Source organism: Triticum aestivum, chromosome 1A (assembly GCF_018294505.1).
Source record: "Triticum aestivum cultivar Chinese Spring chromosome 1A, IWGSC CS RefSeq v2.1, whole genome shotgun sequence".
Taxonomy (NCBI): domain Eukaryota; kingdom Viridiplantae; phylum Streptophyta; class Magnoliopsida; order Poales; family Poaceae; genus Triticum; species Triticum aestivum.
In genome coordinates this window covers 152,883,507-152,955,595 of record NC_057794.1, presented here as the reverse complement: position 1 = coordinate 152,955,595, position 72,089 = coordinate 152,883,507, and the positions used below count along the sequence as shown (strand labels likewise).

Here is a 72,089-nt window from a genome sequence, read left to right as displayed (position 1 = left end):
CAACAATTTTGGAATTTCAAAATGTGCATGAAAATTTTACAAACTAGAATACTTTTTTCTAAAATTGTAAACAAATTTCCAAAAAATTATGAAAATTTTGAACAAAAATTGCAAACCACGTACTTTAAAAAAATTATCAACTTTTTTGAAACCATAAATTTCTTAAATTTGTGAACAAAACAATCGACAACAAGAACGTTTTCTAAAATTCTAGAACAATTTTTAAAATTGCAAAGAATATTTGAAAACAAGAACATTTTTTGTTATGCCAAACAATTTTTTATTTTTGAAAAAAGTTTCACAAAGAATAATAAATTTAAAAAGTAGAAAAATGAATAAACAAAAGGAGAAGAAAAATGAAAAAAAATGAGAATCAAAAAATGCTCAGGCCCTAGAAAATAAGAAATGTTTTCAGAAAATGTTAGTAAATTTGAAAAAATGTTTCTGTTTTTCGAATAATGCTCAAAAATTAGGTTTGTGTGCTGAAAAATATATTCAGAAATTTTAAAAATTCTTCATAATTTCAAGAATTTTTTTTAAAAATTGATAAATTATTTGACTTTTTGAAAAAAATCTTACACTTTCAGAAAAATATCCTTGAAGTTTGAAAAATATTTACAAAATCAAAATGTTTTTCCGAAAAAAATGTTCTCAAATTTGGAAAAAAGATCGTGTTTCCAAAAGAAGTTCAAATTTTGAAAAACATTTCGTATTTTTGAAAATATTCATGTTTTCAAAATATATTTTGATGATGAAAAAACACATTAGTATTTTTTAGCTATAAAAAAACACTTTAGCTACAATACCCCCTGTCAAATAATCTCGATACAAGACAGTGTTTCTATTCGTGCTAGAGTGTCTTCCCCTTTGTACAGTACTAATTTCGATCTGCTACAGCATTTATATAAAAAAAACTCCTACGGTACGACCATTCTCTGTGATAATATACCACGCTAGTTATGTATAACCAAGTTGTGTTTGTCCTGGTGGCTATTAAAGTATTCCCTCCATTCTTAAAAGAGTGTATTTTTAACTTTGTTGGAAAGTCAAACTTTTCTATGTTTGATCATATTTATACAATAATAGACCAACATTTATGTCATCAAATTAGTAGCATTAGATTCATGATAAAATATATTTTCGTCATATGCCTATTTGGTTTCACAAGCATTGACATATTTTTGCATAAACTCGGTCAAACTTTGAGATAGTTTGAGCCCAATAAAATTGGAAGTACACTCTTTAAAGGACGGAGGGAGTATACAACTGCAGAAGGTCCTGGGTTCGAAGCCTGATTTTTTTTTTTGATCTTCGATCCATGCTACAGTAAATACTAATGGGCCGGCCCAAGGCGGACACAGAACGTAACAGATCTCCGTGACGTATTTTCTAGAAAGATTATCCTTTATTATGAAGGGGTAAAGATAGATCTCGTCCGTTGATGTATTTAGGGGATTGTACCGAAGCAAAGATTATTTTGTTATCGAAAATTGTAAACCAACGGACTTTTACGGGCCTATTACGTGGTCTGTTTCGTTAACTAATCTCCACCCCCCACCCCTGAATTTCGGATTGTCTCAAAAAAACCCTGATTTTCAGGGATGTGGGCCCCGCATCATGATTTTCTCCAATCAAAAGGTCCCAGCTAAGCCCGTAAAAGCCCATGCTTATTTGCCCATGCGTGTAGCAAAGCTCTTTTCTTATTCACGTCCATTGTGAGTTTAACGAGTTAATCGAGCTAGCTCGCGAGTTACATGAGTCAAGCTGAATTTATTATGTTAACGAGTCAAGCCAAAGCTAACTCGAATTCTAACGGGTCGAGCTGAGTTTATTATGTTAATGAGTTCATTATATTACCGAGCTCTAACGGGTCGAGTCATGCTGGCTCGACTCGAATTCCACCCCAAGTGAACGGTTTAAGAAAAAGAAAAATCTGGTAAATCAAAATATATGTTTGAAACATGTACATATGATTTCAGTGGGCTATTCAACTTCAACAAAAAGTAACGGCAGGGATCAATAGGCGTGCCATGAACAAGTTCAGGCAGGTCATAATCGATATCAAGCTATCGGAGGGCCCCCCTGATTGGGTGGCGATTTACATTTGCACTGTGTTACAAAAATATCCATGACAATATTGTTACACGTGAAAAGATATTCAGATATTTTTGGAACTTCTAATGCCCTCCTCAGGGTTTCAAAATTACCAGGAGCAGCAGTGCCGAAAACCACTTGTTTCTCAAAAAGGAAAATAGCTACTGCATGTCATGAAGACATGAAAGTATCAAACAGGAAAAAGAACACAACAAAAATAACAGCTTGATTTCCATCTTCCACTTTTGATCAGGGTATTATCACAAGTACGGAGAATCCATGTGTTGGCCATCCCTCTCATCACCAAGCATCATCATTGGATCTAGACCAAGATCGGGGCGTGGAAACAGTAATTTGAGACGAAAAGCATCCACGCCATTTAGATAGTATCTATACAGCCTCTTTGCTCGGATAAAACCTAGGCGGCCATACAGAGCGAGGGCACCCTTGTTTGTAACCTCTGCTTCAAGCGTCACCTGGATTGCACACGAGTCAGATGTCAAATACTCTAATCGTTCACACTGTTAAGGCAAATAGCTTATTCTGGTAACTGCAGGACAATCAAGGGACTGCATGAGTCAGATGTCAATCCTCTTTCCCTTTTTTCTTTACAAAGAGGATATGAACCACATCCATAGCCAAAACAAATAGACAACGAACACAAAAGTAGGATATATATAATAGCTGATATGTTTCTCAGATGACAAAATATCAAAAACGAATGAAATGTTAGAGAAGACGGACCAACAGAACTGTAGTATAATTACCTCCTCACAACCAGATTCCATCATTACCCGAATGGCTCTAGTAACCAGCTCAGTTGCTGTAGCATGAGGAAATACAGGTTAGATCAGCCTAATATACAACATAACACATTAAACTGTAAGGTAAAAAGTATGACGATTCCTATGGAAGGAGATAAACTGGAAGGCTGAAATTGCAAGGAGTTGACAAAGATTATGGGACGCCGCATTACTACATTACAATATTTGAAGTACTAGACAACTGAGCATCTTCGTTATATTTAGCAACAATGCACTGATATCTGATTTGTCAGAGATTGAGCTACCATATGAAATCCATTTAGTCCAAAACAAACTCAACGTATGAAGAATGGTGCAGAATATAACTTCAGTATGTAACACCAGATAACCAACAACGTTTGCTAAGTTCTTGCATAAATAATAATGCACATAGCGGTTGCAACTAATGACATCACAATAGCACTTAACGAACGAACATTATATAGATCAAAAGAAGGCAGCACAAAAAGCAATTGTCAAGAAAGAAACCTAGCAAGGCTAGCATAGACATGTCAATCATCAAGAAATAAACATAGTATCCAAGAACTAAGCAAATAAATACGCCTTTCTTTCTGCAAATGAAGCAGACCCAAAGTTAAACAAGCACAATAAAATACTTAACATAGCTGTTTCATTAAAGGGCAGCCCGGTGAACGTAGCTAGCTGTTTCTTTCTATAAAAAAAAAGCAAATAAACAAATGCATTAGAAGATCCTACTCATAAATAATGGACTAACATTAATAAATTCTACAACACAAGCAACATATTAAAACTGTGCCCAGCACCAGTCAGACCACCAGAGTTCGACGACTTCCATCGGCTAGAATTTATTCCCCACCTCTATCTCTACTACTAAAAGTGCGAGTTCTAATTCTTCTAAAGCCACCAAAAATAGTGCACCCAGAACAAACCACACCCTGATCTAATCTATCTAATTAAATCTAAGAGTTGATATTGCTTCTGTGGTCTGCCATCCAATCCAAGGGCTCATATTCAATGTTCTCCCACAGCCCCACGCGCGTCCAGCCCCAGTCACGTAGCCACCACCTCCCTCACACAATCCTCCCTTAATTAATAGCATATATCCAATATCCATGCTAGCACTAACCAATTAATTATATCCTACAAAAATATCAATGTGTAATTAAGATCTTGTCAAATATTAGTGTGCGATGCAATTAATATATTGCCTAATATGCACATGCACGATTAATGTGCAATGCACGTTAATATTATATTAACGTGCATTGCACATACACGATTACTAGTAGTGACTGGTGTCTCAGTAGTTCTTCTTTAGACAATGCCACCAGGTGCTAGTGACTGGTTGGTTGTATGTTTTTCTCATATTGAAACTAACAGCAGATAAATGGATTCTTTGGACAAGAGCAGGAAAACTGTGCTAACCCAACATGTTTGTATTACAATACTAAGCCAAATGTAGTTCTATAATGCAAGGTAAACATGTAAAGTGATCAAGAAAAAAAAAGGTGAATTTGGAGAAAGATAACTCATGTTAGTCATAATAACTAATGAAGCGAACTTACGCAAACACAACAAAGAAAAGGAACATGATCTCACAAAAACATAAGAATATCAAGGACAACATACGGATTCCCTCTGTTTTCTGCCGGTAACCCTTAATAACCGACCAAATCTAGTTTCTACGTAATCAATAGGTAGAGCTCCTATTGGTTGTGCGAAATAAAGCATATGGTACTCCAAGAAAGATGGTTGGTTGTTACATAGAAAAAATAACTCCGCCACTCCATACTTGTTGGCCAAAATGGGACCAAAAAAGGCACCTTATCCTGAGTCTGTAAGTTAGTTAAGTTATTTATTTAACTAGCGTAATGCCCGCACATTGCTACGGGTATTATTAGATTGTTTAGTGACTTTATTATGTTGAAATGTTTATATAAGAAATTGCATGTTTTTTAAGCATAGAGTTGCAAAGTTCAAATTTTGTCCAAGTGCGTAAATAAATTAGAATTTTAAATTTAAGTACATTAGTTTTCTGGCGCAGTTTCAATGGTCACATCTTCTGGGAAGTTAAAAACTGTTTTTTTAATGTGTTAATCTAACAATTATTATGCTTCTTTTTATTCTTTTGTAATGTCTTTCTGCTAAGAGACATCATTTCGCCAGCACACCTTTTCACCAAGGGATGTGTCTTTCCACAAAGAGAAATCCTTTCACCAGGGGGTGTGTCATTTAACCGAAGGACATGACTGTTCGTAGGCCCTAACTGTCAAGATATAACAGACTTGATTGATCCTCTATATAATCTAAAGACTGGTCCTTTTAGGGTCATGTGTCTAATAATGGATACTGCATTAGGAGTCACTTTTAGAATAAAGAGGGACAAGGATTGCAGATGCATGCTGGGAACATGCAGCATGTCAGTCATAAATCGGTTCGGTTGCAGAGCACATCACATTCAGAAATTACAGTGCTTCTTTTGAACATAATCGGAAGCAAAGAGAAAATGTTTCCTTTTCAGATGGACGAATGAGATAAAATCTAACTGCAAGCATAAAAATTGCTCCAATTCAAACAAAATAAATGAAACAACCAGAGAACTTTGGACATTTTTCACAGTAAGCACAATGCCTATCCCTAATAAAATACTAAATGAAACAAGGCAAAGAGCGCCTTGCAATGAATCAAATGCTTATGTAACAACACTAAACCTGACGTTTCTTTTGGGAAGCAATAACCATTAATTGTGTGTTCCTACTATAGGATTTAATATTGCAACCTTGCAAAAACATAAAAAACGAAAACCACACCCTTATACGAGAGTGAACAGAGTCTTAGCAGTTACATACACTGGACAAGATGAAACCCTTGAAGTAAAACTATACACAAGTAAGATCTCTACGACTAGCAAACTCAGTAAGAAAGATTGTGTTTCCATAAACCTTACTAAGTCGATACTGCCACCCTTAGACATACATAGCAAGATTCTAAGATCACACATCGCCTAGCAACAATTGATGAACTATAGCAGAAAATTAAAGGATTTTTTATAAATATAAATCTAATAAACTCACCGATTCCTCGTCCTCGGTAGGGCTTGAGGACGACGAGCATGGCGATGTACCCCCTGAAGGCGCCTCTGTGCTCCCCCATTTTGCAAACCACTGTCCCCACGCACTTACCATCCTTTGCATCAAACGCCTTCGGACGAATCCCCCGGACAAACCAAGAAACCATCAAGAATATACCAAACCCACATACTTTCAGCAGCGTGAGAGGTAGAGTGCAAAGAGAAAATAAAGGCGTACGAGCAAGGTGAGCTGTGGCCAGAGGTAGACGAAGTAGCGGTAGGTGAAGATGGAGTAGGGTTCGCTGAGCTCCGCGTCCACCAGCGACATCACCAGTGGGAGGTGCTGCTCACCGCCGTAGCTAACGTACGCAATCTCCGCTCCGCCGCTGGAGGAGTCGCGGCGCTCTACGGGCGCTGTGCCCTGCATCACAGCCGCAGACATAGGTCGCCGGAGGACGAGCGAAGATCGGCGGCGGGGACGGATAGCTAGGTGAGAGGGAGTCAGCGGCCGGCGTAGGCACGCACGGGCTAGTGGACAAGCCCGTGGCCTACCCAAACTTTAGCCCGAAAGGATCTGGGCCAACTTTCTGTGTAGGTTAAACCCGTTATCAAATTAAAATGTTCAGGTGTGCCCAAACGGAGTCAAAGCCCATATCAGAACTCCTCTTTCACGAGAGACACAGTTTTTTCATCCGTTTTTTTTTAAAGTTCGTCAAAACCTATCAATACAGGATCTTGTTTTGAAGATCTCGACGCAAAGGATCCAATGGTGAAAACGGTTTGAGATTTGGACACACGATCTAGGAGATAAAACATTTTGAATAAACGGATCTATGAAAAAAAACTCCCAGGTTGCGACAAGTGACGCACATGTTATGCGCCACTTGTCACAATCTAGAAAGGTGAAAGTGATCTTTGGAAGGAGTATTCCTCAATTAGTGATTTTGCGTGCACCCTGCTTGCTAGACTATCGGGGTTGCTGATCTATTTCTTTCCTTTTTCAATTATCCTTTTAGTTTTCACTTTTTTCTATTTTTCCTGAACTTCTTTTTACAGATTTTGAACTTTTTTCAAATTTGTTTCAAATTCATGAACTTTTCCAAATCTATGACCTTTTTTAGTTCATGATCATTTTTCTTTCAAATTTGTGAACTTTTTTTTCAACTCCCTTAACATTTTTGTTTTTCCATTCTTTTCAAATTCACGAACTTTTATGTATTTTGATTTTTTTAAATCCGTGGACTTTTTTTGTATTCTTGAACTTTTTTGCAAATCCATGAATTTTCTTTCCCATGAACATTTTTCTAATCCATGAAATTTTCCATTCATTTTTTCTTTTATCATTTTATTTTTCAAGTCTGTTTTTCTTTTTCTAATTTTGAACTTTCTTTCTTAAATTGATGAATTTTTTTCATATTTGTGAACTTTTTCTTAAAATCATGAACTTATCTCAAATTCATTAACTTTTTTCAGACTCGTGATATTTTTTCCCAAATTCTTCACCTTTTAAAAATTCATGATCTTTTAATATTTTATTTTTCGTGACTTTTTCCTTTTTCAAATTAGTGAATTTTTGTTCTTAAATTCGTGAACATTTTTCCAATTTTATAATATTTTTTTTCAATTTGTGAACCTTTGTTGAAATGCATTAACTTTTCTTAAAATCGTGAAATTTTCTAAATTGATAAAAAAATCAAACTCATGAACTTTATTTAGATTCATGATTTTCCCCTAAATTTATGAACTTATTTAGAAAATAGTAAATCCTTTTTTAGAATGTCAGTGGTCAATGCTCCATGTCACCACTCAACGGTCAAAGGTCACCGGTCATGGTCCTAGGTCAGAGTCAATGGTCAAAGTGTGCTTATAATCAGTGCGATCTAAGAGCATCTCCAACAGCCGCGCTAAACAAGCATCGCGTCATAAATTTGGCCATTTTAACGCGCGCGCAACCCGGCTGGTGGCTTCAGCGGGCTCGCAATAACCGCGCGCGCGGTATAAGGAGTTGGGCGCGCAGTCGGATTCGCTATCTCGCGCGGTGTATTTGGGGCGCCCGCTTCCGCGCGCGGCACACTCGAGCGCTCGTGCCGCACTCTCTCCTCTCCGCCTTCTACGGCCCACGCACACCGGCGCTGGCGAACTGCACCCATGGACGCACGCGCCGGCACCCCGCTCCCCTATCCTATAACCGCAACCCCTCCACCGCTGCTGCCGCCGCCGCCGCAAACCCTAGCCCGGGTGGCGTTGGCCTCGCCTCCGCCGGAGCTCCTCGGACCATCGGCCTCGCGCGCGGCCTCTTCATGCCGCCGTGGATGACCTCGGCGGCGGGTGGCGTCGCGCCAGCGCCGGCCCGAGCCGACGCCCCCTCCTCGAAACTCCCCAATGCGGCACGACCAAAGAAGGGCAAGACATCGGCGAAGAAGAACAAGACGGTGGACGGCTCCGGCACCTCGAAGGCGAGGAGGAAGAAGCTTGCAGGGCGTGCGACGGGCGCGGCAGCTACCTAAGCGCCGGCGAGCTCACTCGTTGAGCCGGCGGCCGACGCGCACAACATGTTCGACGAAATGTCCCCAAGGTAAAAAAAATTCCAACTTTTCTCTTCTTGTTATTTTTTTCAATGCATTCATATAGATAGCTTATTTGCATTGTTCAAAAAACTTTGTAGTCTCAATGATGATGCATACATGTCAACTATGGGTGTTGACTCCAACAATTCGCATTGATCTCAAACCAATGACATGCATTTCCATGACCATGAGTTCGAGGTTGTGACGCCCGGATAATTAAGCTACAACAAACCTCCGTTGATGATGCCGCGTCACCACGGTTACTGTTGCTAATCTCACGTTAGTTCGAAACAGATTCAAATTCAAATTCAAAAGAAAAGCAAACAACAAAAGTTCAAAAAATTAACACCAAAATGTTTGGATTGTTTCAAATAAATCGTAAGCAATTATGGTGGAGAAACCAAGCTTTTATAAAATGCTTAAATGAACTATAAGGATTTAAACAGTAGCAAAAACAATTAAATAAATGCCTTTTATATTTTGTAAAATACTAATCTATTTTATTTGGGTGCCATGGTTAATATAGCAGTAGTAGATATAGTTATACTAAAATAGGAACTACTTTTATATTTTTAAAATAGAAAATAAATTAGAGACTAAAAGAAAAATGAAAAAGGAAAATAAAAAAGGAAAAAAACAAACATAAAACAAAAAAAAGAGAAGACCCCCTGGGCCAACCCACCAGGCCCAGCCGGCCGGCCCCCCCACACTCCCTTATCCCCACTCCCCCAATAACCCTAACCGGCCACACCCCACACCCCTCACGTCGCCCACTCCCCCTCTCTCGTTGGATCTGGATCGGAAGGGCCCAATCCCGTCCCCGACGCCGGCGCCAGGAGCTCGCCGCCCCCACGCCAGGACGCCGCCGCCTCGCAGGACCGCCTCCCCGCCGGCCTGTTTCCGCGTTGACCCCATCGTCCTCTCCGTCGTCGCCTCGTCCCCATCGCCCTCCCCACGCCCGCTGCCTAGTCCCTACGGCCCCGCGGTGAGGAACCCCGTCCGTCCTTCCCTTGCTCTGACCCCGCACGGATGTGCCCGGTCATGCCTCCGCTCGCACGCAGCTCACTCCCTCCCCCGCGCACCGCGTCCCCTTCCCCGCCAGCGCCCGCAGCCGCGTGCTGCTCATGCTTCGGCCGCGCCGCACGCGCCCGGCCACGTTCCCATCCCTCCGCGCGTGCGCCCCGCCTCGTCGTTGTCGGGCCGCTCACCGTCGTCCTCGCTCACGCCCGCTGCATCCTGTGGACGCCGTCGCGCCGCACTTGTCGGCCGCGCCCTCCGCACGGCGCTGCACCGGCCACCGAACCTGCTACCGCGGCCTCATTCGCCTACAGTCGCCGCGCCCATGGTCCCCTCGCGCACACCGCGCCCGTCGCACCCCGTCCTTCCACCGCGGCTCTCGCCGCTGCACTGCCTCCCCTGCTGCTGCCGCTACCCCTGCGTTGCGCGCAGCCCGAACCCCCCTCGCACGGCCTCGCCGGTGCCGTTCCCAGTCGTAGCACAGCGCTGGCGCCTCGTTCCCCCACCGTTGGCCGGGGCGTGCGCCCAAACGGGCTGCTGCCATGCCCGACACCCGTAAACCCCACACCCGCTAAGGCCCTGGCCCAATGACAGCCGGGGCCCAGCCCCTGAGAACGTTTTATAAAAAAAGGTATTAAAAATAATATATATAATAAATAATTAATTAATAATATAATTAATTAATTAACTTAATTAATTCTGATTAAAATTAAATAATTAGGATTAATTAATCTAATGCCTAATTAACAACTGTTAATTAACTAACAGTGTATGACAGTGAGGCCCACCCCCTAATTAATACGAATTAGGTCAATTAAATTGTTTAATTAAAATGTGTCACTGACCAGTGGGATCCACTGGTCAGGTTGACCAGTTAACCCCCGTTGACTGCTGGCGTCAGCATGACATCATGCTGATGTCATAAATCCATTTTTGAATTAAATTAAATAATTAATTAAATTCCAGGAATTAATAAAACTTTGGAAAATCCTATAAAATAATCCGTAGCTCGGATGAAAATACTTTGTACATGAAAGTTGATCAGAATGACGAGACGAATCCGGATACGCATTCCGTTCGTCCGCCACGCATCCCTAGCATAGCAAACACGCACCTTTCCCCCTCCGGCTCCTCTGCTCGAAAACGCGAAACACCGGGGATAATTTCCTTGATGTTCCCCCCTTCACTGGTACCACCTCGTACCGCGTTAGGGCACACCTAGCATCACGCTTTGTCATGTCATGCATCGTCATGCATTTGTTTGCATTATATTTATTGTTTCTTCCCCCTCTTCTCTCGCTAGACACTGAGACCGACGCCGCTGCTACCCTGTACGACTACGGTGTTGACGACCACTCTCTCTTGCCAGAGCAACCAGGCAAGCTCCCCCCCCCCTTGATCACCAGATATCGCCTACTCTCCTCTATACTGCTTACCTTAGAATAGTGTAGCATGTTACTGCTTTCCATTAATCCTATCCTGATGCATAGCCTGTCATTGATGCTCCAGCTGTTGATACCTTACCTGCAATCCTAAATGCTTAGAATAGAATACTAGTTTACCATCAGTGGCCCTACATTCTTGTCTGTCTGTCATGCTATACTATCGGGCCATGATCACTTGGGAGGTGGTCACGGGTATATACTTATACATAATATATGATACTTGTGGTGATTAAAGTCGGGTCGGCTCGTAGGAGTACCCGCGAGTGATTCCGATGTTGGGGGCTGAGGGGGCAGGTGGCTCCATCCCGGTAGAGGTGGGCCTGAGTTCCCGAAGGCCCCCGACGGTTACTTTGTGGCGGAGCGACAGGGCAGGTTGAGACCACCTAGGAGAGAGGTGGGCCTGGCCCTGGTCGGCGTTCGCGGTTATTTCAAAATAACACGTTTAACGAGATCTTGGTATTTGATCTGAGTCTGGCTACTGGCCTATACGCACTAACCATCTACGCGGGGACAGTTATGGGCACTCGACGTCGTGGTATCAGCCGAAGCCTTCGTGACGTCAGCGACTGAGCGGCGCGCGCCGGGTTGGACCGCGTAACGCAACTTCCTTTGTAATGGAGGTTGCTAGGTCTGCTCACCGGCCACGTTCGCAACATGCAGGTGTGCAAAGGGCGATGGGCCCAGACCCCTGCGCCATAGGATTTAGACCGGCGTGCTGACCTCTCTGTCGTGCCTAGGTAGGGCTGCGACGTGTTGATCTTCCGAGGCCGGGCATGACCCAGAAAAGTGTGTCCGGCCAAATGGGATCGAGCGTGTTGGGTTATGTGGTGCACCCCTGCAGGGAAGTTAAACTATTCGAATAGCCGTGATCTTCGGTAACAGGACGACTTGGAGTTGTATCTTGACCTTATAACAACTAGATCCGGATACTTAATAAAACACACCCTTCCAAGTGCCAGATACAACCGGTGATCGCTCTCTCACAGGGCGACAAGGGGAGGATCATCGGTTAGGATTATGCTAATGCGATGTTACTTGGTGAACTTACCATCTACTCTCTTCCCCTGCTGCAAGATGGAGGTTACCAGAAGCGTGGTCTTCGAAAGGACTAGCTATCCCCCTCTTATTCCAGCATTCTGCAGTTCAGTCCACATATGATAGCCTTATTCCAGTTGATACCAATGCATACATATGTAGTGTAGCTCCTTGCTTGCGAGTACTTTGGATGAGTACTCACGGTTGCATTCTCCCTCTATTCCCCTTTCCCTTCTACCCGATTGCTACGACCAGACGTTGGAGCCCAGGAGCCAGACACCACTGTCAATGACGACTACTACTACTCGGGAGGTGCCTACTACTACGTGCAGCCCGCTGACGACGGCCAGGAGTAGTTTAGGAGGATCCCAGGTAGGAGGCCTGCGCCTCTTTCGATCTGTATCCCAGTTTGTGCTAGCCTTCTTAAGGCAAACTTGTTTAACTTATGTCTATACTCAGATATTGTTGCTTCCGATGACTCGTCTATGATCGAGCTCTTGTATTCGAGCCCTCGAGGCCCCTGGCTTGTAATATGATGCTTATATGACTTATTTTATTTGTAGAGTTGTGTTATGATATCTTCCCATGAGTCCCTAATCTTGATCGTACACGTTTGCGTGTATGATTAGTGTACGATTAAATCGGGGGCGTCACAGAGGTGGACGAGGAGGGTGAGGGCATTGTCGACGCGCCGAAAGGAAGAGCCGACAATTACACCAACGACGATGACATCTTACTATGCAATACTTGGTTGCAAGTGTCGAGGGATCCATCCATTGGAGGTGATCAAAGTAGAGATGCTTATTGGGGGCGGATGAAAGAACACTTTGATATTCACAACGTGAGTGGAATTGACCGCTCCGAGAGATCACTTCGGTCCCGATGGTCGGCAATCAACTCTGATTGTCAAAGGTGGGTGGCCTGTCAAAGGCGGTTGACAAGTTTAACCCAAGTGGGACAAATGAGGACGATAGAGTAAGTGTCATTTCATACATGTTCATCATACTTGTTGTTGGTGTTCAAAGTGCTAACTTGCTTTGTTTTCATGTAGTACATCATTGCACAAAACTTGTTTAAAGAAGAGGAGAGGAAAACCAAGAAGTGGAAGATCAAGAAAGGAAGGGTCTTTACCTTGCCCCATTGCTATAACGTGTTGAAGGATGATGAGAAATGGAAGAAGCGTGAAGATTTGGATGATTTACATTTGAGCAACAAACGCAAGCGAACAATTGAGTTGGATGATGATGATGAGGAGGAGGATGCATCAAGTGATGACAGCAAGAGAAGCCCCACACCCAACTCGGTTTCATACTCGAAGCCAAAGCGACCGGATGGATGCAAGAAAGACAAAACCGAAAAGAAGAAGAGGAAAGGAGATGATGAGATCAAAAATGTTATGGAAGCTATTGTGAAGGAAAGAAAAGAAGCCAACGAGGTGAGGAAAATGGCAAGGAACTAAGATGCCGCGGCCGAGGAGAGGAGGTTGGCGGCCGAGGAGAGGAGGGTGGCGGCCGAGGAGAGGAAGGTGGCTTTGGAGGAGAGGAAGGTGAGCAATGAGGAGCGAACTAGATTGTTTGCAATGGGAGAAGCACTTGTTCTTCTTGGACACATCTAACCTTAATGAGGCACAAAAGGAGTATGCCAATCTTGCCCGTGAAGAAGTCTTGATCCAAAAAAGAGCCATAGTTCGTGCAATGGATGGCGATGGCCTTAGCGCCATGGGTGGCATGGGTGGCTTCGGAGGTACCGTGGGCGGTTCGGTGCCATGGGAGGCATGGATGGCTTTGGAGCACCCCCCGACGCTATGGCCTCCATGGGAGGTATGAGTTTTGCTTCTCTCATGGGAGGCATGGGTGCACCTCCGGTCGCCATGGGCGGAATGTCTTTTGATGTGCCTCCTCACACACATTCCCATGAAGATGCCGTTGAACATCTTGCCAACACCGTCGAAGCTTCACGTGATGTGGTGCGCGATGAGGAGAGGGAGGAAGATTCATCTTCGGAGGCGGAAGAATCGTCTTCCGAAGATGAGGACGAAGACGAGGACGAGGATTGATGTGTCTTTCATTTGTATCTTGAACTTGGTTTGCATTTTGAACTTGGTTGGATGAACTTGTGGGCATGAACTTTCATTCATCAACTTGTTTGTGTGAAATTTTATATGTCATGTTCATTGCATTTTGAATGTTTCAAATTCATTTTGTGTCCAAAAAGCCATATATGCAATGCACCGGCGAGTCGTGCGCGCTGCATTTTTTGCGCGCTGCTGGAGCGACGCGCGCGCACTGCATTTTAGCGCGACTGTTGGAGCCAGCGCTGGTGACCGCACAAAACCAGGCGAACGGCGCGCGGCAAACTAGTTTTTAGCGTGCGGCGCGAAGCGCGGCTGTTGGAGATGCTCTAATGTAGCGAACCAGGCTACGCTCACATGATGTTGGGCCGGCGCATAACGATCGTCACACGGGCACCAGAAAATGAGCGGACATAGAAGGCAACGAAGAGGAGCACCTGAAAAAAAAAGTTGCGCGTCCAGGAGAGGCGCAAATTTGCATCTCATGGAGGCATATATTTCCTTTCGCAAGAAGCACAGTTGCGCTTCTCAGAAAGAGAAAAACACATTTTTTGCTTCCATACGTGGCACAGATTTGCTTCTCTTGGAGGCACAAATTTGCTCATGCGAGAAGCATAGTTGTGCCTCTCAGAAAGGAAAACAAATGTGATTTTTGCTTTCACGAGAGGCAAAGATTTGCTTGCGCGAGAAGCAGAGCTGTGCCTCTTGAAAAAGGAAAAAAACACGTTTTTTTTGTTTCCAGGATATGCACATTATTTGCTTTTCATGGTGACACGGATTTGCTTTCGCGAGAAGCACAACTGTGCTTCTCGGAAAGGGAAAATGAGTTTTTTTTGCTTTCATGAAAGACACAAATTTGCTTCCGCGAGCCTCTCAGAAAAGAAAAAAAGGGGAAAACATGCTTTTGGCTTTGATTATTTTTGTAAAAGCATAGTTAATCGAAACCTATTAACATGGAATCTAATTTCAAAGATCTCGATGCGAGAAATGCATTGGTGAAAATGAGTCAAGATTTGGACGCAAGGTTCAAGCGACAAAACGTTTTGAATGAACAAATCTACAAAAAAGGAAAAATCTCAGGTTGCGACAATTAACGCACATGTAGTGCACCACTTTTCAGTGCCTGAGAAGGTGTGGATGACCATTGCAAGGGGTACCCCTTAATTAATGATTTTGGTAAAATACATCGTTGTCTATCCTAATAATAGAATAGGAAACACTTTCTGTCATATATATGGTTTCCCTTCATCAGACCAATCTTATACCATGCATTTATTTTTCATCGTATGTCAGGGAGAGAGAGAGATTGTGAGAGAGATCTTTTTTTTAGTTGGGGTCCACCTGTAAGGGAGATAAAGGGGTTGTGATAGAGTGTTTTTTCTTTTCTTTTTCCAAGGATAGGTCCCATATGGAAGTCAAATATGCATAGAGGGGCAACTATGTCCAAAAAATGTCTTAGTGACAGTCAAAGCCCTTTGACCCAACGAAAATGGTATGGAAGGGTATTTCCATAAGCACATCAAACGGGAGAGGGGCAAAGTCTATCACATAATTTTGTAGGGGTAAAGATGAGAGCGGGCAAAAATTAGGGGGGGGGGGCATTAATCAAGGATGGAAGCTGCCCACCAACCAATTAATCATGCACCTATGGTTACGAAATCAAAATTGATCCATAATTGATTGTTCCACCATTGTTCTCGCCATTCTTAGCAGTATTCCTCTAATCTGCCTACTGCCCCAGCGCATCAACCATCAGACTGTTTGCTGTCAGGACCCACAGAGCAGACATCAACCTTATGTCATCCGCTAGAGAAGGAAAGGCAAACTTGACATGGGCATGAAGTAAATGGGTAGGTAAATTGCAAACCAACCTCAACCCACCCTAGCAAATCGGCAATGTACGACTCCCTAAACGGCATGAGCGAAAACATCCCTGCCCGTATGGCAATCGTGGGCAACCGACTTCTCGTCACAACACCTAGCAGGATGGTGCGAGCCAAAACTCCCGACAGTGGGCAAACAAACCAGATAGACACGCTGCCTGGAGAACACGGGTGAACCATCCGCCCAGGAGGCGAACAGAAGGCCGGAAGAGCGTCATTGGCTCAGGCAAGCGAAACCACTATCCCGGGGAGAACGACATAGCCGCACGCGCCTTGCCGGCTACCGCGAGCGAGAGACCCCGGTGCACTCCCGTATCCGGCTCATGCGACTGAGAGCGGTGCAGACCTGGTGTCTCCGTTGGGCCTAGGGCAACGCATGAGAGGGAAAGCCAGCGCATGACGGTGGCCCTCATGCACGCCATACGGGCAGACTGGACGACGCGGAGAACCCTCGAGAAGCCCCCTGTGGCAGGTCACTGCAGAATGGATGGCCTCAAAGGTACCCAGGAAGTCGCACGCGGGTGCAATGCAAATTGGGCTGGTTCGGTCATGATAGACTGGGCACGTATTGCGCCCGCCTGAGCCTGCCCGCGTGCCTGAGCCTGACGCGGGACAAGAACGCTGACACATGGGTCCGGCCTCCGCTATCATGCGCGAGCGGGCGCATGAGAAGGCGCTGCATGACGGTGACCCTGGGCACTCCCGCGGTCCACCGTCATGGTCCCTTGAGGCAGATCGCGCGGTGCTACTCCTGTAGGAGTCATTGGGTCCCCCGAAAGAGGAAGGGTGATGTAGATAAGAGCAAAGCTTTCCCTAAGTTAAGAATCAAGGTTTATCAAACCAGTAGGAGCTCCAGGACTACAAAGATAAGAAACACTTGCACATAAACAAAATAAAATGATTGCACCCAACTGGCAAGAGGGTTGTCAATCCCCTTGTGATTTCTAGTTGCAAGATTAAAAGCTAATAGATAGATATGTAGTTTAAAAAAATGACAAAATGAAAGAGGCAAATTGTATGGAAGAAAGTGTTGATGGAGAATGGACCCGAGGGCCATGGGTTCACGAGAGGTATCTCTCTCGAAAGAAGGCAAATGGCATGGTAACAAATTATAGTTGGGCAATTGACAAGAATATCAATGTTTATAACTATGATCATTCATGGCATAATCTCATATAGACATTACATCTGTGAAAGGTAGACCATTAACCCAACAACAACTACTATTATTACTCCATCTCAAGATCATTATCCGGCATGCATCTCAAAGTATTAAGTTTATAAGAAACAAAGCAATATAGAAGATGACATAATGTAGACAGGAAGAAATCTATCAATAAGATCAAACCCCATAATCTTATCCTTAGTGGCAACAATACAAATGTGTGTCATGTCCCCATTCTGTCACTGGGATATAGAATACCACAAAATTGAACCCACTACTATGCACCACTCCCTCTGAGGATCTACCAATCAATTTTTGCCAAAGAAGACAAATAGATCAGAAAACATACATAGCTACTTAATTATACAACAAAGAAACTTCAAATGGTTCAATGAATAATCTGATCATAAACTCACAATTCATCATGTCCCAACAAACACACTACAAAATTACATCGGATTGGTCTCAATCACACAAGTAAGAAGGGGGACATGGTATTGAAGATCCAAAGAGAGAGAGAGAAACATCTCGCTACTTGTATGGACCCGTAGGTCCTAAAGGAACTACCCAGACATCATCATGGAGGCAGGAAGGTTGATGAAGAGGCCTTTGGCAGAACTCAGGAACATGGCTCCAGATGGGATCTCTTTGGAAGAGAGGCTTGCGAAGGCAATAAAATTCTTCCTGAGGAACAACGAATGGTTTCAATATTTATTGGAATTTATGTCGGTTGAATTAGGTCAAGGCGTAACTAGTGGGCCCACAAGCCTAGGGTGGTGGCCGCGTCACCTGCCCTTTTGACTGGCTGCTGGGTCCTTTGGACTCTTCACGAAGCTTCCAGTGTTCCTTCTGGTCCATAAAAATCGTTAAAAATGGCATCGTGTTTGGGCCTTCCTAGGTATTGATTTTCTACTAAACCAAAAAACAGGAACTGACATTTGGCACTAAATTAATAGGTTTGTTCAAATAAATAATATAAAATTATAGTAAAAGTATATACAAATAATAATATAGCAGCATGAAACAATAAAAAAATATAGATATGTTTGAGATGTATCACTCAGGTCCGCCCGAGAGGACCCTGTGGCACGCCCCCACAAAATGGATGGCACCGAGAGCACTCTCGCCCGCGAAGGCCCTAGTAGGCAAGTACTCCAATAATAATATCGGGATGCATGCATCTCTTGACAAAGGCGAACATGACATGGTGATATTTGTAGGATGCTCCACGTCAATAACCTTAGAGCAAGTTTCCTAACTCATCAGCATAGAATTCAAACTCGTGTGTTCCGAAGAATTTCCTTCGTGCAAGCTTGCAGGCTTTGCTTGGAAGGAGATTTCCAGAGTCTTCAACTATGAATAAATAAGTTTGCTTTAGCACAATCTAAAAAACATAGTCTAAAAAACATTTGGACCCCCCATAATTGTAAGGTTTTCCCTATTTACTCAATGAAGGACAAATATACCCAACAACAAGTTAAGTCTTCATACTCCAAATATTTAGCTAAGAATTCAACATGCGCATCACAATGTTCAATGTATTCACAACATTTTAGGGGGCACTACAAGTGATAAAATCAAATCCTCATGGATTATCACATGTGTATACTCATAAACACATTAGTCCCTTAACCCTTTTTGTCATTGATCATTGCTACCTCTTGAGCTTGCGTTGGTTTTCCCCGAAGAGGAAGGGATGATGCAGCAAAGTAGCGTAAGTATTTCCCTCAGTTTTTGAGAACCAAGGTATCAATCCAGTAGGAGGCCACGCTCAAGTCCCTCGTACCTGCACAAAACGTAGCTACTCGCAACCAACGCGATTAGGGGTTGTCAATCCCTTCACTGTCACTTACGAGAGTGAGATCTGATAGATATAATATTTCTGGTATTTTTGGTATAAAGATGCAAAGTGAAAAGTAAAGGCAAAGTAAAAAGCAAAACAATATTAAAGTGATGGAGATTAATATGATGAGAATAGACCCGGGGGCCATAGGTTTCACTAGTGGCTTCTCTCAAGAGCATAAGTATTCTACGGTGGGTGAACAAATTACTGTTGAGCAATTGACAGAATTGAGCATAGTTATGAGAATATCTAGGCATGATCATGTATATAGGCATCACGTCCGTGACAAGTAGACCGAAACGATTCTGCATCTACTACTATTACTCCACTCATCGACCGCTATCCAGCATGCATCTAGAGTATTAAGTTAAAAACAGAGTAAAGCCTTAAGCAAGATGACAAGATGTAGAGAGATAAATTCATGCAATATGAAATAAACCCCATCTTTTTATCCTCGATGGCAACGATACAATACGTGCCTTGTTGCCCCTTCTATCACTGGGAAAGGACACCGCAAGATCGAACCCAAAGCTAAGCACTTCTCCCATGGTAAGAACTACCAATCTAGTTGGCCAAACCAAACGGATAATTCAAAGAGACTTGCAAAGATAACCAATCATACATAAAAGAATTCAGAGAAGATTCAAATATTATTCATAGACAGACTTGATCATAAACCCACAATTCATCGGTCTCAACAAACACACCGCAAAAAGAAGATTACATCGAATAGATCTCCACAAGAGAGGGGGAGAACTTTGTATTGAGATCCAAAAAGAGAGAAGAAGCCATCTAGCTACTAATTATGGACCCGAAGGTCTGAGGTAAACTACTCACACTTCATCGGAGAGGCTATGATGATGTAGAAGCCCTCCGTGATGACGGCCCTCTCCGGCGGAGCTCCGGAACAGGCCCCAAGATGGGATCTCGTGGATACAGAAAGTTGCGGCGGTGGAATTAGGTTTTTGGCTCCTGTTCTGATCGTTTTGGGGCACATAGGTATATATAGGAGGAATGAGTACGTCGGTGGAGCTCCGAGGGGCCCACGAGGCAGGGGGCGCGCCCCCCACCCTCGTGACCGCCTCTCTGATGCCTTGGCGTAGGGTCCAAGTCTCCTGAATCACGTTTGGTGAGAAAATCACGTTTCCGAAGGTTTCATTCCGTTTGGACTCCGTTTGATATTCCGTTTCTCCGAAACATTGAAATAGGCAAAAAACAGCAATTCTGGGCTGGGCCTCCGGTTAATAGGTTAGTCCCAAAAATAATATAAAAGTGGAAAATAAAGCCCAATATAGTCCAAAATAGTAGATAATATAGCATGGAGCAATCAAAAAATCATAGATACGTTGGAGACGTATCAATCATCCAAAAGTTACAAAGAGGTACTAAATGCACTTACAAGTAGCTTCATGAGTTCAAAGGGCCGCCCTATGTATCATGTTAGAAGCCTGCCCCAAGACGCATGAAGGCACACATATAATAAGTCGGCTCAATAGGGGCTAGTGTCATTTTGTCTCAAAACGTGCTTTGTTGCGAATCTTCCAAATCGCCAAACAAAATGCATCAATGGCTAATGTTGGGGAACGTAGTAATAATTCAAAATTTTCCTACGTGTCACCAAGATCAATCTAGGAGATGCTAGCAATAAGAGAGAGGGAGTGCATCTTCATACCCTTGAAGATCACTAAGCGGAAGCGTTACAAGAACGCGGTTGATGGAGTCGTACTCGCGGCGATTCAAATTGCGGAAGATCTGATCCAAGCGCCGAACGGACGGGGCCTCCGCGTTCAACACACGTACAACCTGAGGGCGTCTCCTCCTTCTTGATCCAGCAAGGGGAGAGGAGAAGTTGAGGGAGAGCCCCAGCAGCATGACGGCGTGGTGGCGGTGGAGCTCGTGGTTCTCCGGCAAAGCTTCGCTAAGAACTACGGAGGAGGAGGAGGAGTTGGAGGAGGGGAGGGCTGCGCCAGGAGAAGGGGTGTAGCTGCCCTCTCTCTCCCTCACTATATATAGGGGGAAGGGGGGAGGAGGAGGCGCCCTAGGGTTTCCCTAGGGGAGGGGCGGCGGCCATAGGGGAAACCCTAGATGGGTTTGGGCACCCCCACCCCTAGGAAACTTGCCCCCCCCCCCAAGTCGGGAGGGGCGGCTGCCCGTGTAGGTGCCCCACCTCTCCAAGTTACCTGAGATGGGGTGGGAGGGGCGCACAGCCCCTTAGTGGGCTGGTGTGCCCCCTCCCCTTGGCCCATAAGGCCCCCCAACGCTTGCTGGGGCCTCCAAAACTTCTTTTGGTTACGCTGGTCGTCACCCGGTACTCCCAGAATAATTTTGGACTCCAATACCCTTCGTCCAATATATCGATCTTCACCTCCAGACCATTCCGAAGTTCCTCGTCATGTCCGGGATCTCATCCGGGACTCCGAACAACCTTCGGTAACCACATACTATTCCCATTACAACTCTAGCATCACCGAACCTTAAGTGTGTAGACCCTACGAGTTCGGTAACCATGCAGACATGACCGAGGCACCTCTCCGGCTAATAACCAATAGTAGGATCTAGATACCCATATTGGCTCCCACATGTTCCATGATGATCTCATCAGATGAACCACGATGTCGGGGATTCAATCAATCCCGTATACAATTTCCTTTGTCCATTGGTATGTTACTTGCCCGAGATTCGATCGTCGGTATCCCCATACCTCGTTCAATCTTGTCACCGGCAAGTCTCTTTACTTGTTTCACAACGCATGATCCCATGGCTAACTCCTTAGTCACATTGAGCTTGTTATGATGTTGCATTACCGAGTGGGCCCAGAGATACCTCTCAGTCATACGGAGTGACAAATTCCAGTCTCGATTCGTGCCAACCCAATAGACACTTCCAGAGATACCTGTAGTGCACATTTATAGCCACCCAGTTACGTTGTGACATTTGATACAGCCAAAGCATTCCTACGGTATTCGGGAATTGCACAATCTCATGGTCTAAGGAAATGATACTTGACATTAGAAAAACTCTAGCATACGAACTACATGATCTTGTGCTATGCTTAGGATTGGGTCTTGTCCATCACATCATTCTCCTAATGATGTGATCCCGTTATCAACGACATCCAATGTCCATGGTTAGGAAACCATAACCTCTATTGACCAACGAGCTAATCAACTAGAGGCTTACTATGGACATGTTGTGGTCTATGCATTCACACATGTATTACGGTTTCCGGTTAATACAATTATATCATGAACAATAGACAATTATCGTGAACAATGAAATATAATAATAACTATTTTATTATTGCCTCTAGGGCATATTTCCAACATCTAAAATATTGAACTTAGAGTCTAGTGGCGAAATAACACCTACCCGTAGGAAACATTGGGTGAAGCAAGTTGGCCTGTAAATGGTGAACAAGCAAAAATCAGCTATATTTTTAGCGACAATCCGAAAGATTTTGTGAGTACATCAAGGCATGGAGATACTAATAGAAGCTCTGGGAGAGAGATACCTAGGGGGCCCCACTACCCTGGGATAGTCTACAGATGAGCACTTTGCTCATATTCTTGCTACAATTAAGAAAATTGTAGGCTGGACCCTTAAAGTACTCAACCGTGCCAGAAGGGAGGTCTTGATCAAATCAATCTCTCAGGCAATTCCAACATATTATATGAGCTCCTTTAATTTATTCAGGAAGTTATGTAAGAAAATTACATCAGCCATGGCAAATTTTTGGTGGGGAGGCGATGAGACCAAGAGAAAGATGCATTGGGTCAAATGGGATGAACATGCAATCCTTAAAGCATGCAGCGGTATGTGCTTTAAAGATTTCAACCTCTTCAATAAATCTATGTCAGCGAAGCAAGGGTGCGCGTCTAATCAGTAAGCCCGAATCACTTTGTGCCAGAATATTGAGAGGGAAGTACTATCATGACTTTAATCTTATGGCCATTGGATGTAAAAGAAATGTCTCTCACACTTGGAGGGTCGTAGTGTTAGGTCGAGAAGCTCTTAAATTGGGATTCATTATGAGAATTGGAGATGGTGCACATACAAGAATATGGGATGACCCTTGGATCCCTTCAAACCCGGGATAGAGGCCAATTATCAGAGTACCTAATTCTGGAGTTACAATGGTGCAAGAATTAATAAACCAAGATACTGTAGAATGGGATAAAGCTATGATTAATGATATTTTTGTCTTAGTTGACGCGCCAGCTATACTACAGATTCCTAATGGTAGTTTGCAGGAGGACTTGTGGGCATGGTACCTAGAATGACAATTGTACGGTATTGTCTGCTTACAAAGTGCTTCTGGAAGCTAAGAACGCTAATAGGAACAAGGCCAGATTACCAGAGCAAGCACAGGGGATATGGAAGAAGATTTGGCACATAAAAGTCCCACCAAAAGTGCATAATTTTGGTGGAGGGTTATAAAAAATTGTCCCATGTCGCGCGGTTCTTAAAGAGAGTTACATCAAGAAAATCCCATACTAACAGTCTTGTGGAAGGGAAGAGAACATGAAGCATGCTATCTTTTGATGGGAATCATTGCATGGAAAACAATTTTTTCTACGCACACGCAATGATCTATCCATGGAGATGCATATCAACGAGGGGGAGAGTGTGTCTTTGTACCCTCGTATACCGTAAGTGGAAGCATTTAACAACGCGGTTGATGTAGTTGAACTTCTTCGCGCTCCAACCGATCAAGTACCGAACGCACAACACCTCCGCGTTCTGCACATGTTCAGCTCGGTGTCGTCCTCGCCATCTTGATCCAGCAAGCGGCGTGAGGTAGTACATGAGTTCCGTCAGCATAACAGCGTGGTGACGGTGGTGGTGAAGCAATCCCGCAGGGCTTCGCCTAAGCACCACGATGATCTAGAACGGAGGAGTAAACTAGAGGCGGAGGGGTGCCGACACACGACGTGGAATAATCAGTGTCTTGTGTGGCACCCCTCCCCACATATATATATATATAGGTGCGGGAGGGGAGTAGGCACCCTAGGGCACCTCCAATAGGGTCGGCAGCCACCCTAGGGTTTTCCTAGTGGTGTGCGCCCCCCTTCCATATAATGCACAAGGGAGAAGGAAGGGGGGGCACCCCTTCTCTTTCCTTTCTCCCTTTCGGAGATATGGTAGGAGGAGGTGGCGCCTCCCCCTTCCATCTAATTGGGCGTGGCTGCCTTAGGGGGGGGGGGTGCACCAGCCCATGTGGGCTGGTGTGTTCCCTCTACGTGGCCCAATAAGGCCCAATACTCTCCCGGTGCCTCCGGAACCCCTTCCGGTATTCCGATAACTTTCCGGTGCATTCCAAAACCATTCTGGAGACCAAATAGCATCATCCTATATATCAATCTTTACCTCCGGACCACTCTGGAGCTCCTAGTCATGTCCGTGATCTCATCCGGGACTCCGAATAACATTCGGTCACCAAACCACATAACTCATATAATACCAAATGGACATCGAATGTTAAGCGTGCGGACCCTATGGGTTCGAGAACTATGCAGACATGACTGAGACACCTCTCCGGTCAATAACCAATAGCGGAACCTAGATGCCCATATTGGCTCCTACATATTCTACGAAGATCTTTATCGGTCGAACAGTTATGACAACTGATACGTCTCCAACGTATCTACAATTTTTTATTGTTCCATGCTATTATATTATCTGTTTTGGATGTTTTATATGCATTATTATGCTATTTTATATTATTTTTGGGACTAACCTATTAACCTAGACCCTAGTACCAGTTCCTGTTTTTCCTTGTTTAGAGTTTTGCAGAAAAGGAATATCAAACGTAGTCCAAATAGAATGAAACTTTCGTGATGATTTTTCTTGGACCAGAAGACATTCATAGGACTTCGAGTACACGTCAGGGAAGCCATGAGGCGGCCACAAGGACGGAGGGCGCGCCCAGGGGGTAGGGCGTGCCCCACCCTTGTGGGGCCCTCGTGACTCCACCGACCTATTTCTTCCGTCTATATATTCTCAAATATTCCCAAACCAACCAGGAGAGCCACGAAAGCACTTTTCCACCGCCGCAACCTTCTATACTCATGAGATCCCATCTAGGGGCATTTTCCGGCGTCCTGCTGGAGGGGGATTCGATCACGGAGGGCTTCTACATCAACATCATTGCCTCTCCGATGAAGCGTGAGTAGTTTACCTTAGACCTACGGGTCCATATCTAATAGCTAGATGGCTTCTTCTCTCTCTTTGATTCTCAATACCATGTTCTCCTCGATGTTCTTGGAGATCTATCCTATGTAGTACTCTTTTTGCGGTGTGTTTGCCGAGATCCGATGAATTGTGGATTTATGATCATCTTATCTATGAATATTATTTGAATCTTCTCTGAATTCTTATATGCATGATTTGATATCTTTGCAAGTCTCTTCAAACTATATTTGGTTTGGCCAACTAGATTGGTTTTTCTTGCAATAGGAGAATTGCTTAGCTTTGGGTTCAATCTTGCGGTGCTTGATCCCAGTGATAGAAGGGGAACTGACACGTATTGTATTGTTGCCATCGAGGATAACAAGATGGGGTTTTCATCATATTGCTTGAGTTTATCCCACTACATCATGTCATGTTACTTAATGCGTTACTCTGTTCTTCATGAACTTAATACTCTAGATGCAGGCAGGAGTCGGTTGATGTGTGGAGTAATAGTAGTAGATGTAGGCAGGAGTCAGCTACTTGATACGGACGTGATGCCTATATTCATGATCATTGCCTTAGATATCGTCATAACTTTGCTCTTTTCTATCAATTGTTCGACAGTAATTTGTTCACCCACCATAATATTTTCTATCTTGAGAGAAGCCTCTAGTGAAACCTATGGCCCCCCGGGTCTACTTTCCATCATATAAGTTTCCGATCTACAATTTTAGTTCCCTATTTACTTCCTTTGCAATCTTTTACTTTCCGTTTCATAAACCAAAAATACCAAAAATATTACTTTACCGTTTATCCATCTCTATCAGATCTCACTTTACAAATAACCGTGAAGGGATTGACAACCCCTTTATCGCGTTGGGTGCAAGTTGGTGTTTGTTTGTGCAGGTATTCGGTGACTTGTGCGTTATCTCCTACTGGATTGATACCTTGGTTCTCAAAACTGAGGGAAATACTTATTCTGCTTTACTGCATCACCCTTTCCTCTTCAAGGGAAAAACCAACGCAAGCTCAAGAAGTAGCAGGAAGAATTTATGGCATCGTTGCCCGGGAGATCTACGCCAAGTCAAGACGTACCAAGTACCCATCATAAACTCTCATCTTTTGCATTACATTATTCGCCATTCGCCTCTCGCTTTCCTCTCCCCCACTTCTAAAACGATTTTCGAAATGATTTGCTTTTTTATTTGCCTTATTTCGTTCGTCTTTTTGTTTGCCCTTATGTCTTACTTGGTTTGTTTGCTCGTTTGCTTGGTATAATTGTGTGTTTATTGAAAATCAGAACTAAAGGTTTATGGATCTTCATCCACTTGCTAATCTTTTTAAGATATCCAATTATGATGAACCAATTACTAGTGAGTTGAGTGCACTAGATTATCTTTATGAAGTTTTGCTTGAGATCCGTGAATCTGAAAATTGTGATGAAGTGCTTTATGAAGTGATTCACGATAGATCTTTGAATGAAAAGCATGATTGTAATGATATTATTATAAATTCTATTAATGTCAATTATGTTAATGATGCAAAACCCTAAGCTTGGGGATGCTAGTTTTGCTATGTCCACTACTTGTTGGAATAATCATGATTGGGGTGATTCTTCTTACAATCTTGAAAATTTATTTAAGCCCCATGATGAATATGAGATTGATAATAATGTTTGCAATAATACTAAAAGTGGGTTCGGAGAGGTCATGACTTTATTTTATGATAATCCCACTATTTCGGAAAAGTGTCAACTTGCATGCATGTGGATCATGAAGAGAATACTTTATGTGACAGTTATATTGTTGAATTTGATTATGATCCCACATGTAATTATTATGAGAGAGGAAAATATGGTTGTAGAAATTTTCATGTTACAAAATTACCTCTCGTTATGTTGAGATTGCTATTGTTTCTTTCTTCTTCTTTGCATATGCTAGTTTTTGCTTGCCTTGATAATTTGTTTTCCTATAAGATGACTATTCATAGGAAGTATTTTATACTTAGATGTGTTTTTCACATGCTATATGATGCTCTCTTTGTGCTTCAATTCTTGTCTTTCATGTGAGCTTCATCGAAATTATCAATGCCTAGCTAAAAGGCTTTAAAAAAAGCGCTTGTTGGGAGTCAACCCAATATTTTTAGTTCCTGTTTCTGAATAAATAATTCATATAGCCTTTGGTTAGATGTGGTTTTGTGTTTTAATTAGTGTTTTTGCCAAGTAAGACCTTTGGGATAGCTTACGGTGATAGTTGATTTGATCTTGCTGAAAAATAGAAACTTTTGCGTTCAGGAAAACAATTCTTATTTTTAGTAGATGCGTGATAAAATACTGATTCTTTTTGAAGAATATTAATAAACAAATTGCTTAGTTCGTCCTAATTTTTCAGAATTTTTGGAGTTACAGAAATATTCGAAACATCCAGATTGCTACAGACTGTTCTGTTTTTGACAGATTCTATTTTCTATGTGTTGTTTGCTTATTTTGATGAATCTATGGCTTGTATCGGGGGTATGAACCATGGAAAAGTTGGAATAAAGTAGATATTATACCTATATAAATAAAGAGTGAGTTCACAACAGTACCAAAAGTTGTGATTTATTTTCTTATACTAACAGAGCTTACGAGATTTTCTGTTGAGTTTTGTGTTGTGAAGTTTTCAAGTTTTGGGTAAGGATTTGATGGACTATGAAATAAGGAGTGGCAAGAGCCTAAGCTTGGAGATTCCCAAGGCACCCCCAAGGTAATATTCAAGGACAACCAAGAGCCTAAGCTTGTGGATGCCCCGGAAGGCATCCCCTCTTTCGTCTTCGTCTATCGGTAACTTTACTTGAGGCTATATTTTTATTCACCACATGATATGTGTTTTGCTTGGTGCGTCTTGTATGATTTGAGTCTTTGAATTTTAGTTTTACACAATCATCCTTCCTGTACACACCTTTTGAGAGATACACGCATGAATCTTGATTTATTAGAATACTCTATGTGCTTCACTTATATCTTTTGAGCTAGGCAATTTTGCTCTAGTGCTTCACTTCTATCTTTTTAGAGCATGGCGGTGGTTTCATTTTATAGAAATTTATGAACTCTCGTGCTTAACTTATATTATTTTTAGAGTCTCTAAACAGCATGGTAATTTGCTTTGGTTATAAATTTAGTCCTAATATGATAGGCATCCAAGAGGGATATAATAAATTTTTTCATATAAAGTGCATTGAATACTATGAGAAGTTTGATTCCTTATGATTGTTTTGAGATATGAAGATGGTAATATTAGAGTCATGCTAGTGAGTAGTTGTGAACTTGAGAAATACTTGTGTTAAGGTTTGTGAGTCCCGTAGCATGCACGTATGGTGAACCGTTATGTAACAAAGTTGGAGCATAAGATATTTTTTTGATTGTCTTCCTTATGAGTGGTGGTCGGGGATGAGAGATGGTCTTTTCCTACCAATTTATCCCCCTAGGAGCATGCGCGTAATACTTTCTTTCGATGACTAATAGATTTTTGCAATAAGTATGCGAGTTCTTTATGACTAATGTTGAGTCCATGGATTATACGCACTCTCACCCTTACACCATTGCTAGCCTTTCTAGTGCCGCGCAACTTTCGCCGGTACCATAAACCCACCATGCACCTTCCTCAAAATAGCCACCATACCTACCTATTATGGCATTTTCATAGCCATTCCGAGACATATTGCCATGCAACTTTCCACCATTCTGTTATTTCTGACACACATCCTCATTGTCATATTGCTTTGCATGATCATGTAGTTGAGATCGTATTTGTGGCAAAGCCACCATTCATCATTTTTATGCATGTCGCTCTTGGTTCATTGCACATCCCGGTACACCGTCGGAGGCATTTATATAGAGTCATATCTTATTCTAGTATCGAGTTGTAATTTTTGAGTTGTAAGTAAATAGAAGTATGATGATCTTCCTTTTTAGAAAATTGTCCCATGTGAGGAAATAAAAGAAAGAAAAGGAGAAAAAGAAAAAGGAAAAAAAAGAAAGAAAAAGAAAAAAAGGAAAGAAAGAAAAAAGAGAGAGAAAAAAACGAGAGAAAAAGAGTGAAGGTGCAATGTTACTATCCTTTTCCATACTTGTGCTTCAAAATAGCACCAAGATCTTCATGATAGAGAGTCTCATATGTTGTCACTTTCATATAGTAGTGGGAATTCTTCATTATAGAACTTGGCTTGTATATTCCAACGATGGGCTTCCTCAAATTGCCCTAGGTCTTTATGAGCAAGCAAGTTGGATGCACACCCACTTAGTTTTCTCGCATCCGTTGCATGGCAATCCCTACTCACACACATTGATATCTATTGATGGGCATCTCCATAGTCCGTTAATACGCCTAGTTGATGTGATACTATCTCCCTCTTTCTGTCTTCTCCACAACCACCTTCTACTCCACCTATAGTGCTATGTCCATGGCTCACGCTCATGTATTGCGTGAAAGTTGAAAAGGTTTGAGAACATCGAAACTATGAAACAATTGTTTGGCTTGTCATCGGGGTTGTGCATGATTTGAATATTTTATATGATGAAGATGGAGCATAGCCAGATTATATGATTTTGTAGGGATAAGCTTTCTTTGGCCATGTTATTTTAAGGAGACATAATTATCTTGTTAGTATGCTTGAAGTATTATTGTTTTTATGTCAATATTAAACTTTTTTTTTGAATCATAGGAATCTGAACATTCATGCCACAATAGAGAAAATTACATGGATAAATATGTTAGGTAGCATTCCACATAAAAAATTCTGTTTTTATCATTTACCTACTCGAGGACGAGCAGGAATTAAGCTTGGGGATGTTTGATACGTCTCCAACGTATCTATAATTTTTTATTGTTCCATGCTATTATATTATCTGTTTTGGATGTTTTATATGCATTAATATGCTATTTTATATTTTTTTGGGACTAACCTATTAACCTAGAGCCCAGTGTCAGTTCCTATTTTTTTCCTTGTTTTAGAGTTTTGCAGAAAAGGAATATCAAACGGAGTCCAAATGGAATGAAACTTTCGCGATGATTTTTCTTGGACCAGAAGACATCCAGAGGACTTGAAGTACACGTCAGGGAAGCCACCAGGCGGCGACAAGGACGGAGGGCGCGCCCGCACCCTTGTGGGCCCCTCGTGACTCCGTCGACCTATTTCTTTCGCCTATATATTCTCAAATATTCCCAAACCGACCAGGAGAGCCACGAAAATACTTTTCCACCACCGCAACCTTCTGTACCCATGAGATCCCATCTAGGGGCCTTTTTGGCGTCCTGGCGGAGGGGGATTCGATCACGGAGGGCTTCTACATCAACACCATTGCCTCTCCGATGAAGCGTGAGTAGTTTACCATAGACCTACGGGTCCATAGCTAGTAGCTATATGTCTTCTTCTCTCTCTCTCTCTCTCTCTTTGATTCACAATACCATGTTCTCCTCGATGTTCTTGGAGATCTATCCTATGTAATACTCTTTTTGTGGTGTGTTTGCCGAGATCCGATGAATTGTAGATTTATGATCATCTTATCTATGAATATTATTTGAATCTTCTCTGAATTCTTATATGCATGATTTGATATCTTTGCAAGTCTCTTCGAACTATCGTTTTGGTTTGGCCAACTAGATTGGTTTTTCTTGCAATAGGAGAAGTGCGTAGCTTTGGGTTCGAACTTATTGAAAAAAAAACATAGCAGTAACGGCTGTTTTAGAAAGCACCTCTTCCTTTCCTGAAACTCAAACAACCTACTAGGCTACTAAAAGGCTAATCCAGACGAAGAAGATAGCGAGAAAACGACTCCTCAAGCCGAAGTAAGGGCGGGACCATCTTCTTTTCTGACCGTTTGGAGCTGCTCACAAGGCCTAAACCTTCCTGTAATCCCTGGAGCTTCGTCAAAGCCTTTTCCTTCCCCACAGGCCAGAGCTCAATTTACCTTCGCCATAGCTCTAAAATAAGGAGAATCAGCTCAAGATAAAAGGGCTCGCACTCAATTGATCCTGGTCAACACTTCCTGTATCTGGTTTTGACTTTATTTTGACTCCTTGTAGGGGCTCATGACAGTCCTGTAGGGGATCTTGCGGTGCTTGATCCCAGTGACAGAAGGAGAACCAACACGTATTGTATTGTTGCCATCGAAGATAACTAGATGTGGTTTTCATCATATTGCTTGGGTTTATCCCGCTACATCATGTCATCTTACTTAATGCGTTACTCTGTTCTTCATGAATTTAATACTCTAGATGCAGGCAGGAGTCGGCTGATGTGTGGAGTAATAGTAGTAGATGCAGGCAGGAGTCGGTCTACTTGATACAAATGTGATGCCTATATTCATGATCATTGCCTTAGATATTGTCATAACTTTACACTTTTCTATCAATTGCTCGGTAGTAATTTGTTCACCCACTGTAATATTTTCTATCTTGAGAGAAGCCTCTAGTGAAACCTATGGCCCTAGTCTACTTTCCATCATATAAGTTTCCGATCTACAATTTTAGTTTCCTATTTACTTTCTTTACAATCTTTTACTTTCCATTCCATAAACCAAAAATACCAAAAATATTACTTTACCATTTATACATCTCTATCAGATCTTACTTTGCAAATAACCATGAAGGGATGGACAACCCCTTTATCGCGTTGGGTGCAAGTTGTTGTTTGTTTGTGCAGGTATTCGATACTTGTGCGTTGTCTCCTACTGGATTAATACCTTGGTTCTCAAAACTAAGAGAAATACTTATTCTGCTTTGTTGCATCACCGTTTCCTCTTCAAGGAAAAAACGAATGCAAGCTCAAGAAGTAGCAACAACATATGTAATTCCCTTTGTCCATCGGTATGTTACTTGTCTGAGATTCGATCGTCGGTATCTTCATACCTAGTTCAATCTCGTTACCGGCAAGTCTCTTACTCGTTTTGTAATACATCACCTAGTGACTAACTTCTTAGTCATTTTCTTGCAAGCTTATGATGTGTATTACCGAGAGGGCCATCGAGAGGACCCAGAGATACCTCTCCGATACTCGGAGTGACAAATCCTAATCTCGATCTATGCCAACCCAACAAACACCTTTGGAGATACCTGTAGAACATCTTTATGATCACCAAGTTACGTTGTGACGTTTGATAGCACACAAGGTATTCCTCCGATAACCGGGAGTTGCATAATCTCATAGTCGAAGGAATATGTATTTGACATGAAGAAAGTAGTAGCAATAAACTGAACGATCATTATGCTAAGCTAACAGATGGGTCTTGTCCATCACATCATTCTCCTAATGATGTGATCCCATTATCAAATGACAACACATGTTTATGGTTAGGAAACCTTAACCATCTTTGATCAACGAGCTAGTCTAGTAGAGGCTCACTGGGGATACTTATTTGTTTATGTATCCACACATGTATTTAGGTTTTCGATCAATACAATTCTAGCATGAATAATCAACCTTTATCATGAATAAGAAAATATAAAATAACAACTTTATTATTGCCTTCAGGGCATATTTCCTTCATCTTTGAGTGTACCTAGGCAAAGAACTTTTGGCAACACCTAAATCTGCTCTCATCTGTTATGATACCTGAACTACACCTAGTTTCTTGGGCCATGGACATCGTTGACAACAAAATAGTGTCTGTAGACGAAATAGCTGTCATATTATGTGGAGCATCAGTTGTCTGGACGGAGATAAATGCAAGGGATCATGAAGGCAACACTAGACCAGTGGTGGAGTCAGTGAAATGACGACCAATGTTGTTCTTGATCTGTCTTCAGGTCACGCAGAGTCGGTACATGCAGAGAAAATTAAAGCTAAGTGGGCTGCGCCACCTAAAGGAATGTTCAAAATGAATGTGGACGCAAGCTTCATATCCTGTACCAATGAGGGTTGTATAGGCCTGATACCGCGGAACCATGAAGGAGTTCTGATGAGGGGTCAAGCAATCTGGTGGTATGGGCAATCTGCCAATGCTTTGATTATAGAGGCATTTGCTATTCTAGATGGTATCAAATTACTTTGCGGCATAGGTCTTTCCAAGATCATCATTGAGACGAATGCAAAGGAAGTGTCAATTTATGAAGGAACCGTACTGAAGGTAGATCGGAGATATCATCCATACTTCAGGAGATATAAGAGTTGAGCTTGAATACAGAAGATTTCTAGTTACCTTTTGTTGGTCATGATGCCAATGAAGGGGTGCAACTTTGTGCTAAGCAAGCCTATGAGAATAGAAGAAGGTGCTTATGGATCAATCATGTATGTAGCTTTTTAGTCTCTTGCTTGCCAAACAAGGTGCTTATGGATCAATCACGTACGTAGCTTTTTAGTCTCTTGCTTGCTGAATGATTGTAACCCCGTTGTTTAATGAACTAGCTGATACCCCGCACGTTGTTGCGGGAATATTTCGCAACATATCTCAGTGTGATTCGTTATATGAAACATGAATATTTGAAGTAATAATATAAAAGGCTAAAACTGAAAATACATATAATTCATTATGTTTGACTACTATATATTTGTAAAATATTTATTAAATATAAATAACTTTATAGAATGAAAATTTTCATGTATGTTTGCATGTTGAGATGAATCTTTTCTCAATGCATGTTTCATGATGAAGTGACATGCTTGCATGTTGAAAGACATATGATAGTGGAGGTGGGCCTTTTCTCGTGCATGTTGTGTGATGATGTGGCATTCTTGCATGTTGAGAGATATAGTTAGTGGGGGCTAGCTATTTAGATATAGAAGATGAAAGCTCTTAACTTGTAAAAAAGAGCAGGATGCCATGTTATTATATTAACAACCACAATCACATTGCGGATCACACTCCACATATAGGAGCAGCAGAGCATGCAAACAACAAATGATGAATATTTTTGTTCTCATCACAAAAACCGCAGGAGAAAAAGGAGGAGGGATGGGGACAAATGGCGCTAGGGTGGCCCCACCGCAGCCGTCGGCTGACCCCAGGGGCCACTGCCGGGTGCGCCGAGGGAAGGTGCGGTGAGACGGAGTTTAGGGTTCAATACTAGAATATGAAATTCGAAATAATCTACTCCCTCCGCTCCTAAATATAAGTTTTTTTTAGACATTTTAAATGAACTACAAGATACAGATGTATGTAGACATATTTTAGAGTATAAATTCACTCATTTTACTTTATATGTAGTTACTTGTTGGAATGTCTAAAAAGACTTATATTTGAGGACGAAGGAAGTATTATGAACATTCTGCAAACAAAATAATACTACGCATAAAGTAGCAGAGTGTTTCTTACGATTGGAATCAACCAAGAAGCTAAACTCCGGAAAAAAGCAAATGTTTTCTATGGTTGCTAAGGAAAGTAGAGGAACAAATCCTGTTGAACTTCTCTCCTTTGTGGACCTGCACGTCATTTGATTCGAAAGTTTTGGATTCTTACAAAGGGTAGATAGTGGCCTATCGGAACATATGCACATCTGGCACATGACAAAGGAATAGATCGGTTCGCTTTCAAGGTCCACTCCCCATCCACGAAACGTTTTAGCATGAGAGAGAGAGAGAGAGAGAGAGAGAGAGAGAGAGAGAGAGAGAGAGAGAGAGAGAGAGAGAGAGAGAGAGAGAGAGAGAGAGAGTCGTACACTACTCATGAGATGAAACATGACCTTACACAAAGAGTTGACAGAATCGAGCACTAGTGTCCCGTGAGGCAGTGACAAACATACAAGTGAGGAAAAAGAGGCACGCCGCACGCGTGTAGAAGCAGAACACGACGTAGTGTTGGTACTTGCCGTCGTCGAGTACACACTCCACACTCGGAATTGTAGTTTTGTACACGAAACACAAAGATGGATAGACATGTATAGACATCAGACGTAGTAATACGTTTATTCATTGCACATGGGAAGCGAGCCACCACTCTTGGCACTAATCATAATAGAGAAAACAACGAGACCTTTTACGGTGCATCAAAATAATATGAGCCGTCCATTTTCAGTCAGTTAATGGACTAGATCCATCAATACTACCAAAGCAATTCAGTAGTATATTTTGTTCAAAGGGTAAAATTGGAAGACTTAGAAAATAAATACCCAAATTCTACATTCATTGAGGAATCCGTGTGTTTTCTTGTCCTGCTTGGACCGGTCCGGCCGACATTCAATGCAACAGAGACAATTGTACACAGCGATGGATCCTTGCCGGCTGGTATTTTTGGCCGAGGAAATCACCATGTACAATAAATTGATTGATCATTTGTGGATACATGCATTAGTGATTCCGGCGATCAAGCCGGCGGCAGTGGCCTCATAGAAAGCTGCAGCGACGACGCCGCGACTGATCAAGACGACGTACCGCCGGTTCTGTGGCCTGCTGGTAGATTTGATGCCAGGTCGGGGGCTTGGAGCTCCCACTTGAAAGGCACTCAGGCAGTCAGGCTAGCTCTGATCGATATTAGGCATGCGCTGTTGATCATGGGCGATGGCAACGACGAGGCCTCACGAGGATCGTCACCGCGAGGGATTTGACAAATTAGGAAATGAAAATAATGACAAAAGTACCCCGCTAATCAACGGCTGAGATGATTCAATACTGTTCACTTTCAGAGGTAGTATGATGCACCGTAAAAAATCTCAAAACAAACGGGAAGCAACAGACTATAGCAAATACATCCATTTCTATCTTGTTTCATCTCATCGATTACTTAGCTAGCAGCAGCGAGCCAGCGACGCCTCCTCATTAATCGGCGGCGGCCTCCACGATCCGCGCAGCCATGCTCTTGACGGTGGTCTCGAGGTAGCCGACGAGCCCGTCCCTGCTCCAGCCCTGCACAGGCTCGCACTCGAACTCCCACACGAGCTTGCAACCCGCCGCCTCCGTCTCCTCCTCGACAACCATCATGGTGGCGACGTAGCGGCCGAACCCCATGTTGCTGCCAACTACGGCGTAGCTCAGCCGGCGCGCGGCATCATCCAGCTCGAGCAGCTCTTCGCGGGCCCATGTCGCGATCGCGGCAGGCGCCGCCTCGTGCTGGTCCTGGTCCTCCTCTCCCGGCGCAGGCGCCGCGCGGGAGGCGACGTAGCGCACGCAGCCAGGGTGGCCGTCCTCCCCGGCCACGCGCTCGCAGACGTCGACGCCGGAGAGATACCGGTGCAGCGCGCAGAAGCTGGCAAGGTGGGGCCACGCTGCGGCGGCGGGCGTGGACGGGAGGAGGGCCTCCACCGCACCCTGCCATGCCTGCTGCTCAGACTCCTGTGTCACCTTCTCCATTTGTTATCGGCTCGTGTATGCACCGTTGCCTTGTGCTTGTGCGGTGGTTGCGTTTGACTCGCAGTGGTGATGGCGCCACTGCTATGTAATGGTGCAGCGTGGGAGCAGCAATCTCTGGTGGAGATGGATATGTCTTTTTTTTTTTGCTGGAAGAGATGGAAATGTCACACGTGCACATGGTTTTCGATGATGTAGTACCAATTTGGCTTGTCACATGGTGCGGATATTAGAGCATCTTCACTCGTTCGGCTCCCAGCGCATTCGGCGAATACGTTTTCGCATTTGCGCCGGCGGTTTTTTCGTCCTGGGGCGATCGAGTACCTAGCCACACCCTCAAGTTTCGGCTCCCAGACGTCCAAAAAATCAAATCTGTCTTTCCTGCTACTAAAAAACGCCACAAGTTCGGCGATCACCGTGCCACAAGTCGGCAATTATCATGCCACAGTTCGACGATCACACATGCCCGAAAGTTCGGTGATCAAACATGCCCGAAAGTTCAACGATCAACAGGAAGGAAGTATAGACATGTAACACATCAAACGGCGGGCCCCTTTGGCGTGGGACTGGCCGGGGTCGGCGTGGACGCAGGCGTACTCGGCATCTGCGTGGCTTCTGTGCTCGGGTTGGTGGTCGGTGTCGGCACCGCTTCATCGCTCGGGCTGGGCGTCGACGTTGTTGCCGGCGTGGGCGTAGGGGCAGTGGTCGGCGCTGGCCCGGACATCTGATTCAAGATGAGGCCGCGCTTCGTCAGGTACCACGCCTTGACCTGCTCGTCCATCGTCGACATGTCTGCCGCCATCAAGAACGCCATGTCGGTGTTCCTCTTCTTCGCGGCGACGTAGGTCCTGAGAAGGTCAAGCTTCACGTCTTGCTTCGTCATCAACGCCGACCATCACGCGCCGGATTTCTCCTTCCTCTTTGCGGCCCTGTTCTTGGCGTCGGCGATGCACTGCTCGATCGATAATTGCAGCCGTTCGGCAGCGGGTGCCGCGTCCCTCGCCGCCTTGGCTCTTTTGTTGCCATCAGGGCGCCCATCCCCGCCCCGGGGCAGGTGCGTCCGACTTGTACATCCTCTTGGCCTTGGCGAGGGTGAGTCAGACCTCCCTCCACTTCTCACATGACTCGTCCAGGAGAACAGGTGAAGGAACTTGAACTCTTGGTCGTTGTTGTCTTGGCGATACATGTTGAACATCTGAACCATCTGCACAGCCGAAGAACAAGTGTCGCCAACGTACACGGCGAAAGAAGTGAGCCGGCGACTGGACATACCTGACCCTTGACGTTGGCGCTGCTTTCCGGGCGAGCCGCGACCTCCTCGACAATCCCATGTCATCTGTTGCAGGCCGTCTGGATGATCACCCAATGGTTCTCCATGGCCTTGTCGCCGCGCTCCATGTGGATGTTAGCGAAGTAGGGGTCGACTACCTTGCGCTCATCGAACGCCTTCTTGATCCTTCTTCAGTATGTGTCGACATTCTGATTCGAGCTGGTGATCAGGTCGATGCTGACAGTCTTCCATGCTTTGGTGAGGCACTCGTCTTCCTTGGACGTCCACTTGACGGGTGGCTCGCCCGGCCTGGCACCGGCCACCCGTTTCTTCTTTCTCCCTTTTGTCACCGGCGCCGGCTCCGTCTCCTCCTCCGCCTGTTCTTCCTCCTCTCCCTCCTTGGTGTTGTTGAGCTCATCGTCCATGTCGACGGCGGTGTCCATTGTTTCATCTTGTGCGTGGAACCCAGGGCAGGAAGCGATGGTGATAGAGCCGCTCATGATGATCTCGTCCATGTCGGCGTAGGTGGCTTCGGTGTTGCCGAACTATGGCGACGAGCCGTGTGCGAAGGGTAGGGCACCCCGGCGTAGAGGCGGCGTCGGCGAGGCTGAGTATGCTGGCGGAGAGTAACTGTACATGGTGTCGAGTGCTACCTCTTGAGCTTGCGTTGGTTTTTCCCTTGAAAAGAAAAGGGTGATGCAGCAAAGTAGGAAAGTATTTCCCTCAGTTTTGAGAACCAAGGTATCAATCCAGTAGGAGACAACGCGACAAGCCACCGAATACCTGCACAAACAAACACCAACTTGCAACCAACGCGGCAAAGGGGTTGTCAATCCCTTCACGGTTATTCGCAAAGTGAGATCTGATAGAGATGGATAAACGGTAAAGTAATATTTTTGGTATTTTTGGTTTATGGAACGGAAAGTAAAAGATTGCAAAAGAACGTAAATAGGAAACTAGAATTGTAGATCGGAAACTTATATGATGGAAAATAGACCCGGGAACCATAGGTTACACTAGAGGCTTCTCTCAAGATAGAAGATATTACGGTGGGTGAACAAATTACTGCCGAGGAATTGATAGAAAATCGCAAAGTTATGACGATATCTAAGGCAATGATCATGAATATAGGCATCACGTCCGTGTCAAGTAGAACGAAACGATTATGCATCTACTACTATTACTCCACACATCGACCGTTATCCAGCATGCATCTAGAGTATTAAGTTCATAAAGAACGGAGTAACGCCTTAAGCAAGATGACATGATGTAGAGGAATTAACTCAAACAATATGACGAAACCCCCATCTTTTTATCCTCGATGGCAACAATATAATACGTGTCAATTCCCCTTCTGTCACTAGGATAGAGCACCGCAAGATTGAACCCAAAGCTAAGCACTTCTCCCATTGCAAGAAAAAATAATCTAGTTGGCCAAACCAAATCGATAGTTTGAAGAGACTTGCAAACATATCAAAGCATGCATAAAATAATTCATAGGAGATTCAAATAATATTCATAGATAAGCTGATCATAAATCCACGATTCATCGGATCCCGGCAAACACACCGCAAAAAAGTATTACATCGAATAGATCTCCAAGAACATCGAGGAGAACATGGTATTGAGAATCAAAGAGAGATAAGAAGCCATCTAGCTACTAGCTATGGACCCGTAGGTCTGTGGTAAACTACTCACGCTTCATCGGAGAGGCAATTGTGTTGATGTAGAAGCCCTCCGTGATCGAATCTCCCTTCGGCAGGATGCTGGAAAAGGTCCCTAGATGGGATCTCACAGGTATAGAAGGTTGCGCGGTGGAAAAGTGGTTTCGTGGCTCCCCTGGAAGTTTTCAGGGTATAGGAGTATATATAGGTGGAAGATCTAGGTCAGGAGGCCACCGTGGGGCCCACAAGGTTGGGGGAGCGCCCCACACCCCTAGGCGCGCCCTCCACCCTTGTGGCCGCCTCGTCGCTCTTCTGAATTGCACTCCAAGTCTCCTGGGTGTCTTATTGTCCATGAAAAATCATCGCAAAAGTTTTATCTCGTTTGGACTCCGTTTGGTATTCCTTTTCTGCGAAACTCTAAAACAAGGAAAAACCAGAAACTGGCACTGGGCTCTAGGTTAATAGGTTAGTCCCAAAAATCATATAAAATAGCATATTAATGCTTATAAAACATCCAAAACAGATAATATAATAACATGGAACAATCAAAAAATATAGATACGTTGGAGACGTATCAAGCATCCCCAAGCTTAATTACTGCTCGTCCTTGAGTAGGTAAATGATAAAAACAGAATTTTTGATGTGGAATGCTACCTAACATATTTATCCATGTAATTCTCTTTATTGTGGCATGAATGTTCAGATCCGTAAGATTTAAAACAAAACTTTAATATTGACATAAAAACAATAATACTTCAAGCATACTAACAAAATAATTATGTCTTCTCAAAATAACATGGCCAAAGAAAGCTTATCCCTACAAAATCATATAGAATGGAGCTATGCTCCATCTTCATCACATAAATTATTCAAATCATGCACAACCCTGATGACAAGCTAAGCAATTATTTCATACTTTTGATGTTCTCAAACCTTTTCAACTTTCACACAATACATGAGCGTGAGTCATGGACATATCACTATAGGTGGAATAGACGGTGGTTGTGGAGAAGATAAAAAAGAAGGAGATAGTCTCACATCAACTAGGCATATCAACGGGCTATGGAGATGCCCATTAATAGATATCAATGTGAGTGAGTAGGGATTTCCATGCAACAGATGCACTAGAGCTATAAGTGTATGAAAGCTCAAAAAGAAAACTAAGTGGCTGTGCATCCAACTTGCTTGCTCATGAAGACCTAGGGCGTTTGAGGAAGCCCATCGTTGGAATATACAAGCCAAGTTCTAAATGAAAATTCCCACTAGTATATGAAAGTGATAACATAGGAGACTCTCTATCATGAAGATCATGGTGCTACTTTGAAGCACAAGTGTGTTAAAAAGGATAGTAACATTGTCCCTTCTCTTTTTTTCTCTCATTTTTTCTCTTTTTTGGGGCCTTCTTTTTTTATTTGGCCTTTCTCTTTTTTATTTATTTCCTCACATGGGAAAATGCTCTAATAATGAAAATCATCACACTTCTATTTACTTACAACTCAAGAATTACAACTCGATACTAGAACAAAAATATGACTCTATGTGAATGCCTTCGGTGGTGTACCAGGATGTGCAATGAATCAAGAGTGACATGTATAAACAATATGATGAACGGTGGCTTTGCCATAAATACGATGTCAACTACATGATCATGCAAAGCAATATAACAATGATGGAATGTGTCATGATAAACGGAATGGTGGAAAGTTGCATGGCAATATATCTCGGAATGGCTATGAAAATGCCATAATAGGTAGGTATGGTGGTTATTTTGAGGAAGGATATGTGGTGGGTTTATGGTACCGGCGAAAGTTGCGCGGTACTAGAGAGGCTAGCAATGGCCGAAAGGTGAGAGTGCGTATAATCCATGGACTCAACATTAGTCATAAAGAACTCACATACTTATTGCAAAAATCTATTAGTCATCGAAACAAAGTATTACGCGCGTGCTCCTAGGGGGATAGATTGGTAGGAAAAGACCATCGCTCGTCCCGACCGCCACTCATAAGGAAGACAATCAAAAAACATCCCATGCTCCAATTTCGTTACATAACGGTTCACCATACGTGCATGCTACAGGACTCACAAACCTCAACATAAGTATTTGTCAAATTCACAACTACTTACTAGCATGACTCTAATATCACCATCTTCATATCTCAAAACAATCAGAAAGAATCAAACTTCTCATAGTATTCAATGCACTTTATATGAAAGTTTTTATTATATCCGTCTTGGATGCCTATCATATTAGGACTAATTTTATAACCAAAGCAAATTACCATGCTGTTCTAAAGGCTCTCAAAATAATATAAGTGAAGTACGAAAGTTCATCAATTTCTATAAAATAAAACCACCGCCATGCTCTAAAAAAGTGAAGCGCTAGAGCAAAATTGCCTAGCTCAAAAGATATAAGTGAAGCACATAGAGTATTCTAATAAATCACGATTCATGCGTGTCTCTCCCAAAAGGTGTGTACAACAAGGATGATTGTGTCAAACTAAAAAGCAAAGACTCAAATCATACAGGACGCTCCAAGCAAAACAGATATCATGTGGTGAATAAAAATATAGCCTCAAGTAAAGTTACCGATAGACAAAGACAAAAGAGGGGATGCCTTACCGGGGCATCCCCAAGCTTAGGCCCTTTGGCCTCCTTGAATATTACCTTGGGGTGCCTTGGGCATCCCCAAGCTTAGGCTCTTGCCACTCCTTATTCCATAGTCCATCAAATACTTACCCAAAACTTGAAAACTTCACAACACAAAACTTCAACAAAAAGTCTCGTAAGCTCCGTTAGTATAAGAAAACAAATCACCACTTTTGGTACTGTTGTGAACTCATTCTTTACTTATATTGGTGTAATACCTACTGTCTTCCAACTTTTCCATGGTTCATACCTCCCCAATACTAGCCATAGATTCATCAAAATAAGCAAACAACACGCGAAAAAGAGAATCTGTCAAAAACAGAACAGTCTGTAGCAATCTGGATATTGCGAATACTTCTGTAACTCCCAAAATCCTGAGAAATTAGGAAGTCCTAGACAATTTTCTTATTAATCCTCTGCAAAAAGAATCAGTATTTTATCGCGCTTCTGTTAAAATGAAAACTAATCTCCTGGGCGCAAAAGTTTCTATTTTTCAGCAGGATCAAATCAACTATCACCGTAAGCTATCCCAAAGGTCTTACTTGGCACAAACACTAATTAAAACACAAAACCACATCTAAACATAGGCTAGATGAATTATTTATTGCAAAACAACAATGAAAAATACTGGGTTGTCTCCCAACAAGCGTTTTCTTTAAAGCCTTTTAGCTATGCATTGATAATTTCGATGATGCTCACATGGAAGATAGCAATTGAAACACAAAGAGAGCATCATAAAACAAGTGACAAACACACTTTAGTCTAACATACTTCCTATGCATAGGTATTTTATAAGCAAACAAATTATCGAGGCAAGCAAAAACTAGCATATGCAAGGAAGAAGATCTCAACATAACGAGAGGTAATTTAGTAACATGAAAATTTCTACAACCATATTTTACTCTCTCATAATAATTACATGTAGGATCATACTCAAATTCAACAAAATAGCTATCACATAAAATTTTCTCTTCATGATCCACATGGATGCAAAGTTGACACTCTTCCAAAATAGTAGGATTATCATAAAATAGAGTCATGACCTCTCCGAACCCACTTTTATCAAAAAGTTCATAAGATTGAATATTCTCCAAATATGTGGGATATAAAGTCGACACTCTTCCAAACCCACTTTCAATATTATTGCAAACACTATTATCAATCTCATATTCATCATGGGGATTAAATAAATTTTCAAGATCATAAGAACAATCACCCCAATCATGATCATTGCAACAAGTAGTGGACATAGCAAAACTAGCATCCCCAAGCTTAGGGTTTTACATATCGTTAACATAATTGGTATTAATAGAATTTATAATAACATCATTGCAGTCATGATTTTATTCAAGGAGCTATCATGAATCACTTCATAAATTTCTTCTTTTAGCACTTCATCACAATTTTTAGATTCACGAATTTAAAGAAAAACTTCATAAAGATAATCTAGTGCACTCAACTCACTAGCAATAGGTTCATTGTAATTGGATCTTTTAAAAAGATTAGCAAGTGGATGAGGATCCATAAATCTTAGGTTCTCTGATTTGCAATAAATACACAATTATTCCAACCAAACGAGCAAACGAGCCAAATAAGACATCAAGGTAAACGAAAATACAAGGGAAAAGGGACGAACAAAAGGTGAATCTTTTTGAAAATCATTTTAGAAGTGGGGGAGAGGAAAACGAGAGGCGAATGGCGAATAATGTAATGCAAGAGATGAGAGTTTATGATGGGCACTTGGTATGTCTTGGCTTGGTGTAGATCTCCCCGGCAACGGTGCCAAAAATCCTTCTTGCTACCTCTTGAGCTTGCGTTGGTTTTTCCCTTGAAGAGGAAAGGGTGATGCAGCAAAGTAGCGTAAGTATTTCCCTCTGTTTTGAGAACCAAGGTATCAATCTAGTAGGAGACAACGCGACAAGCCACCGAATACCTGCACAAACAAACACCAACTTGCAATCAATGCGACAAAGGGGTTGTCAATCCCTTCATGGTTATTCGTAAAGTGAGATCTGATAGAGATGGATAAATGGTAAAGTAATATTTTTGTTTTAGGGAACGGAAAGTAAAATATTGCAAAAGAATGTAAATAGGAAACTAGAATTGTAGATCGGAAACTTATATGATGGAAAATAGACCCGGGGGCCATAGGTTTCACTAGAGGCTTCTCTCAAGATAGAAGATATTACGGTGGGTGAACAAATTACTGCCGAGCAATTGATAGAAAAGCACAAAGTTATGACAATATCTAAGGCAATGATCATGAATATAGGCATCACATCTGTGGCAAGTAGACCGAAATGATTCTACATCTACTACTATTACTCCACACATCGACCATTATCGAGCATGCATCTAGAGTATTAAGTTCATAAAGAACGGAGTAACGCCTTAAGCAAAATGACATGATGTAGAGGAATTAACTCAAACAATATGACGAAACCCCCATCTTTTTATCCTCGATGGCAACAATACAATACGTGTCGATTCCCCTTCTGTCACTAGGATAGAGCACCGCAAGATTGAACCCAAAGCTAAGCACTTCTCCCATTGCAAGAAAAACCAATCTAGTTGGCCAAACCAAATCGATAGTTCGAAGAGACTTGCAAACATATCAAAGCATGCATAAAATAATTCAGAGGAGATTCAAATAATATTCATAGCTAAGCTGATCATAAATCCACGATTCATCGGATCCCGACAAACACACCGCAAAAGAGTATTACATCGAATAGATCTCCAAGAACATCGAGGAGAACATGGTATTGAGAATCAAAGAGAGATAAGAAGCCATCTAGCTACTAGCTATGGACCCGTAGGTCTATGGTAAACTACTCACGTTTCATCAGAGAGGCAATTGTGTTGATGTAGAAGCCCTCCGTGATCGAATCTCCCTCCGACAGGATGCTGGAAAAGGTCCCTAGATGGGATCTCACAGGTATAGAAGGTTGCGGCGGTGGATAAGTGGTTTCGTGGCTCCCCTGGAAGTTTTCACGGTATAAGAGTGTATATAGGTGGAAGATCTAGGTCAGGAGGCCACCGAGGGGCCCACAAGGTTGGGGGCGCGCCCCACCCCCCTAGGCGGGCCCTCCACCCTTGTGGCCGCCTTGTGGCTCTTCTGAATTGCACTCCAAGTCTCCTGGGTGTCTTATGGTCCAAGAAAAATCATCGCGAAAGTTTAATTCCATTTTGACTCTGTTTGGTATTCCTTTTCTGCGAAACTCTAAAACAAGGAAAAACCAGAAACTGGCACTAGGCTCTAGGTTAATAGGTTAGTCCCAAAATCATATAAAATAGCATATTAATGCATATAAAATGTCCAAAACAGATAATATAATAACATGGAACAATCAAAAAATATAGATACGTTGGAGACGTATCAAGCATCCCAAGCTTAATTCCTGCTCGTCCTCGAGTAGGTAAATGATAAAAACAGATTTTTTGATGTGGAATGCTACCTAACATATTTATCCATGTAATTCTCTTTATTGTGGCATGAATGTTTAGATCCGTAAGATTTAAAACGAAACTTTAATATTGACATAAAAACAATAATACTTCAAGCATACTAACAAAATAATTATGTCTTCTCAAAATAACATGGCCAAAGAAAGCTTATCCCTACAAAATCATATAGTCTGGCTATGCTTCATCTTCATCACACAAACTATTCAAATCATGCACAACCCCGATGACAAGCCAAGCAATTGTTTCATACTTTTGATGTTCTCAAACCTTTTCAACTTTCACGCAATACATGAGCGTGATCCATGGACATATCACTATAGGTGGAATAGACGGTGGTTGTGGAGAAGACAAAAAAGAAGGAGATTGTCTCACATCAACTAGGTGTATCAACGGGCAAGATGACATGATGTAGAGGAATTAACTCAAATATGATGAAAATCCCATCTTTTTATCCTCGATGGCAACAATACAATATGTGTCGGTTCCCCTTCTGTCACTAGGATTGAGCACCGCAAGATTGAACCCAAAGCTAAGCACTTCTCCCATTGCAAGAAAAACCAATCTAGTTGGCCAAACCAAATCGATAATTCAAAGAGACTTGCAAAGATTTCAAATCATGCATAAAAGAATTAAGAGGAGATTCAAATAATATTCATAGATAAGCTGATCATAAATCCACAATTCATCGGATCTCGGCAACACACCGCAAAAGAGTATTACATTGAATAGATCTCCAAGAACATCGAGGAGAACATGGTATTGAGAATGAAAGAGAGAGAGAGGAAGCCATCTAGCTACTAGCTATGGACCTGTAGGTCTATGGTAAACTACTCACGCTTCATCAGAGAGGCAATGATGTTGATGTAGAAGCCCTCCGTGATCGAATCCCCTTCCGGCAGGATGCCGGAAAAGGTCCCTGATACGTCTCCATCGTATCTACTTTTCCAAACACTTTTGCCCTTGTTTTGGACTCTAACTTGCATGATTTGAATGGAACTAACCCGGACTGACGCTGTTTTCAGCAGAATTACCATGGTGTTATTTATGTACAGAAACAAAAGTTCTCGGAATGACCTGAAACTTCACGGAGCAACTTTTTGGAAAATATAAAAAATACCTGCAAAAGATGAAGGCCAGGGGGCCCATCACCTGTCCACGAGGGTGGGGGCGCGCCTGCCCCCCTAGGGCACGCCCCCTACCTCGTGGGCCCCCTGGAGCTCCTCCGACTCCGACTCCAACTCCAACTCTATATATTGTGTTTCAGGGAGAAAAAATCAGAGAGAAGAATTCATCGCATTTTACGATACGGAGCTGCCGCCAAGCCCTAAAACCTCTCGGGAGGGCTGATCTGGAGTCCGTTCGGGGCTCCGGAGAGGGGAATCCGTCGCCATCGTCATCATCAACCATCCTCCATCACCAATTTCATGATGCTCACAGCCATGCATGAGTAATTCCATCATAGGCTTGCTGGACGGTGATGGGTTGGATGGGATCTATCATGTAATCGAGTTAGTTTTGTTAGGGTTTGATACCTAGTATCCACTATGTTTTGAGGTTGATGTTGCTATGACTTTGTTATGCTTAATGCTTGTCACTTGGGCCCGGGTGCCATGATTTCATATCTGAACTTATTATGTTTTCATCAATATATGAGAGTTCTTGATCCTATCTTGCAAGTCTATAGTCACCTATTATGTGTTATGATCCGTTAACCCGAAGTGACAATAATCGGGATACTTACCGGTGATGACCGTAGTTTGAGGAGTTCATGTATTCACTATGTGTTAATGCTTTGTTCCGGTATTCTATTAAAAGGAGGCTTTAATATCCCTTAGTTTCCATAAGGACCCCGCTGCCACGGGAGGGTAGTACAAAAGATGTCATGCAAGTTCTTTTCCATAAGCACGTATGACTATATTCGGAATACATGCCTACATTACATTGATGAACTGGAGCTAGTTCTGTGTCACCCTAGGTTATGACTGTTACATGATGAACCGCATCCGGCATAATTCTCCATCACCGATCCATTGCCTACGAGCTTTCCATATATTGTTCTTCGCTTATTTACTTTTTCATTGCTATTGCTATCATCACTACAAAATACCAAAAGCATTACTTTTACTACTGTTACCTTTTATTATCATTGCCACTACTATCATATTACTTTGCTACTAAACACTTTGCTGCAGATACTAAGTTTCCAGGTGTGGTTGAATTGACAACTCAACTGCTAATACTTGAGAATATTCTTTGGCTCCCCTTGTGTCTAATCAATAAATTTGGGTTGGTACTCTACCCTCAAAAACTGTTGCGATCCCCTTTACTTGTGGGTTATCAAGACTATTTTCTGGCGCCATTGCCGGGGAGCATAGCTCTATTCTTTGAGTCACTTGGGATTTATATCTGCTTATCATTATGAAGAACTTGAAAGATCCAAGAACCAAGATTTATCCCTCAACTACGAGGGGAGGTAAGGAACTGCCATCTAGCTCTGCACTAGATTCACCTTCTGTTTTGAGTAAGCTTGCGACACCTAAACCTACTTCTGCTATTCGTTCTGATATGTCGCATGTTATTATTGATGCCACTTCTGCTATGCATGATACTTATGATGAAACTACTTCTATGCTTGATACTACTGTGCCACTTGGTGAATTTCTTGACGAACAACTTGCTAGGGCTAGAAAGATTGAAAATATTGAATCTGATAATACTGATGAAAGTGACGATGAAGACTTGCCTGTTATTCCTAAGGGTTATGTTTTTGATAAAGAAGCTTCTTTAGCTAGCTTAGCTTGCAAAGATAGATACGAACTCAAGAGGTTATTAGCTAAATGGAATCAGCAATCTCTAAATGCTAGAATGAAACCTGACCCTGATTTTGCTACTTCACCTATTTGTGTTAGGATTATGAATTCTCTATTGATCCTGATATAATTACTTTGGTTGAATCTGATCCTTTTCATGGCTATGAATCTGAAATTGTTGTGGCACATCTTACTAAATTAAATGATATTGTCACCCTGTTCACTAAAGATGAGAGAACTTGCTACTTTTATATCCTTAAAATATTTCCGTTCTCATTAAAGGGTGATGCTAAGATATGGTTTAATTCTCTTGATCCTGGTTGTGTGCGTAGTCCCCACAATATGATTTATTACTTCTCTGCTAAATATTTCCCTGCTCATAAGAAACAAGCTGCTTTAAGGGATATATATATAATTTTGTGCAAATTGAAGAAGAGATTCTCCCACAAGCTTGGGGGAGGCTTCTCCAATTACTTAATGCTTTGCCTGATCATCCTCTTAAGAAAAATGAAATACTTGATATCTTTTATAATGGACTAACCGATGCCTCCAGAGATTACCTGGATAGTTGTGCTGGTTTTGTTTTCAGGGAAAGAACACCGGATGAAGCTGAAATTCTATTGAATAATATGTTGACAAATGAAAATAATTGGACACCTCCAGAGCCAATTCCTGAGCCTATTCCCAAACCAACTCCGAAGAAGAGGGGTATTCTATTTCTCAGTCCTGAAGATATGCAAGAGGCAAAGAAATCTATGAAAGAAAAAGGTATTAAAGCTGAAGATGTTAAGAATTTACCTCCTATTGAAGAAATACATGGTCTTAATTTACCGCGTGTTGAAGAAACATATGATCTTAATGCATTACCTATGGAAGAAACTCATGGTCTTGATAACCCGACACAGGTAGTAAAGGTAAATTCTCTCTATAGATATGATAAAGCCGAAATCCCATTTACTAAGTTTGCTAGCCCATGCTTAGATGAGTTTGGTAAATTTATGGTTAAGCAAGAAGATTTTAATGCTTATTTTGGTAGACAATTGAAATACAATCAAATATGCTTGAACACTTGGGTAATATATGGCTAATGTCAAAGGTGAACTTAAACTTATTAGTAATCATGCTTCTATGGTTACCACTCAAGTAGAACAAGTACTTAAAGCTCAAAATGATTTTCTCAACGAATTGAATAGTAAGAATAATGATAATGCTGTTAGAGTTATGACTAGAGGTGGTAAAATGACTCAGGAACCTTTGTCTCCTGAAGGCCATCCTAAGAGAATTGGGCAAGATTCTCAGAGAAATAATATAGATGCACCTAGTCCTTCTAAAAGGAAGAAAAATAAAAATGATAGGACTTTGCATGCTTCTAGTGAACCTATTACTGAAACACCTGAGAATCCAAATGATATTTCTATTTCTGATGCTGAAACACAATCTATTAATGAACCTGAAACTAGTAATAAGGTTAATAATAATGTTCACGATGATGCTCAACCTAGTAATGATAATGATATAGAAATTAAACCTGCTGTTGATCTTGATAACCCATAATCAAAGAATCAACGTTATGATAAGAAAGACTTTGTTGCTAGAAAACATGGTAAAGAAAGACAACCATGGGTTCAGAAACCCATGCCTTTTCCTCCCAAACCATCCAAGAAAAAGGATGATGAGGATTTTGAGCGCTTTGCTGAAATGATTAGACCTATTTTTTTGCATATGCGATTAACTGATATGCTCAAAATGAATCCTTATGCCAAGTATATGAAAGATATTGTTACAAATAAGAGAAAGATACCGGAAGCTGAAATTTCCACCATGCTTGCTAATTATACTTTTAAGGGTGGAATACCAAAGAAACTTGGAGATCCCGGTGTACCAACTATACCATGCTCCATTAAAAGAAACTATGTTAAAACTGCTTTATGTGATCTTGGAGCCGGTGTTAGTGTTATGCCTCTCTCTTTATATCGTAGACTTGATTTGAATAAGTTGACACCTACTGAAATATCTTTGCAAATGGCTGATAAATCAACTGCTATACCTGTCGGTATTTGTGAGGATGTGCCTGTTGTAGTTGCAAACGTTACTATTTTAACGGACTTTGTTATTCTTGATATTCCCGAGGACGATAGTATGTCTATTATTCTTGGAAGACCCTTTTTGAATACTGCAAGGGCTGTTATTGATTGCACTAAAGGCAATGTCACTTTTCATGTTAATGGTAATGAGCACACGATACACTTTCCGAGGAAACAACCTCAAGTTTATAGTATCAACTCTATTGGAAAAATTCCATCGATTATATTTGGAGGTTTTGAATTTTCTCTTCCTACTGTCAAGAAGAAATATGATATTCTTATTATTGGGGATGTGCATATCCCCGTTGAGGTAACATAGTGTTATTCGAAATTTCTCCGGTTCCATGGTATTCGGAATGAGTTCGTTAACAAGACTTGATCAACCTTGTTAGTGGATTCCTTTTGACGATCATGAGATGGATGAAACTAGAAGGCACAACCTTCTGTACCCCACTTTTACCTTATGTTATTTATATTAAATAAAATAAAATTACTATTTTTCTGTCTATTATCTGATTATCCGTGCAATATAAAAATACCTCAAAAATAAAAGTTCTCCAAATGCCCTGAAATTTAAATATGATTTTTTCTAGAATATTTGGCACTGAGAACACAGCAGGGGGGTCACCCACCTGCCCACGAGGGTGGAGGGCGCGCCCTACCCCCTGGACGCGCCCCCTGCCTCGTGGGCCCACGGTGGCCCTCCTCCACTTATCCTTTCACTCACACACTCCTTCTTCCTCCCACAAACACGAACAACCAGCTCAAACCCGAGTCTAAGCTCGTTTTGTTGCCATTTTCGATCTCCTTGCTCAAAGCACCTCTCACAAAACTGCTTGGGAAGATTGTTCCTTGGTATGTGACTCCTCCATTGGTCCAATTAGTTTTTGTTCTAGTGCTTTATTCATTGCATTTTTTGCTGCTTAGGTGACCCTGTTCTTGAGCTTGCATGTCAAATTTATATGGTCAAAAGTAGTTTTGATGCATGATATAGGCTCTAGGCACTTGTATGAGTAGTTGCTATCAATATTATTGAGTTTGGTTCACTTTTATTTTGAAGTTACTAAAAAATTTCAGAATTTTTCAGAGGAAGAAATATGCTTAGAAAAATGTTCCAGGGTGGTTCTTCAAGGAAGCAAGGACCCAGGCTTGCAATGCGTGATGCTGATGATGAGCCACCAAGAGACGCTCCAGTGCGTCCTTGTGAATGGCCTTCTGAGAACTTTATGGATCGAGCGGAATTAAGGAAGAATTTAATGCATATTTGTGTAACGCTGATCTTGTGAGATTCGAGGAAGAGAAGTGCAGCCAGTATCACAATCTCACTAGTTCCTTTGTGAGGAGGTTTGAATTTTCATCTTCACGTAATTCTCCAACTGTCCTGTTTGATCTTTATGAAAATTCTTACACTATGGACTTAGAGGATTTTACCACTGCTTGCAAACTTCCACAATGGGGCACTATAAGGGATCCTCGCAAATCTGAATTTAGAGATTTTCTTGCTAGCATAGCCGTGGGAGAATCTAGAGATATAACAAAAGCTACCATAGGGAGCATTCACTTTCCTGCTATACATTATTTTTCTCTCTTCATAGGTAGATGCATTAATGGTAAAGATGAGGCATGTCACATGTGTGTCCCTGACCTCAGTATTCTTAGGAGTGCTATGTTGGGAGATAAATCTTATAATTTGGGAGCCATTGTTGCACGTAGGTTGCATCTTAATAGATTTAATGGAGATTTCTTTGAAGGAATTTATGCAACCCGCATAGCTAATTTTCTTGGTATAGCCATACGCGAAGATGATATTGAATTACCCTCTGCTTATCTAGACTTTAATGCTATGGTTCACCACCAGTTTGTCGAGAGGAATGAATCACCTCTCCAGTATCGACTAATCTTTGACAGACGCGTGCTGTCCATATTACTCTCCCTGCTCCTGCCTTCTTTGATCATCAGGCAAAAGGAAGATATGTTATTACCAGAGAGGAAGCAGATGAGTACGAGAGGAGAGCGAAGGCCGCTCGTCGCCACGCTGCAGCACAGGAGGCGATAGCCGCTGCATCTCAGTATGACCCCAACTACTATTATGGATATCCGCCATGCCAACCGTGGCCATAGACCAACTTAGGCCAAAGGCTTAAGCTTGGGGAGTACGTATTTCCCACCGACATTACATTTATGTTCACACACTCATTGCTAGATGTCGGTGTTCATAATTTTCATTATATCATCCATGCTAGTTTACTTTCCTTTTTATGCTTTCTTTCTGTGTGTTTAATAAACCTTAAGAAAAACCAAAAAAAATAGTTGTAGCTTTTAATTAGTTTACTTTCAATGCTTGTAGTAGTAATTAAAAAGAAACCCAAAAATATTTCCTGTTCTTCTTTTACTTGTTGGGAGCTCTCCCGTGTAAATAGTTTTATTTCTTTTCTTTGGGGGTCGATAGGAGAAGACCATGATTAAATTGTTGAAGTGGCTCTTATATGCATAATTGTTGATCTGACAAAAGAGCCCATATTGCCTTGTCTTCTCCTATTTATTGAATGCTTGCAGATTCCAGCTTAGTCCAACGCACATGCACAATTATTATTATTCACATCATTTGGTCGTGCAAGTGAAAGGCAATAACGATGATTATATGATGAACTTATTGAGATGGGAAAAGCTGGTATGAACTCGACCTCTTTTGTTTTTGTAAATATGATTAGTTCATCGTTCTTGATTCGGCCTATTATGAATAAACATGTTTGCAATGACAACTAGAGATCATAGTTCTTGTGCCATGCTTGATTAGCTAGGAGCTTATAATGGTTTACCTTGCGTGCCAACATGCTATTAAAATGGTTGTGATGTGGTATGATAGGGTGGTATCCTCCTCTGAATGATTTAAGTGACTTGACTTGGGCACATGTTCACGCATGTAGTTAAAACAAAATCAACATAGCCTTCACGATATTTATGTTCATGGTGGATTATATCCTACTCATGCTTGCATTCGGTGTTGATTAATTTTAATGCATGTTCATGACTGTTGTCGCTCTCTAGCTGGTCGCTTCCCAGTCTTTTGCTAGCCTTCACCTGTACTAAGCGGGAATACTGCTTGTGCATCCAATCCCTTAAACCCCAAAGTTATTCCACATGAGTCCACCATACCTACCTATATACGGTATCTACCTGCCGTTCCAAGTAAATTTGTATGTGCCAAACTCTAAACCTTCAAATAAATATCCTGTTTTGTATGCTCGAATAGCTCATGTATCAACTAGGGCTGTCCTGTATCTTCCATGTTAGGCGGGTTATTCTCAAGAGGAGTGGACTCCGCTCCTCACTCACGAGAAAGTGGCTGGTCACCGGGATGCCCAGTCCCATGCTTTATGCAAACTAAATCAAAATAATTGCAAACAAAACTCCCCCTGGGACTCTTGTTAGTTGGAGGCACTCGTTGTTTCGAGCAAGCCATGGATTGATGCTTGTTGGTGGAAGGGGGAGTATAAACTTTACCATTCTGTTTGGGAACCGCCTATAATGTGTGTAGCATGGAAGATATCGCCATCTCTTGGTTGTTATGTTGACAATGAAAGTATACCGCTCAAAATATTATTCACCTCTATTTCAAAACCGAGCTCTGGCACCTCTACAAATCCCTGCTTCCCTCTGCGAAGGGCCTATCTATTTACTTTTATGTTGAGTCATCATCCTCTTATTAAAAAGCACCAGTTGGAGAGCACTGCTGTCATTTGCATTCATTATTGTTAGTTTACATTGGGTATGACTTGACTGGATCTCTTTTACCATGAATTACAATATCTAGTCGGTCCTTGATCTTTAAAGGTGCTCTGCATTTATGTTTTGCGGTCTCAGAAAGGGCTAGCAAGATACCATCTTGTTATATCATATTATGATTGTTTTGAGAAAGTGTTGTCATCCAAGATTTATTATTATTGCTCGCTAGTTGATTATGCCATTGATATGAGTAGACTTGAGACCTAAGCGTTATTGTGAATGTGGTTAGTCATAATCTTTGCTGAAAACTTGAATCCTGGCTTTACATATTTACACCAACAAGAGCAAACAGAGTTTGTAAAAGTTTTTCTTTATCACTTTTAGTTTGTCAACTGAATTGCTTGAGGACAAGCAAAGATTTAAGCTTGGGGGAGTTGATACGTCTCCGTCGTATCTACTTTTCCAAACACTTTTGCTCTTGTTTTGGACTCTAACTTGCATGATTTGAATGGAACTAACCCGGACTGACGCTGTTTTCAGCAGAATTACCATGGTGTTATTTATGTGCAGAAACAAAAGTTCTCAGAATGACTTAAAACTTCACGGAGCAACTTTTGGGAAAATATAAAAAATAACTGCAAAAGATGAAGGCCAGGGGGCCCACCACCTGTCCACGAGGGTGGGGGCGCGCCTGCCCCCCTAGGGCGCCCCTACCTCGTGGGCCCCCTGGAGCTCCTCTGACTCCAACTCCAACTCTATATATTGTGTTTCGGGGAGAAAAAATCAGAGAGAAGAATTCATCGCGTTTTACAATACGGAGCCGCCGCCAAGCCCTAAAACCTCTCGGGAGGGCTGATCTGGAGTCCGTTCGGGGCTCCGGAGAGGGGAATCCATCGCCATCGTCATCATCAACCATCCTCCATCACCAATTTCATGATGCTCACCGCCGTGCGTGAGTAATTCCATCGTAGGCTTGCTGGACGGTGATGGGTTGCATGGATCTATCATGTAATCGAGTTAGTTTTGTTAGGGTTTGATCCCTAGTATCCACTATGTTCTGAGATTGATGTTGCTATGACTTTGCTATGCTTAATGCTTGTCACTAGGGCCCGAGTGCCATGATTTCAGATCTGAACCTATTATGTTTTCATCAATATATGAGAGTTCTTGATCCTATCTTGCAAGTCTATAGCCACCTATTATGTGTTATGATCCGTTAACCCCAAAGTGACAATAATCGGGATACTTACTGGTGATGACCGTAGTTTGAGGAGTTCATGTATTCACTATGTGTTAATGCTTTGTTCCAGTACTCTATTAAAAGGAGGCCTTAATATCCCTTAGTTTCTGTAAGGACCCCGCTGCCACGGGAGGGTAGGACAAAAGATTTCATGCAAGTTCTTTTCCATAAGCACGTATGACTATATTCGGAATACATGCTACATTACATTGATGAACTGGAGCTAGTTCTGTGTCACCCTAGGTTATGACTGTTACATGATGAACCGCATCCAGCATAATTCTCCATCACTGATCCATTGCCTACGAGCTTTCCATATATTGTTCTTCGCTTATTTACTTTTCCGTTGCTATTGCTATCATCACTACAAAATACCAAAAACATTACTTTTACTACTGTTACCTTTTATTATCATTGCCACTACTATCATACTACTTTGCTACTAAACACTTTGCTGCAGATACTAAGTTTCCAGGTGTGGTTGAATTGACAACTCAGCTGCTAATACTTGAGAATATTCTTTGGCTCCCCTTGTGTCGAATCAATAAATTTGGATTGAATACTCTACCCTCGAAAACTGTTGCTATCCCCTATACTTGTGGGTTATCAGTCCCTCGATGGGATCTCACGAGTACAGAAGGTTGCAGCGGTGGAAAAGTGGTTTTGTGGCTCCCCTAGAAGTTTTCAGGGTATAAGAGTATATATAGGAGGAAGATCTAGGTCAGGAGGCCACCGAGGGGCCCACAAGGTTGGGGGCGCGCCCCACCCCCTGGGCGTGCCCTCCACCCTTATGGCCGCCTCGTGGGTCTTCTGAATTTCACTCCAAGTCTCCTGGGTGTCTTCTGGTCCAAGAAAAATCATCGCAAAAGTTTTATTCCGGTTGGACTCCATCTGGTATTCCTCTTATGTGAAACTCTAAAACAAGGAAAAACCAGAAACTGGCACTAGGATCTAGGTTAATAGGTTAGTCCCAAAAATCATATAAAATAGCATATAAATGCATATAAAACATCCTAGATGGATAATATAATAGCATGGGACAATAAAAAAATATAGATACGTTGGAGACGTATCAGTTACCACTATGGACAACTCATGCAGTGGGTCTCAAGCCCATCTCCATCGATACTCAAAAACAAGGGAAAACAGAAACTGGCACTGGGCTCTAGGTTAATAGGTTAGTCCCAAAAGTCATATAAAATAGCATATCAATGCATATAAAACATCCGAAATAGATAATATAATAGCATGGAACAATAAAAAATTATAGATACGTTGGAGACGTATCATGGAGGCCGGCGGTGAACGCGGGGGAGGGAGTGCGCTGGTCGGGGTTTAGGTCGTAGAGGGAGGCACGCGGCAGCACGACATGTGGGAAGGTTATGTTGGGGTTGAAACTGCCATGCGCGTCGCCGTCGGAGTAGCCAGGTGAGGGCGTGTACCCCCATTGCGGCGGGGGCGGCGACAAGTTGGTCGGCGACGCGATGCTCTGCTGGTTCCTCCACGCGACTTGTGCGCAGTGGTCGGGCGAAAGTTTCATCCCCGCGGGAGACGCCTCCCCCTGCTCCAATGCCGCTGCCGCCGCTACCGTGTCCCTAGCCCTCTTGACGATGAGCCTATTTCTCTAGTTGGCGGTGACCGCTCCCTGCGCTGAACATCCGCCCTCCACTCGGCGTTCGACATGCCAGGTGGCCTTGCCATCGGCGCCCTTGGATTCCTCTGCTTTGGCTGGGTGGAATCCACGGTGGTGGTGTGAGGGGCAACATAATTCTTCGGCGGCATGGCAGACGGATTTGATGAGGAGAATGGCTGGAGCGGCGGGAGAGAAGGGGAAGAAATGGGAAAATGGAGGGAAAGGGGGAGAAAACGGCGGGAAATCGGCCGGTGTCACTGACAACGAGGGCCCACACACCTTTTCGCTTTGGCCGGCGCCCCCAGGCGACCCCCAGGGGTTGGGGTCTACTCGGGTTTGCCGGTTGTTATTTCGGCCCAAACCGGCAATAAACAACGACCTGCGGGCGTGACTGGGCCAATTTTATGTCACTGGCGCTAAAAATGGCGCCCTAGGGGCCTATTGGGGGGGGGGCGAGTGGAGATGCTCTTAGCTGGAGTACCCGTCTCCTGGGAATCTCCGCGAACGAGAGTGTCTTTGATACGTCTCCAACGTATCTATAATTTTTGATTGCTCCATGCTATTATATTATCTATTTTGGATGTCAATGGGCTTTATTTTACACTTTTACATCATTTTTGGGACTAACCTACTAACCAGAGACCCATCCCAAATTGCTGTTTTTTTGCCTATTTTAGGGTTTCGCCGAAAAGGAATATCAAACGGAGTCCAAACGGAATGAAACCTTCGGGAACATGATTTTCTCAACAAACATGATCTGGGAGACTTGGAGTGGGCGACAAGAAACAACGGAGGAAGCCACGAGGTAGGGGGGCGCGCCTACCCCCCTAGGCGCGCCCTCCACCCTCGTGGGCCCCCCGTTGCTCAACCTGTTGGGGAACGTAGTAATTTCAAAAAAATTCCTACGCACACGCAAGATCATGGTGATGCATAGCAACGAGAGGGGAAAGTGTGATCTACGTACCCTTGTAGACCGACGGCGGAAGCGTTAGCACAACGCGGTTGATGTAGTCGTACGTCTTCACGGCCCGACTGATCAAGCACCGAAACTACGGCACCTCCGAGTTCTAACACACGTTCAGCTCGATGACGATCCCCGGACTCCGATCCAGCAAAGTGTCGGGGAAGAGTTCCGTTAGCACGACGGCGTGGTGACGATCTTGATGTACTACCGTCGCAGGGCTTCGCCTAAGCACCGCTACAATATTACCGAGGATTATGGTGGAAGGGGGCACCGCACACGGCTAAGAATATGATCACGTGGATCAACTTGTGTGTCTATGGGATGCCCCCTACCCCCGTATATAAAGGAGCAAGGGGGAGGCCGGCCGGCCCTTGTGGGCGCGCCAAGAAGGAGTAGGATTCCTACTCCTAGTTGGAGTAGGTTTCCACCTTTCCTAGTCCAACTAGGAGAAGGGGGGAAAGGGGGGAAGAGGGGAAGGAAGGGAGAGAGGGGCCGCGCCCCAAACCCCTTGTCTAATTCGGACTAGGCTTGGGAGGGGCGCGCGCCACCTCCTGGTCCTTCCCACTAAGGCCCATTAAGGCCCATTGCTTCTTCCTCGTATTCCCGTAACTCCCCGGTACCTCCGAAAATACCTGAATCACTCGGAACCTTTCCGATGTCCGAATATAGTCGTCCAATATATCGATCTTTACGTCTCGACCATTTCGAGACTCCTCGTCATGTCCGTGATCACATCCGGGACTCCAAACAAACTTCGGTACATCAAAATGCATAAACTCATAATATAACTGTCATCAAAACCTTAAGCGTGCGGACCCTACGGGTTCGAGAACAATGTAGACATGACCGAGACACGTCTCCGGTCAATAACCAATAGCGGAACCTGGATGCTCATATTGGCTCCCACATATTCTACGAAGATCTTTATCGGTCAGACCGCATAACAACATACGTTGTTCCCTTTGTCATCGGTATGTTACTTGCCCGAGATTCGATCATCGGTATCTCAATACCTAGTTCAATCTCGTTACCGGCAAATCTCTTTACTCGTTTCATAATACATCATCTCGCAACTAACTCATTAGTTGCAATGCTTGCAAGGCTTATGTGATGTGCATTACCGAGAGGGCCCAGAGATACCTCTCCGACAATCGGAGTGACAAATCCTAATCTCGAAATATGCCAACCCAACATTTACCTTTGGAGACACCTGTAGAGCTCCTTTATAATCACCCAGTTATGTTGTGACGTTTGGTAGCACACAGAGTGTTCCTCCGGCAAATGGGAGTTGCATAATCTCATAGTCATAGGAACATGTATAAGTCATGAAGAAAGCAATAGCAACATACTAAACGATCGTGTGCTAAGCTAATGGAATGGGTCATGTCAATCACATCATTCTTCTAATGATGTGATCCCGTTAATCAAATAACAACTCTTTTGTTCATGGTTAGGAAACATAACCATCTTCGATTAACGAGCTAGTCAAGTAGAGGCATACTAGTGACACTCTGTTTGTCTATGTATTCACACATGTATTATGTTTCCGGTTAATACAATTCTAGCATGAATAATAAACATTTATCATGATATAAGGAAATAAATAATAACTTTATTATTGCCTGTAGGGCATATTTCCTTCAGTCTCCCACTTGCACTAGAGTCAATAATCTAGTTCACATCGCCATGTGATTCAACACTAATAGTTCACATCACCATGTGATTAACACCCATAGTTCACATTGTCATGTGACCTATACCCAAAGGGTTTACTAGAGTCAGTAATCTAGTTCACATCGTTTATGTGATTAACACCCAAAGAGTACTAAGGTGTGATTATGTTTTGCTTGTGAGATAATTTTAGTCAACGGGTCTGTCACACACAGATCCGTAAGTATTTTGCAAATTCTATGTCTACAATGCTCTGCACGGAGCTACTCTAGCTAATTGCTCCCACTTTCAATATGTATCTAGATCGAGACTTAGAGTCATCCAGATCTGTGTCAAAACTTGCATCGACGTAACTTTTTACGACGAACCTTTTTTTTCACCTCCATAACTGAGAAATATTTCCTTATTCCACTAAGGATAATTTTGACCGCTGTCCAGTGATCTACTCTTAGATCACTATTGTACTCCCTTGCTTAACACAGTGTAGGGTATACAATAGATCTGGTACACAGCATGGCATACTTTATATAACCTATGGCTGAGGCATAGGGAATGACTTTCATTCTCTTTCTATCTTCTGCCGTGGTCGGGCTTTGAGTCTTACTCAATTTCACACCTTGTAACACAGCCAAGAACCCTTTCTTTGACTGTTCCAATTTTTGAACTACTTCAAAATATTGTCAAGGTATGTACTCATTGAAAAAAAACTTATCAAGCGTCTTGATCTATCTCTATAGATCTTGATGCTTGATATGTAAGCAACTTCACCGAGGTCTTTCTTTGAAAAACTTCTTTCAAAGCACTCCTTTATGCTTTGCAGAATAATTCTACATTATTTCCGATCAATAATATGTCATTCACATATACTTGTCAGAAATGTTGTAGTGCCCCCACTCACTTTCTTGTAAATATAGGCTTCACCGCAAGTCTGTATAAAACTATATGCTTTGATCAACTTATCAAAGCGTATATTCCAACTCCGCGATGCTTGCACCAGTCCATAGATGGATCGCTGGAGCTTGCATATTTAGTTAACACCTCTAGGATCGACAAAACCTTCTAGTTGCATCGTACACAACTCTTCTTTAATAAATCCATTAAGGAATTCAGTTTTGTTTATCCATTTGCCAGATTTCATAAAATGCGGCAATTGCTAACATGATTCAGACAGACTTAAGCATAGATACGAGTGAGAAACTCTCATCGTAGTCAACACCTTGAACTTGTCAAAAACCTTTTGCGACAATTCTAGCTTTGTAGATAGTAACACTACTATCAGTGTCCGTCTTCCTCTTGAAGATCCATTTATTTTCTATGGCTTGCCGATCATCGGGAAAATCCATCAAAGTCCATACTTTGTTCTCATACATGGATCATATCTCACATTTCATGGCCTCAAACCATTTCGCGGAATCTGGGCTCATCATCGCTTCCTCATAGTTCGCAAGTTCGTCATGGTCTAGTAACAAGACTTCCAGAACAGGATTACCGTACCACTCTGGTGCGGATCTCACTCTGGTTTACCTACGAGGTTCGGTAGTAACTTGATCTGAAGTTACATGATCATCATCATTAGCTTCCTCACTAATTGGTGTAGTAGTCACAAGAACAGATTTCTGTGATGAACTACTTTCCAATAAGGGAGCAGGTACAATTACCTCAACAAGTTCTACTTTCTTCCCACTCACTTCTTTCGAGAGAAACTCCTTCTCTAGAAATGATCCATTCTTAGCAACGAATGTCTTGCCTTCGGATCTGTGATAGAAGGTGTACCCAACAGTCTCCTTTGGGTATCCTATGAAGACATATTTCTCCGATCTGGGTTTGAGCTTATCAGGATGAAACTTTTTCATATAAGCATCACAACCCCAAACTTTAAGAAATGACAACTTTGGTTTCTTGCCAAACCATAGTTCAGATTGTGTCGTCTCAACGGACTTAGATGGTGCCCCTTTTTAACGTGAATGCAGCTGTCTTTAATGCATAACCCCAAAAATGATAGTGGTAAATTGGTAAGAAACATCATACATTGCACTATATCCAATAAAGTATGGTTATGACGTTCGGACACACCATTATGCTATGGTGTTCTAGGTGGCGTGAGTAGTGAAACTATTTCACATTGTTTTAACTGAAGGCCAAACTCATAACTCAAATATTTTACCTCTGCGATCATATCGTAGAAACTTTATTTGCTTGTTACGATGATTCTCCACTTCACTCTGAAATTCTTTAAACTTTTCAAATATTTCAGACTTGTGTTTCATTAAGTAGATATACTCATATCTGCTCAAATCATCTGTGAAGATCAGAAAATAACGATACTTGCCGTGAGCCTTAATACTCATCGGACTGCATACATCAGTATGTATTATTTCCAATAAGTCAGTTGCTCGCTCCATTGTTCCGGAGAACGGAGTCTTAGTCATCTTGCCCATGAGGCATGGTTCGCAAGCATCAAGTGATTCATAATCAAGTGATTCCAAAAGTCCATCAGCATGGAGTTTCTTCATGCGTTTTACACCAATATGACCTAAACGGCAGTGCCACAAATAAGTTGCACTATCATTATTAACTTTGCATCTTTTGGCTTCCATATTATGAATATGTGTATCACTACGATCGAGATCCAGTGAACCATTTTCATTGGGTGTGTAACCATATAAGGTTTTATTCATGTAAACAGAACAACAATTGTTCTCCAATTTAAATGAATAACCGTATTGCAATAAACATGATCATATCATATTCATGCTCAACGCAAACACCAAATAACTCTTATTTAGGTTCAACACTAATCCCGAAAGTATAGGGAGTGTGCGATGATGATCATATCAATCTTGGAACTACTTCCAACACATATCGTCACCTCACCCTTAACTAGTCTTTGTTCATTCTGCAACTCCCGATTCAAGTTACTAATCATAGTAACTGAACTAGTATCAAATACTGAGGGGTTGCTATAAACACTAGTAAAGTACACATCAATAACATGTATATCAAATATACTTATGTTCACTTTGCCATCCTTCTTATCCGCCAAATACTTGGGGCGGTTCCACTTCCAGTGACCAGTTCCTTTGCAGTAGAAGCACTTAGTCTCAGGCTTAGGATCAGATTTGGGCTTCTTCACTTGAGTAGCAACTTGCTTGCCGTTCTTCTTGAAGTTCCCCTTCTTCCCTTTGCCCTTTTCTTGAAACTAGTGGTCTTGTCAACCATCAACACTTGATGCTCTTTCTTGATTTCTACCTTCATCGATTTCATCATCATGAAAAGCTCGGGAGTCGTTTTCGTCATCCCTTGCATACTATAGTTCATCACGAAGTTCTACTAACTTGGTGATGGTGACTAGAGAATTATGTCAATCACTATTTTATCTGGAAGATTAACTCCCACTTGATTCAAGCGATTGTAGTATCCAGACAATCTGAGCACATGCTCACTAGTTGAGCGATTCTCCTCCATCTTTTAGCTATAGAACTTGTTGGAGACTTCATATCTCTCAACTCGAGTATTTGCTTGAAATATTAACTTCAACTCCTGGAACATCTCATATGGTCCATGACGTTCAAAACGTCTTTGAAGTCCCGATTCTAAGCCGTTAAGCATGGTGCACTAAACTATCAAGTAGTCATCATATTGAGCTAGCCAAACGTTCATAACGTCTGCATCTGCTCCTGCAATAGATCCGTCACCTAGCGGTGCATCAAGGACATAATTCTTCTGTGCAGCAATAAGGATAAACCTCAGATCACGGATCCAATCCGCATCATTGCTACTAACATCTTTCAACACAATTTTCTCTAGGAACATATCAAAATAAACACAGGGAAGCAACAACGCGAGCTATTGATCTACAACATGATTTGCAAAAAACTACCAGGACTAAGTTCATGATAAATTTAAGTTCAATTAATCATATTACTTAAGAACTCCCACCTAGATAGAAATCCCTCTAATCCTCTAAGTGATCACGTGATCCAAATCAACTAAACCATGTCCGATCATCACGTGAGATGGAGTAGTTTCATTGGTGAACATCACTATGTTGATCATATCTACTATATGATTCACGTTCGACCTTTCGGTCTCCGTGTTCCGAGGCCATATCTGTATATGCTTGGCTCGTCAAGTATAACCTGAGTATTCTGCCTGTGCAACTGTTTTGCACCCGTTGTATTTGAACGTAGAGCCTATCACACCCGATCATCACGTGGTGTCTCAGCATGAAGAACTTTCGCAACGGTGCATACTCAGGGAGAACACTTCTTGATAATTAGTGAGAGATCATCTTAAAATGCTACCGTCAATCAAAGAAAGATAAGATACATAAAAGATAAACATCACATGCAATCAATATAAGTGATATGATATGGCCATCGTCATCTTGTGCTTGTGATCTCCATCTTCGAAGCACCGTCGTGATCACCATCGTCACCGGCGCGACACCTTGATCACCATCGTAGCATCGTTGTCATCTCGCCAATCTTATGCTTCCGCGACTATCGCTACCGCTTAGTGATAAAGTAAAGCTTTACATCGTAATTGCATTGCATACAATAAAGCGACAACCATATAGCTCCTGCCAGTTGCCGATAACCCGGTTACAAAACATGATCATCTCATACAATAAAATTTAGCATCATGTCTTGACCATATCACATCACAACATGCCCTGCAAAAACAAGTTAGACGTCCTCTACTTTGTTGTTGCAAGTTTTACGTGGCTGCTACGGGCTTAAGCAAGAACCAATCTTACCTACGTATCAAAACCACAATGATAGTTTGTTAAGTTGGTGCTGTTTTAACCTTCGCAAGGACCGCGCGTAGCCACACTCGGTTCAACTAAAGTTGGAGAAACTGTCACCCGCTAGCCACCTTTGTGCAAAGCACATCGGGAGAACCGGTCTCGCGTAAGCGTACGCGTAATGTCGGTCCGGGCCGCTTCGTCCAACAATACCGCCGAACCAAAGTATGACATGCTGGTAAGCAGTATGACTTATATCGCCCACAACTCACTTGTGTTCTACTCGTGCATATAACATCAACACATAAAACCTAGGCTCGGATGCCACTGTTGGGGAACGTAGTAATTTCAAAAAATTTCCTAAGCACATGCAAGATCATGGTGATGCATAGCAACGAGAGGGGAGAGTGTGATCTATGTACCCTTGTAGACTGATAGCGGAAGCGTTAGCACAACGCGGTTGATGTAGTCGTACGTCTTCACGGCCCGACCGATCAAGCACCGAAACTACGACACCTCTGAGTTCTAACACACGTTCAGCTCGATGACGATCCTCGGACTCCGATCCAGCAAAGTGCCGGGGAAGAGTTCCGTCAGCACGACGGCATGGTGACGATCTTGATGTACTACCGTCGCAGGGCTTCGCCTAAGCACCGCTACAATATTATCGAGGATTATGGTGGAAGGGGGCACCGCACACGGCTAAGAATATGATCACGTGGATCAACTTGTGTGTCTATGGGGTGCCCCCTGCCCCGTATATAAAGGAGCAAGGGGGAGGCCGGCCGGCCCTTGTGGGCGCTCCAAGGAGGAGTAGGATTCCTACTCCTAGTTTGAGTAGGTTTCCACCTTTCCTAGTCCAACTAGGAGAAGGGGGGAAAGGGGGAAGAGGGGAAGGAAGGGAGAGAGGGGCCGCGCCCCAAACCCCTTGTCCAATTCAGACTGGGCTTGGGAGGGGCGCGTGCCACCTCCTGGTCCTTCCCACTAAGGCCCATTAAGGCCCATTGCTTCTTCCTCGTATTCCCGTAACTCCCCGGTACCTCCGAAAATACCCGAATCACTCGGAACCTTTCCGATGTCCGATTATAGTCGTCCAATATATCGATCTTTACGTCTCGACCATTTCGAGACTCCTCATCATGTCCGTGATCACATCCGGGACTCCAAAAAAACTTTGGTACATCAAAATGCATAAACTCATAATATAACTGTCATCAAAACCTTAAGCGTGCGGACCCTACGGGTTCGAGAACAATGTAGACATGACCGAGACACGTCTCCGGTCAATAACCAATAGCGGAACCTGGATGCTCATATTGGCTCCCACATATTCTATGAAGATCTTTATCGGTCAGACCGCATAACAACATACGTTGTTCCCGTTGTCATCGGTATGTTACTTGCCCGAGATTCGATCGTCGATATCTCAATACCTAGTTCAATGTCATTACCGGCAAGTATCTTTACTCGTTTCGTAATAAATCATCTCGCAACTAACTCATTAGTTGCAATGCTTGCAAGGCTTATGTGATGTGCATTACCGAGAGGGCCCAGAGATACCTCTCCAACAATCGGAGTGACAAATCCTAATCTCGAAATACGCCAACCCAGCATTTACCTTTGGAGACACCTGTAGAGCTCCTTTATAATCACCCAGTTACGTTGTGACGTTTGGTAGCACACAAAGTGTTCCTCCGGCAAACGGGAGTTGCATAATCTCATAGTCATAGGAACATGTATAAGTCATGAAGAAAGCAATAGCAACATACTAAACGATCGTGTGCTAAGCTAATGGAATGGGTCATGTCAATCACATCATTCTTCTAATGATGTGATCCCGTTAATCAAATAACAACTCTTTTGTTCATGGTTAGGAAACATAACCATCTTCGATTAACGAGCTAGTCAAGTAGAGGCATACTAGTGACACTCTGTTTGTCTATGTATTCACACATGTATTATGTTTCCGGTTAATACAATTCTAGCATGAATAATAAGCATTTATCATGATATAAGGAAATAAATAATAACTTTATTATTGCCTCTAGGGCATATTTCCTTCACAACCGACGTACTTCTTCCTCCTATATATATATCCACGTACCCCCCAAACATCCAGGAGCACCACAAAAACCTAATTCCACTGCCGCAACCTTTTGTACCCGAGAGATCCCATCTCGGGGCCTTTTCTGGAGCTCCGCCAGAGGGGGCATTGATCACGGAGGGCCTCTACATCAACTCCATGGCCTCTCCGGTGATGTGTGAGTAGTTTACTTGAGACCTACGGGTCCTTAGTTATTAGCTAGATGGCTTCTTCTCTCTCTTTGGATCTTAATACAAAGTTCTCCTCGATCTTCTTGGAGATCTATTCGATGTAATCTTCTTTTGCAGTGTGTTTGTCGAGATCCGATGAATTGTGGGTTTATGATCGAGATTATCTATGAACAATATTTGATTCTCCTCTGAATTATTTTATGTATGATTGGTTTATCTTTGCAAGTCTCTTCGAATTATCATTTTGGTTTGGCCTACTAGATTGATCTTTCTTGCAATGGGAGAAGTGCTTAGATTTGGGTTCAATCTTGCGATGCTCGATCCCAATGACAGAAAGGGAACCGACATGTATTGTATTGTTGCCATCGAGGATAAAAAGATGGGGTTTATATCTGCATGAGTTTATCCCTCTACATCATGTCATCTTCCTTAAAGCATTACTCTGTTCTTATGAACTTAATACTCTAGATGCATGCTGGATAGCGGTCGATGTGTGGAGTAATAGTAGTAGATGCAGAATCGTTTCGGTCTACTTGTCTCGGACGTGATGCCTATATACATGATCATACCTAGATATTATCATAACTATGCTCAATTCTATCAATTGCTCGACAATAATTTGTTTACCCACCGTAATACTTATGCTCTTGAGAGAAGCCACTAGTGAAACCTATGGCCCCCGGGTCAATCTTCCATCATATTAATCTTCCAACGCTTAGTTATTACCTTTGCCGTTTATTTTACTTTGCATCTTTATTTCTCTTTATCATAAAAATACCAAAAATCTTATCTTATCATATCTATCAGATCTCACTCTCGTAAGTGACCGTGAAGGGCTTGACAACCCCTTTATTGCGTTGGTTGCGAGGTTCTTATTTGTTTGTGTAGGTGCGTGGGACTTGAGCGTGATCTCCTACTGGATTGATAACTTGGTTCTCAAAAACTGAGGGAAATACTTACGCTACTTTGCTGCATCACCCTTTCCTCTTCAAGGGAAAACCAACACAGTGCTCAAGAGGTAGCAAGAAGGATTTCTGGCGCCGTTGCCGGGGAGATTCACGCCAAGTCAAGTCAAGATTTGACTCCCAACAATGTGTCATTTCTGGTGCCGTTGCTAAGTCAAGACATATCAAGTACCCATCACAAACTCTTATCCTCTCCCCCACTTCTCCCTTGCCGTTTTATTCGCCCTCTCTCTCCGTTCCCCTTCTCTTTCCCTATTTTCCTAGTTTTCCCATTTCTTGTTTGCTTGTGTGTTGGATTGCTTGCTTGTCACGATGGCTCAAGATAATACTAAATTGTGTGACTTTGCCAATACCAACAACAATGATTTTCTTAGCACTCCGACTGCTCCTCTTACCGATGCCGAGTCTTGTGAAATTAATGATGCTTTGTTGAATCTTGTCATGAAAGATCAATTCGCCGGCCTTCCTAGTGAAGATGCCGCTACCCATCTAAACAACTTTGTTGATTTGTGTGATATGCAAAAGAAGAAAGGTGTGGATAATGATATTGTTAAACTTAAGCTATTTCCGTTTTCGCTTAGAGATCGTGCTAAAGCTTGGTTTTCGTCTTTGCCTAAAAATAGTATTGATTCATGGAATAAGTGCAAAGATGCTTTTATCTCTAAGTATTTTCCTCCCGCTAAGATCATCTCTCTTAGAAACGATATTATGAATTTTAAGCAAATTGATCATGAACATGTTGCGCAATCTTGGGAGAGGATGAAATTAATGATACGTTGTCACATCCCTGCTTTTGGTCATGCATTAGGATTGGATGAACATGTGCATCATGTTTAAATTTCTTTTAAACTTGAAATGGGGCCTAATCAACCCCAACACCCCCCTGAAAATGCTAATTTCCAACAATTGGAATTTCAATGAACCCAAAATGCCCTTCATAAAAGCCCACCATTTTTGGTCTTGACTAAAACCTCTGCCAAAAATGGTCTTGCAATTTATGGAGCCATTCTGGATTTTTGAACAAGCCATAAGTATTTGAATTTGGGCATTTTAAATGCTATACATATTTTAAAGTGCTCATATAATCTTGGAAGCATTTTTAGGCAGTTGAGAATATTCCCAAATGTGCCTCTGATCCAGAGTTTTTGGAAATGAAATAGTATTTACTCTATTTCAATACACATAGCAGGAAATAATTAAAAGCAAAACAGAAAAGAGAGAGAGAGAGTTAGAGCTTACCTGGAAGCCCACCAGCCGGCCCACCTAGCTGGCCCGACCCAGCAGCCACTCCACGCAGCTGCTGCGCCTAGCCAGCGAGGCGAGCAGGTGCTCGACGGCAAGCACAGGAGCTCGCCACGCCACCTCTCTGCCTGCCTGCCATCGCCCGCGCGAGCGTGATGCCTCGAAACACCTCCACGTCGCGCACCGAACCCCCTGGACACGTCCATTCCCCCTGCCTCCCTCCCTTTCTCCCCTCCACGTCGCGTACCGAACCGCCTGACGCAGCCGCCGCCGTTTCGCCGCCGTAACCGTGCCCACCATCGTCAACGCGTCGCTCCATCGTGTCCTGAAGCTCCGCCACTCCCTCCTCGACCGTCCCACCGAGCCACGCCCCGCCGGAGGCCCCCGAGCGTCTTCACCGAGCTCGTCTTCAACCTCCTGCCGGACAGATCGCCTCCGCCGCCCCGCTTGCGCCGGCTCGTCTCCGACCTCGCCGTCAACTCCGTCGCAACCGCCATGAGCTTAGCCGCCTCCCTATCCTCTCCGCTCTCCTTCTCGTGCACCACAGCAAGCACACGGAGTTCGCCTGCACGCGCCGCCGCAGAGCTCGTCGTGGACGAGGCTCCGGCCATGCCACGGCCACGCCACTTAGTCCACTAACTTCACCACATCCCCAGGAGCACAACGCACCACGCCTGTGCCTCGCCTTGCCTCCTAGCGACGGGTCCGAGCTCACCCTAGCTCCACCCACTGCCACCAAACGCCGCGGTTTGCCCCCAGCTACTCATAGGACCAAACCGCAGTCGATTTGGTCGACTATGGGCAAAACCCGAGCCCCTCCGCCACGTCTGTCGTCGCCGACGTCAAGCCGCCGGTTAGTTGACCACGTTTTGACCCGTGGACTGACGTGTGGGCCCAAGTTGACTTCCCCCCTGAGCCCATGACAGGTGGGGCTGACCTGTTAATTACTTAGGATTAATGCTAACTAATTATAATTAGTTTAGGTCACTGACATGTGGGCCCAGGCCCCACTGACAGTTAATTAGTACTAACCTAATCTTGTTACTTAGCTGAGTCACTGACAGACAGGGCCCACCAGTCAGGTTTGACTGGCCCTGACGCCTTTGACTCGCTGAAGTCACAGTGATGCAGTGCTGACGCAATTATTCATTTTCTGGATTTATTTTTATATAGGAAATTCAAGAAAATAGCCAAAACTTCTAAAAATCATAGAAAATCAACCATAGCTCCAAATCAAACAAATTATAGATGAAAAATGATCAGAAAAATTCAATCTATCCATCTGTAATGGTTCCATGCATGACAAACCACTTTAACCTTGCTGTTTACGTGAAACAAGCTGATACACTTTTTATGCATAAGAACTTTAACTTCCATTTGAATCTTTGGTTCAAATGGACCCCTTTTCAACTTGTTTCACATTGCATTAGGCAGGACACATCATTTTGCCATGTCATAGCATGCATCATATTGTTGCATATTGTCATGTGTTGATTATGTTATGTGTGTCCTTCGTGGTAGGTTCTGCCTCCGAGGATAACCCCGAATATCCGTCTGAAGGGCAGTACCCTACTACCACTACATCAGGCAAGCAGCCCCATTGATCATATCGATACAATCCCATGTTCTCGCCTCTGCTCTCATTTACTGCATTAAGACAACATCGTTTCAAACTGCTGTGTGCTACGGTAGTTGAACCCTTATCCTCTGCATGACCTATCATTGCCACAGTAACTAGATGAAACCCACTAGCATGTGTAGGAGTTGATTGAGCCATGTTTGTGTTTCCTACCTTGCTATGCCTGCCATGCTTAGAGTTGTGTCAGGTCTGGTTCATCTGGGTGATGGGCTAGAGTGAAATGATTATGTCGGTAATGTGAGGGATGTGTTGAACATGTTTTGGTAAAGGTATCGATGAGAGGCCATGTAGGAGTACATGGTGGGTTGTTTCATTGAGGCCGTCCCTAAGAATTGAGATCTATATGTGTGATTTAAGATTCAGTTACTACCATACATTGGGCCCGAAACCAATGCACCCTCTCGGCTTCTTAATCACTCTAGTACTCTGTCCAGGAGTTGCAATTAGTTTCTGGTGCTTGTAGGTTATGTGTTGGCGGCCGTGCGTAGCGCTGACCCTAGGGGTGGGCTATGTTGCGGTAGATATACTGTGGCACGGTGTACCGAGTCACCCGTTAGGTGTCTCGGGAACCCTGTTCACATCATTCGGGGCCGTATGTGGAAACCTCGGCCAGACTCCCTGCGGATGGAACCTGGATAGGCTATAAACTAGGACTAGAGACTTGAGTGTTTAGGTAGGCCGTGGCCGACACCCTCGTTGGGCTTCCGCTTGAAGGTTGCCGAGTACATGTCGTGTAAACGACGGTAAGTGGTGAGAGCATGTATGAAGAAGTACACCCCTACAGGGTTAACATCATCTATTTGAATAGCCGCGTCCACAGTAAAGGACTACTTGGTTGCCTATACAGTTCATAGACAAGTTAATGAATGCTACTAAAAGACTCAAGATAAGTGTGAGTACCGAGGATGGCTCTCTCGTAGGATGACGAGGGAGGATCCCCGGTGGAGTATTGTGTTGGTGATTAGTAGACTCATGTGCGAAAACTATTTTACTAGTGGAGTCTCGTAGGATAGCTTAGCCAAGAGTCAAAGCTGGCTTGCTGCAATAACTCCACCACCTTCTTGAGAATGAGCATGTATAGTAGGTTCTGATGTAAGACTTGCTGAGTACCTTTGTACTCATGTTTGTTTAATTACTGTTTTCAGACGACGACGTCGCCCCTCCGATGGTTTTTATGTAGATCTCGATGTCGATGAGTGACTTGCCACCCAGGTGGTGATCCTGGCCATGGAGGGCCCTATGTAGATAGACAGGCTTCGAGAAGCCTTCTTTCTTTCTAGTGTCTGTACTCAGACTATTTGCTTCCGCATGTGCTTGTATGCTTGTATGACTTGAGTGTCGGGTCATGTGACCCCTACCTGTATGAACATGTTATGTATGGCTCTCTGGAGCCTTTAAATAAAGTACTTGAGTTGTAGAGTTTTGTTGTGATGCCATGTTGTATTTACACATATCGAGCATATTGTGTGTATGATTGAAATGCTTGGTATGTGTGGGATCCGACAATCTAGTTGTTTATCCTTGGCAGCCTTTCTTATGGGGAAATGTAGTCTAGTGTTCCTCGAGCCATAGTAGTCCGCTACAGCCCGGTTCACCGGAGTCCTGCTAGCCCAGCACTACTGCTCAGGACACTTGACTGGCCGG

At 42.9% G+C, this 72,089-nt stretch overlaps 2 protein-coding genes and 1 pseudogene across 2 annotated transcripts; all 3 read right to left on the bottom strand.

Annotated features, from left to right (window-relative positions):
- Positions 1 to 2,061: 2,061 nt before the first annotated feature.
- Positions 2,062 to 6,505, bottom strand: LOC123041902 (N-alpha-acetyltransferase MAK3). Its single transcript, XM_044464462.1, has 4 exons — positions 6,188 to 6,505; positions 5,954 to 6,080; positions 2,862 to 2,917; positions 2,062 to 2,570 (listed from the first exon to the last, which is right to left on the bottom strand). Exons 1-4 carry the CDS (start codon positions 6,389 to 6,391, stop codon positions 2,355 to 2,357), a joined length of 603 nt encoding a protein of 200 aa, XP_044320397.1. The 5' UTR covers positions 6,392 to 6,505; the 3' UTR covers positions 2,062 to 2,354.
- Positions 6,506 to 35,701: 29,196 nt separating this feature from the next.
- On the bottom strand, positions 35,702 to 36,518 carry LOC123109243 (uncharacterized). Its single transcript, XM_044530383.1, has one exon. The coding sequence runs from the start codon at positions 36,403 to 36,405 to the stop codon at positions 35,875 to 35,877; it is 531 nt and encodes a 176-aa protein (XP_044386318.1). The 5' UTR covers positions 36,406 to 36,518; the 3' UTR covers positions 35,702 to 35,874.
- A 124-nt stretch (positions 36,519 to 36,642) lies between these two features.
- LOC123171364 (uncharacterized) lies at positions 36,643 to 57,092 on the bottom strand (annotated as a pseudogene).
- Between the last annotated feature and the right edge of the window lie 14,997 nt (positions 57,093 to 72,089).

Excerpts from the sequence above, each read along its gene's own strand:
- LOC123109243 (XM_044530383.1), bottom strand. The coding sequence starts at position 36,405 with ATGGAGAAGGTGACACAGGAGTCTGAGCAGCAGGCATGGCAGGGTGCG.
- LOC123041902 (XM_044464462.1), bottom strand. The coding sequence starts at position 6,391 with ATGTCTGCGGCTGTGATGCAGGGCACAGCGCCCGTAGAGCGCCGCGAC. Across the intron at positions 6,081-6,187 it reads GGCCACAGCTCACCTTGCTC|GCGTTTGATGCAAAGGATGG; the intron begins GTACGCCTTTAT and ends ATTCGTCCGAAG. Across the intron at positions 2,918-5,953 it reads CTACCGAGGACGAGGAATCG|CAACTGAGCTGGTTACTAGA; the intron begins GTGAGTTTATTA and ends CTCATGCTACAG.